This window comes from Peromyscus eremicus, chromosome 8b (genome assembly GCF_949786415.1).
Source record: "Peromyscus eremicus chromosome 8b, PerEre_H2_v1, whole genome shotgun sequence".
Classification (NCBI taxonomy): domain Eukaryota; kingdom Metazoa; phylum Chordata; class Mammalia; order Rodentia; family Cricetidae; genus Peromyscus; species Peromyscus eremicus.
In genome coordinates, this window is record NC_081424.1 from 5216309 (window position 1) to 5288397 (window position 72089).

The following is a 72089-nucleotide window of genomic DNA, read 5'->3' on the forward strand; positions in this document are numbered from 1 at the left end:
CCCTCACTAGAGAGAAAATCTGTTCCTCAGTTTTTCCTAAGGACTTTAGACTATGCAAGTTGGTGTGCCATACCCCAAGACAACAGTAATATACTCTCCTCCACTTGCCAAAATCATGTACCCACAAAGTATGGTTTCTTACAGCTAAATAAAACAACTAACCCCAAACTGAGACAAAATGTATTATCTAAAAGGGAGAAAATTTATCTAATAGTACAAATTTATTTAATAATACATATTACGAGAATTTCTGACTCAAATCTTGTTTTTTATGGCTCTTATATCTACTGAATCCTAAGTTTAAACTTGTTTGCAATGGAAAGACTCTACAGCACTACCAGAAAATATTTGGATGATAATTAAGACCAAATTCACCTAACACTTTAAGTTATCCATTAAGACTTGTAGTTTCATGACGGCAAAGCCACTCTACGTATCAGAGAAGGGAAGCCAACCATGGCTCACGTCTACCAATTGGAACACACACAAGCCATCATCATATCAAATAGCAAAAAGTGTACGGTAAAGTCAAAGAAACCCATGTAGCTATTCATAATAAGCATAGCTTTTAGAGTAAAGTGTCCTAAAATCTGATTTCATGGCCTGACAGGATACTGCTTAATACTTCTCTGTATTCAGTGGAGTAGGTTGGATCTAAGAGTATAAATTCTCTGTTCAAAAGCCAGCCTGGACTACCAAGTGAGTTCCAGGAAAGGCGCAAAGCTACACAGAGAAACCTTGTCTCGAAAAACAAACAAACAAACAAAAAAAATCCTTCCATGAGCAAGTAACAATGACAACATCTCAGAAAGGCATCAAATTTGAAGCAGCAAACCATTTGCTAGGGAATGTCTAGGATCTCAGCTAAGATTCCTCATCAGTGTCCCTATATATCTGCAGTGTGTGCTGTTCCATGGATACCTTAAGCAGCATTCACTATTCAAGATGTGGTCTTTAATTCCAGCTGTGCCAAATCTAATCTTGTCACAATGAGAACCACACATGATCTGGAAGCACTCTAAAGTTTGAGAAGCACTGCCCCAGAGTAAGGCAGAGATGTTGAAGAGGACTTTTTTCTTACTTCAGGACCATGATGTATCACAATAGCTAATTCTGATGAGACCATCTTTCTAAGAAAAAGACGTGACAACAAATTTCCACAGGGAAGGAGGATGGATTCTTGCTGGTTCTCTTTCTATTTTTAAGGCATGAAGTGAGATAATCATTGCCTTTATGTCTTCTAAGAATTTTAGTGTAGCAGATATTAGAATTTATCAGGAAACATGTATATACTATGAGGTCAACATACATTTTACATCCATACAAAGAATGAGAACACACTTGCTGATGGAGACAACTGGAATATTATTCTTCCTTGGAAATGCTAGCAAACATCATTGCTGTTGTAGTAAATTTCTTTTTGTTTTTGTTATAGAACTGGGAATAAGTTTACCCAAAGAAAAATAACAATGTAGGTAATTTTATTATATTCTATATTTATTTAAAAAATCTATTTGACTCTTTTAATCAAAATCAAGGAGATCCCTAAATCTTCTTGATCTACTGTAGGCGTCTTCAGTTGTTCCTCTAAATTCACATTTATAATTTTGTCAATTGACATAGTTAAATGAAAGAACTTGACATGGATTTCAGCTTTTTCTCTCACTCAAAAATCATTCGTGGGAAACTTTGTAATATCTCAGGTTATTTATAGGTGCTAAATGCTAAAAATACAACTATGAAATAAAGACATGGCTCCTGTCTTGCTCAGAACACAGCCTGTGAGTGTAAATTTAAACTGCAATAACTTTGGGATATTCAAAATGCACAGCAAAAAAACATAAGATGCTGAAGTATAAGAGAAGCCTTATAACAGTGTTCAAAGGGAGAAGAAACTGTGGCTTTTACATCATTTCTCCTCTGCATGACATTAAATTGCATTAGCCTTTGTATGGGGCTGAGTGTTAAAGCTAGGCTTACAAACGCTTAACTTCATGCTTTATAAAAATTGTTATCATGGGCAGTAAAAAGTAGCCACAAGTTGGTAATACTGAGTGATTTTACAAGTTCCCAGGATTGAACATTTTATAAACAAAGCAAAATATTATCTCCACAAAGTATGTTGTCTTTAAAAAAAAAAAAAAAAAAACAAAGGATATACAGTTTTAGTTCTTTTCTGTCTGTCTCCCCATGGAAATGTATTCCACACTGTCATGGCCCAGGGCATGGGCACCTCTGAGTGAGAAAGCAGCTGAGAATTCTGAGGTTATCTGGAGAGAACTGCCCTTCCTTCAGGTACAACAGCCACTTTGTGCTTCTCAAGGTTTCTCCTTGCTGTCCTTCATACAACACAGCTTGTATGAAGCTCTCTTGAGCCATAAGGCTGATCCCATCTCCTACAGTGATGTAAGTAGTCTCCTGGTCACCTATGGAAAGTCCTGTGCTTGAGATGGGAGGCTGGTTCTAACCAGAATAATTGCCGACAGCTTTCTGGAAGGAGCAGATAGAGCTGGGTTGGTATGGGAGAGCATTTAGGGGAGGGGGCCATGCCGTCAGAGGAAATGGCATGGTGGTCAGGATATGGTGCAAAGTGAGATGGCGAAGGCCCATCTAATGTTCCTCAAAGCAGTGGGAAGCCACAGGTAGGCTCTGAAAGCAAAGGGGATCCAGTTTTATGGACTGCTGGTAGTGTGGAGGGCTGTGATGTTAAGTAAAGCACCAGAGAGTATGTTGTCTTTAATGGTCTACATTTGGTCTACTCATTAATTTCAAAGTGTTTACTGAAATACATGTTTATTATTTTTATTAAGAAATTGTTTATTCATTTTACATGCCAGTCACAGATCCTCCTCTTCCCTCCTCCTGACCCTGCAGCCCTTTCCCCACAACCCATTCCCCCCATTCCTTCCTACAAGAAGGTAAGGCCTCCCATGGGGAGTCAGCAGAGCCTGGTACATTCAGTAGAGGCAGGTCCAAGCCCATCCCCCTGCCTCAAGGCTGTGTGAAATGTCTCACTATAGGTAGTGAGCTCCAAATGGATCCTGATCCTACTGCCAGGGGGCCCCTTAAGCAGATCAAGCTACATAACTGTCTCGTTTATGCAGAGGGCCAAGTCCAGTCCTGTGGAGGCTCCACAGGTGTTGGTCTAAAGTTTCTGAGTTCCCCCTAGTTTGGTTTGGTTGTCTCTGTAGGTTTCCCCATCATGATCTTGATGCTCCTTGCTCATAGAATCTCTCTTCTCTCTCTTCAAATGGACTCCTGGAGCTCAGCCTGGTACTTGGCTATGGATCTCTGCATCTGCTTCCATCAGTTACTGGATGATGGCTCTATCATGACAGTTAGGGTATTCACCTAACTGATTACTGGGTTAAGCCAGTTCAGGCATCCTCTCCACTATTGCTAGTAGTCTAAGCCGGGGTCATCCTTGGGGATTTTTGGGAACTTCCCTAGCATCCAGTTTCACCCTATCCTCATGATGTCTCCCTCTATCATGGTATCTCCTTCATTGCTCTCCCACTTCATCATCATTCCAGCTCAACCATCCTGTTCCCTTATGTTCTCATCCCCCATGCCCTACCCTCCATTGCCCCACCCATCTCCAGTTTACTCTTGGAGATCTCATCTAGTTCCCATTCCCAGGGCAATCCATACATTCCTTTTAAGGCCCTCCTTGTTAGCTAGCTTCTCTGGAGCTGTGGTTTGTTGTCTGGTTATCCTTTGATTTACACCTAGTATCCACTTATGAGTGAGTATATACCATGTTTGTCCTTCTGAGCCTGGGTTACCTCAGTAGTCTTGAACACATTGGCATAGGAGACTACTTCCTATAACACCAGTTGCACAGACCTGAGAGCAACAATTAATAAATGGGACCTCCTGAAACTGATAAGCTTCTGTAAGACAAAGGACACCATAAATAAGACAAAACAACAGCCTACAGAATTGGAAAAGATCTTCACCAACCCCACATCTGACAGAGGGCTGATCTCCAAAATATATAAAGAATTCAAGAAACTAGACATCAAAATACCGAACATTCCAGTTTAAAAAAAAAATGTGCTACAGAGCTAAACAAAGAATTCTTAACAGAAGAATCTCAAAAAGCCTGAAAGCCATTTATGGAATTGCTCAACGTCCTTAGTCATCAGGGAGATGCAAATCAAAATGACTCTGAGATACCATCTTACACCTGTCAGAATGGCTAAGATCAAGGCACTGCAGACAGCTTATGTTGGAGAGGATGTGGAGCAAGGGGAACACTCCTCCACTGTAGGTGGGAATGCAAACTTGTACAGCCACTTTGGAAATCAGTATGGTGATTTCTCAGAAAAATGGGAATCAATCTTCCTCAAGACCCACCTATACCACTTTTGGGCGTATACCTAAGAAATGCTCAATCATATCACAAGGACACATGCTCAATTATGTTCATAGCAGCATTATTCGTAATATCCAGAACCTGAAAATGACCTAGATACCCCTCAACTGAAGAATGGATTAAGAAAATGTGGCACATATATACATTGGAGTACTACTCTGCAGTAAAAAACAATATCATGAAATTTGCAGGCAAATGGATGGAACTAGAAAATATCATCCTAAGAAATGCATGCTTATTAGGGCACATTTAACTGTAAAAGACTACTAATATCATTTATATGAAAATTCATAAAAATAACTGTAAATAACAATGTACAATGACTATTTACCCAAAGGTAGATAAATCAACTGCAATGATAAAAAGAAAGCAAGAAAGAAAACAAATGAAAAAAAGAAAAAGTAAGAAAGAAACTGAAAAAGAAAAGATAAACGTGGTCTTTTGAAAAGCAGGTTTTAGGTCTTTGAAAAAAACAGACACTATAAGCTTTAAGTTCACCACATCCTGTGAGATTAAATTTACAATCAAATTCTTTAGTTAATAAAAGAGATGGGTGTCCTCCCAAGAGGAAACTTGTCCCAGTGTCCCACGTTGGTTTATGCAGTTGGCTATAATTGGGTAAATAAATATAGATGTTCATATGCTTTGTGGCCTTTCCAAAGTCAAAGTAAGACTTGAGGTTTCAAGCAGTACATTGAAAATATTCCTGAAGGTATCTCTGCTTTTATGATGCTTACATTTGACCATGCTGTTGGGACTGAGATGAGAGCAGACTATTTTTGTAGACGAATTCACATGTGTATATACGGGCGTCTAGAGATTCTGTTATCTTAGGCTTTATGTTTATAAATGGTATTGAGACTTTACTTGGCGCATTGCTTAAAATATTTTGGAAGATTCTTTTCTAAGTTACCTCATAATCATCTTAAATGAAGCAAATCATTTTTCCCTCACTGGGTAAATTTTATTTTTAAAATAGCATGAGTTGTTCTGATCTAAATCTGCTCAATTACACTTATAACCATGAGATTTTAAAATTAGACTTTAAAAGCCATGATTTAAAAGATACTCATTTTATTATAATGCTTACTAACCAAGGTCAAGGTCATTCTTAACTTTAATTAATGGTGGTAATATCATAATAAATATAATATCCAAAGGCTGTGAGTAATGTTTTTTATTTTTAAAAACTAATAAAATGAGTTACTAAAGACAGCAGGACCTGGTTTGTAACTTCTGCTTTGCAGTATGTAAAAATCATGAGGCTAATATAGTAATTAGTTTACTTGCTAATATTTTCCTCTAGATTGAGGTCTTAGCTACATAATCATAACTAAACTTCATGACTCTAGTTTACTTCTGTTAATGTATTTATGTATGTATATATGTATGAGTGTGTGCATTCATATGTCTGTGCATGTGGATGTTCTGTTTATGTTTGTGCAGGTGAGTGTGCATCCATATGTATGTGCATTTGTGTCTGTACATGTGGATGTGCTGTTGATATATGTGCAGGTATGAGTACATGTGTGTGCACGTGAGTAGAGAGGCTAGAGGATGATTTCCTCCAGTGTCATCCTCAGGAACACTACCTTTTTGGGACAAGGTCTTTTATTGGCCTGTGGTTTACTAATTAGGCTAGACTAGATGACCAGTGAGCTCCAGGAATTCTTCTGTTCTATCCCCTAGGAATTACAAGCACACACCACCATGCTAAGCATTTTTACACAGACTTTGGGAATCAAACTCAATTTTATTGACTGAACCAGTCCCTGCTTCTTCATATTTCTCCTACCAAAGGTCCTAGTATAGAGCTGTAACTCAATAAATGTGAAGTAAAGCCAGGCGGTGGTGGCACACGCCTTTAATCCCAGCATTTGGGAGGCAGAGCCAGGCGGATCTCTATGAGTTTGAGGCCAGCCTGGGCTAGCAAGTGAGTTCCAAGAAAGGCGCAAAGCTACACAGAGAAACCCTGTCTCAAAAAACCAAAAAAAAAAAAAAAATGTGAAGTAAATATGATAATTCCTGATAAAATTGAACCGTTTGGCAGAATTCACATAGTACTATGGCATATTATACATGAGTGTAACCAAAATTTTATATTAACATGATAGAAATAATATATACAATTTCAGTATGAAATTAAATTTTTCTCACCAAAAGATAGCTAAAAAACGATTATAGCATATCCTTTATGCAAGTAAACTATGGTATCAAACTCCAAATAGATATCCTAGCCAGAGAATTCAGTCTCTATTGGTTGAAACACACTTCCTCCCACCAGGCACGTGCATTCTATATTCTTGTATTGAGTTATTATTTTTCATAAGATATACTTGAATCATAGGTTGCAGCTAGTATGTTTGTAAAATGGCTTATTTCAAATTTCCTAATATTGATTTATAAAGGACATATTTATCATTTACATACAGAATCAAATTGAATAATATACACATAATATACATATCAGATAGCTATATACTTAGAATAGATTATGCCATGTATAAACTGTATGTGTATAATTTATATACAGATCCTCCTATATATGTGGTTTATACCGTATACGTATAGCACAAAGCAGGAAATTGCATGAAAATAGTTAAAATCACTTGATCAGCCAGAACTTGTGTACATGGGAAGAATATGTCCCAGAATAGACAGAATCTTAATTTCTTAAAAATATGTTATCCAAAAACACATATTTTGCTACTAAAATAAATATTGCACTGTAGTGGGTAGCCATTCCAGCTTTGGTCTGGAAGTTCCAACCCCCATTGAGGCTTTGGTAACTATCATGCCCACAAGGCGGGGCCAAGGGAGGGCCCTGAAGACCTGAGATTGGGAAGTGCCACACTCTCTTGCTGCTGAGAGCCCGGACGCTAGAGGTAAACCGAGGAGAGCTCTCCAGAGAACATCGCCGGACTACTGCTGCTTCTTTCCCAGAACCCTCAACCTACCTATCCCTTCATTTGTAAGTTACGCCATTAAATAAATCTCCTTTTAACTACGTGGAGTGGCCTTAATAATTTCACCAATACTAAAAACACATTTAACTATCCAAACATTTATGGCTCAAAAATTTTTAAGAAAGGGAAACTATTTCCAGGCATAGGTATTCATAAGGACTTTCTGTAACTCCAATAGCACAGTTAAAGAACACAGAGAATTGACAGGGAAATTACAGGAAATGAAGACTGTCCTTTGGAGCAGTGTAAGAAGCATCAACACTGTAGAAAAGGCCTACAGAATGGAAGGGGATTTCTACCAACCTGCTATACTTCCAACAGATGGTTCAAATCTAGAATATGTAAAGAACTGTGAAGTTATTAATTTTTCAGTCAATAAATGAAGTAATATACTAAATAGGCAATTCTTAAAAGAAGAAATACTAATGTCCAATAATTTTTTTTTGCTATTCAAAACCCTTTTTCATAAAGGAAATGCAAATTGAAACTACTTCCCCTTCCATCTGACCCAGCTAGAACGGCTATCATCAAGAGAACAAGTAACTAGTGCTGGTGAGGATGTAGGAACAAGAGAACCCTTATTCACCGCTGGAGGGAATGGGAACTTGTGTGGCCATTACACACATCAGTATGGAAGTCCCACCATGGGAGTATTTATACATCCATTTATTGCTGCACCACTTAAAGTAGTTAAGAAATGAAGCCAACCTACAGTCACCCACGACCAGATGAATGAATAAAGAAAATATTGCATGTGTACCCAGTAAAATTTTATTTAGCCATAAGAAAAATGAAATCATGATATTGTTATGGAAATAGATGGAACTGAAATTACAAAGTAATGTCATTTCCCAGCCTGGGCTGGGAAAGGCAACTGTTGTATGTTTTCTCTCAGTACAGATCTTAGTTTTTAATTTTTGCATATTTGCAAAGTGGCAGATGTAGGTTATGAAAGTAGAAAGCGGACCGTGAAAGGGGTGAAGCAAGCCTTAAGAGAGTAATGGCGTGAAAGCCTAATGGAGTCTGTGGCAGGAACAGGGTGGGAGGCGAGGGAACAGGGAGAGGCCGAGAACAACAAAGTGTATATAAAATGCCTTAGGGCAACTCATTACTTTTTATTTTAATGTTTTAGAAAATTAATAAAAAACTCTCATCACAGATTTGTGTTTAATCCCAGGTTTTATTAGTACATGACCAAAAACTGACTTCATTTCACACCAGAGTGGCTTTCATACTGCCTCCATACTAAGGGTCAGTAAATGCCTCATCTCTAATTATCAAAGTTGACTCCTTCCATTTTGACAAGCAAAGACATAAGGAAGCATCCATTTGATAAGTTCTGCTGAACTTTATAAATAAGAGGTGATGTATCAAGCTAGCCAAAATTCCAGCATGGACTGTAGGAATTGGGTAGGAGAAATGAAATATGGATCTGACCAAAACACATTATATGTATGAATTAAATTATGAAAAAATAATTAGAAGGAATTGAAAAAAAGTCAAAGTTAATGTTATTGGATTGTGTATTTTTAAAAGAGATGTTAGCACTAATACAATGAAATTTGCTCTGAGAGTTTCTGTTCATTCAAAGCAAAATGTCTGACTCACAGAAATAATAAATGTGAATGTTAGAGGAAACTTGGCAATGGCTATAACTCATGACTACAGTAAATCTAAGAGGATATTTTTAAATACAATCTTTAGTTCTCCAAATTCTACAGCAACAGAGTATGATCCAGGCTAAAGTCTGTATACTGTCTACTCCTTCAAAGGAGGCTCCATACAGGGCAATAAGCAAGGCTTTGAATTCAGTCACACCAAGATGAGTACGAGATTCACCACCCAAGGAGATCTTTCCAGCAAGACTACAAATCCCATAGGGAGAAATAAGATCAACAGAAATCATGAGAAAGGAATCACTCTAACCTTTCCTCCGAGGCTTTGGTGAGAAGGAACTCAGGCTTCAAAGCACTCAACCTGAAAAGAATTGGATGACAACCCAATTTCAAATCCCTTAAACTGCTGTCTGTCTATAGAACTCCAAAGCTGAATCAGATAGAACTATCTGATGTGTGTGTCATCTCCAATTTTCTGTGGTAGGCTTTGAGTGTTTGAAAAATAATACCAGACAGACTGGGCACCAAACTATAATTTAGAAAGAGTCCTAAATAGGATAGAAGCAATCCTGAAGAGGGTGAGAAGATGTTCACAGTTACAGATTGAAGCCCTGCCAAACCACCCAAACATCTTGTTATTGTGCTGCAAGCTTATTAGAAGTCACAATGGCATCGAGATTTAGCAAGTATAGGACTTCTACCTCCTGGCAACCCATCCCAGCATGAGGTTCTATTTCTTTTTAATAATCTCTATAATCTAATGCAGATTTGCAGCATTATATACTCCTGATAAGAATCCAAGAGGAAAACTTACACTAGCAATATTTTCAAGTCTAGAAAGCAATCATTTCTGCATTTCAGTTGTCTTAAAAAATGTGGATAATAACTTGAAGTTTAAAGACATATCCAGATTTCTACTGTTTGATTGTGGAAATTTTCCCTCATCTCATCGGGCATTACAAAAATCTTCTAGCAGTATTTATACCTGCTTGCTCAAGTGCTAACTATTTTTGTTGACATCTGAAATATTTCATTATGACTTAAAGTCACTGCCAAGGCTGACTTTTCCATTTACATATATCCCATGGAATCAAAATGTCATATTGATTTAACCTCATCATTTTTCAGATGATCTTTTGCAGACTGTATAAAATTTGATAGCAATTTCACATTTTAAGGTCTTATTTTTCTACATACCAGTATGACTAGACAGACATGTTAACAAAATAAATAGGCTGCAATACAGTTTTTAGAAATATTTGAAATTTATTTCAGTTTTATGACAAAACCCCGTGTTGGACTGACATAATAATTTCTTGTGGGTGAAGTGTACTTTATTGATGGTGTTCAAGAGAGTAGGGCTCCCTAAGATCCTCATGTTATTCTGGGGGTCTGGAATGGAAACTGGGAAGGAAATGCTCAGAGTCAGAGGCTGAGTTGGGACAAGGACTGCTCAGCAGCTGAAGGCCTCTTTCTTGCTCTTGAGTCCCTGCTAGGGTGAGTGCTCCAGGGCTTCTTACTTCTTGGAGGTCATGTTGGTCATGAGATTCACCACCCTGTTGCTGTAGCCAAATTCATTGTCATACCAGGAGATCAGCTTTACAACGTTGTCATTGAGAGCAATGACAGCCCCAGCATCAAAGGTGGAAGAGTGGGCATCACTGTTAAAGTCATAGGAGATGACTGGTCCTCAGTGTAGCCCAGGATGCCCTCTAATGGGCTCTCTGATGCCTGCTTCACCATTTGCTTGATGTCATCATACTTGGCAGCTTTCTCCAGGCAGCATGTCAGATCCACAGCAGACACACTGGTGGCAGAAATGGGAAGGCCATGCCAGTGAACTTCCTGATCAGCTCTGGGATGACCTTGTCCACAGGTTTGGCAGCGCCAGTGAACGCAGAGATGATGTTCTGGGCAGCCCCATGGCCATCATGCCACCATAACACGAATTGCTAAATTGTCTTATTAATAAAAAATAAAAAATAAAAAATAAAAAAAACAGAGCCAGATATTGGGTTGAAAGCTGGAAGATCAGAGAAATAGAACAAGCCACAGCCAACCTCACCTCACCAGCTCCTCAGCCAATCCTGTTTCCTCAGACTGAAAGCCTCTGAGTCCTCCCTGAATGGGACTCAGCTGAACTGCTGCAGCCACTAGCTTGCCTCTACAAAATCCTCAGTCTAAAAAGCATTAGTTCCTGTTTCCTCACTCCTTATATACCTTTCTGTGTCCTGTCATATTACTTCCTGGGATTAAAAGAGGGTGTCCTTCCCAAGCAAAGACATGAGATATCAAATATTGGGATTAAAGGTGTGTGCCACCTTGCCTGGCTCTGTTCCCAGTGTGGCCTTGAACTCATAAAGATCCAGGTGGATCTCTGCTTCCCAAGTGATAGGATTAAGGGTGTGTGCCACCACTGCCTGACTTCTATGTCTAATCTAGTTGCTGGTTCTGTCCTCTGATCCTCAAGCAAGTTTATTAGGGTACACAATATATCACCCACATGCCACATCTTCCCAGAGGGGCCATCCAGAATCTTCTGGGAGGTAGTGATGGCATAAACTGTGGTCATGAGTTCTTCAACAATCCCAAAGTTGTCATAGATGACCTTGGCTGATCCTCAGGTTAAGCAGTTGGTGGTGTAGGAAACGTTGTTGATAATCTTGACAAGGTTGTCATACTTTTCATGGTTCACACCATCACAAATATAGGAGCAGAGGTGATGACCCTTTTGACCCCACCCTTCAAGTGGGCCCTGGCCTTCTTCATGGTGGTAAAGACATCAGTAGATTTCACAACATATTGAGCACCAGCGTCATTCAGTTTGATGGTGATGGCTTTCCTGTTCATGACAGCTTCCCATTCTCAGCCTTGACTGTGCCGTTGAACTTAGCATGGGTAGAATAATACTGGGACATGTAGACCATGTAGTAAAGGTCAATGAAGGGGTCACTGATAACAATAATTTCCACTTTGCCAGACCTGGCAGCAGCCCTGGTAGCCAGGCACCCAATACTTTCACTCTGACCTTCACCATCGTGTCTCAGGCATGAGGTTGGCACTACACATCTGTGGAACAGGGAGGAACAGAGAGCTGACATAGTAATTCTTTCAGTTACCTGTCAACTGATCAACATCTTTGTCAAATACAAAATATTATAAACTATCAATCTTATACGTAGCCGTTGGCATCTCTACATTTGATATTTTTCTTTACATGTTATTTTGTGTGTCTCGTGTCTGTACTGCATATGTGGATGCACATGCGCTCTCGTGCATGCTGGACACACATGGAAGTCAAAGGACAAGTGGGGAAACTGGTTCTCTTCTTCCACCATGTGAGTTTTAGGGAATGAACTCAGGTAATCAGACTTGGTGGCAAGAGCCTCTCTCTGATGTGCAATCTTTCCACCTCTCTAGATTTTTTTTTTAACTTACAGAAATTTTATTCAGAAAGTACCCGCAATGTTGATTAAGTTGCTGTACAATTTACTTGTTATTTTCCTTGTTTGAGGTAAGGTTGTAGCTGGAGTTTTCTCCAGTCCACCCGGCTCCTGCAGCCACTCAGACCCAAATAAACACACAGAGACATAGTACTTATAAACTGTATGGCCATGGCAGGCTTCTTGCTAGCTAGATATTACATCTTAAATTAACCCATTTCTATAAATCTATTCCTTGGCTTACTGGTATCTTTACATCTTACTCCTCATGGCAGTGTGCCTGGCAGTGTCTCCTGACTCAGCCCTCCTGTTCCCAGAATTCTCCTCTCTCTTTGTCCCTCCTACACTTCCTGCTTGGCTACTGGCCAATCAGCACTTATTTATTAAGCAATCAGAGCAACACATTCACAGCATACAGATATCCACAGCATAGGGTCTCATCTGCTATGTAACCCAGGGAGGCTTCAAAATCACAGAGATCTATCTGCCTTCCATGCCTTGTCATTATTAATCTGTCAATCAGAAACAACCAATTTTACCAAATAAATTTTAAAATAAAATTTTACAACGTTAAAACAAAAATAATCATTTTGTAAGTAACTTCAGAAAAATACATTTTTAGATTAAAGTATTTCTGGCCCCAGCTTCCAAGCATGTTTAAACTGTTATTTAAAGCTATAGAGCTACTAACATAGTTAATTTCATTAAAAATACAAATTAATTTCAAAAGTATCTATCAAAATAGCCCCAAATTAGACTATTTGAGAAGTTTGAGTCAGAGCTTTCATACTACATTACTGTTTTAATACAGACATCTGTAGACACCCTCTTTTCCAAACTTAAAATCAGACAAATATGCAAGTGACAGAAAAGGTGGCTCAGTCAGCGGGCCCCACAGTCAACCTGCAATGTGATTCCAAGGTTCTCCCCATCAGAGGCTCATCTCCAGTATTTGGTTGTAGAAGACAGGATAATAAGTGGAGTTGATCCTTTGTGCCTTATTCTCTGGGATAAGTGAGAAATTAGACTTTCAAAGGTGAAGGGCAATGTCAAGTGGAACACAGAGTGGTGAGATCCACTGCCATGACCCGGACTCATCACTAGGCAGATAAATTTTAGGCAACTGGATTTGGACAGTTACTCCTTCAACTAACCTGTACAGTTACCACTTGCCTCACGTAGAATATCACTCCTTGTTGGCTCATTGTGGTCCTGATTCCCACATCCTAACATCACCACTTGGGGTAGCAGTCCCCCCATTCCAGATCCCAACATCACTCCTTTGCTCGAGTCTCTCCAGAGCTTCCCAATCACACATACACACACAGTAAAAGCCTTTTCTTATACTTTTGGTTGTGAGCCTAGCCTTTAACAGCTGAGCTCTCCCCCCACACAGAGAAACCCTGTCTCGAAAAACCAAAAAAAAAAAAAAAAAAAAAAGCCTTTTCTTATTTACGTGTATGAATGTTTTGTTCACATGTACGTCTGTACCCCATGTGTGTTCAGGGCCTGTGAAGTCCAGAAAAAGGCATCAAATCCTCTGGAACTGGAGTTATAGACCATTCTAAGCCATGATGGCAGTGGTGGGAATTGCACCCTGGTGTTCTGGAGGAGCAACCAGTGCTCTCAACCCAAGACCCAAAGCCGAGAAGCCTCTAAACAATTCCACTTCTACTCCATTATTGCTCTGGTGACTTACACTACCATTGTCTCATACTGCCCAATGACACTGACACCTCACTGGTCTCAAAACTTTAACAAAGAGCGAACGTCCCTGGAAGGCAGGGCCTCAGCGAAAATGCTCTTCCACTGGACTGCTATAACCTACTCTCTCTTTTCCTTAAGTTTTATACATATAGGTTTCAGAAAAACTGTCTTTGGTCACTTCATTGCATATCATGCTTTGATTTGCTCCATAGTACTGATAACAATGGACTATATACATTTTGGTATCTGTAATTTCATCCTCTACACATGTAATATAGTTATGTGGCGTCTACATAGAAGGTCATATGTTGTTTGTATATTCATTCAGTGCTTAGACTAGTAATCTACATTTCAAATTCAGATGTTTTCACTAAAATTGATTGGCTTTGCTGTGACTCTAAAAGTTTTTCCTTAGATTCATAAAATATGATTTAAAGAGACGGTAACCTTAACAATGAGAACTTATTCATTAATTCCTTTTTCATGTATTTAGCCACTGGTCTTAGAAAACACATGTGAATGCTGTTCTTAAAATAAAATAACTTTTCTACATCAAAATGTCTGAAAAGAATGTAGCTAGAGTGTTAATCAATACCAAAATACAGTTGACAGCACATTGGAATTGGGTACCCTGAACTGTAGCCAATCATGGATGTTATCAATTTTCTCCTTAAAAGCATTTAAGACAAGTTTGCCAGCTGCTATGCCCAGACTGTAACTTTCCCTCTTGTCTCTTCAGTCATTTAAAAATCTCATCGGATTTCATTTTATTAACAGGTTAACAAATCTATTACAGTCCAGTCAGGAGCACTATTGACTAACTTTGAAATATTAGCCACTTACCTTGTGTCACCTTGTAGCACTCTTCCAGATATCAGAGTCAAAACTGATACCAGTTCTGATGGAGGAGTGTTTACGTGTCATCCAGGGATGGAGGAGGGCTTAAGCAGGAAATTTCTTAGTAAAGTGAGGCATTAGTTCATTCTCAGCACCAAACCAAAAAATAATAGTTATTCAAGTTGACATCTTTGGCAAACAATAAGATATTATTAGCTTGTCTATGTTAACCACTTTATTTGTTCTCTAGAGTTGGTAACCAGAGAGACTTCAAGGAAAAAAAATCTGAGCAAAGTTAAGGTAAATGATTGAACATTGATTCATTCTCCTTCAGAGAGTACTTAAGACATTAGGTATGTAACAATTATAGATTACAAGAAAATGTTGTGTCAAGAGTAATTTGAAAAATAAATACAAATAAAAGTTGTGTAACCAAACAAAGGAGCATTTCCTTTTCAAGAAAAGTTCTGAAGGCAGCCTTTTTCACGTTGGAATTAAAGGTCTTTTTCCATAGTTTAATGTGTCCCATCCTTAATCAATACAGAATTCACAACTGATGTAGAAATGGATATTGGTTAAAAAATTAAAAATCTAGAGAGTTATCCTAAAACAATGACATAACCTTGGAATAACTTTGTACTGTAACTGACTTAAATTGTGGGAAATTCAACAGCAATTATCAAGATTTTTATTCCTAAAAATAATAAGATACAAGGAATAAATGTAATTTTTAAGTATTATTAAATTTTAAAAAGCAGTTTTCAAAAGACTATAATGTTAATGAAAAAAGCATTCTCTTTACAATCAGAAGAAATTAAAGAGCTTTTAAAATGATTTTTTTCTGTTTTTTATTTTGAAAATATCTTTGAAGTCAGTTTCCTTCAAAGCAGTTTCACAGCAAACCACATGAGATCAATCTGTCCTTAGATAACTATTTTAGAAGCATTTTTCCAGAATAGAAAACAATTTAGGACTGTTTCATCATGGAATAAAATCTAATACATATCTTATATGAAAAGGAAAGATTATATTTACCTGAAAAAATATTTTTTAAGGTAATTTAAATATATATTTGAAGACATATATAATGCTCTCAAGACATTATCTCAAGTATTTTTCTGTAGTTAAAACAATTAAGAAAGAATAACTAATTTATACTTACTGTTGACATATGATTTAAATTGTACATATAAAATATTAAATAAATTGTATCTTATACATATATATATTTCCTAAAAATTATGAAGTTTATAACTAAAGATAAATCATATACAATTACAATAATTTTGCAGGACAAACATTATCATTTCAATTTTGCATAATAAAATTATTTAAAATAAGCATAACTTTAAAATATTTAATGAAGTTTATTTTATGCAAGGATCAGAGGCTCCACAGTAAAAATTCAACTACAGAAGAAAAAGAACACCACTACCTTATTTACCGAAACTATTAAACACGCACAAGGACAAAGAACAAAAAGAATGACAGAAAAAAAGTGAAAATGTTCCCTCTTCCCTACTGCAAATCCTGCTGAATCTACCTGGCTCTGATTACTTGTCCATAATGTCTACTATACAGACAGGAACTAACATTTAATTACCATTTTATCTGCAGAACAGCAAATATTCAAATCTTTGTAAACTTCTTAATGACGAATTGAATGCTACATAAATTATCTGTAGTGTGTAGTGTATCAGAGATGCAGGGATGACTGTAATTGAAAACATCCAACTTCTCTCAGCAGCCAATTCACTGAGATGAAACTGGAAACTATCTTAATCAATGCTTCCTCCTTTCTCTCTCTCCAAGGATTTCTTTAAGAAGTCACATTAATAAGTGTCATTCAGTCCTATGCTATGACTGGTCTCTAAAGCATTCCCACAACTAATATCCAGTGTAACCTGTGATTTGAGAAGTAGACACAGAAACACAGGCTTGTCCAGCAAATGTCCCAAGTCAAACACTTGGCATTGCACTTGGCGCTGAAAGGCTTTGTAAAGATGCTTATTATACACAATTTTCAAGAATGCTGACAAAAGAATACATTTATCAAATTTAAATTTTATATACAGAGTCTGAAAGTATTTATCAAGCAATGCAAGTAACTAATAAAAGTAGTGTATATTTAAAATAATGGGTTCTGAGAGATGGTGAAGCAGTTAAGAATACTTACTACTCTTGCAGAAAACCAGGGATGGTAGCTCACAACCACCTGTACCTTCAGTTCCAGGAGATACGATGATAGCCTCTTCTCAACACTTTTGGTACCAGGCATACTATATATATTGTGTGCATGCATATATGAGCAGACAATCACATATATACATAAAATCTTTTTTTAAAATCTTTAAAAAGGTAACATAGGAATAGAACAGGCAGAAAAAGAAAAGAGTGGCATGAGCCTTCTTTGCTCTTCATTGTCTAGGAAACTGGTTTCTGTGAAGGCTGCCAATTAGCTTTGTAGCATAGAGAAGAGAGACACGAATCAACTATCAGGGTGATTGATGTGTCAACTAAGTAAATTCTCTAATCTTGAAGACCATCGTAATCCAAACCTGGGACTTTCTTAGTAAGTTTTAAGGTAAAGGTATACTGGGCAAGGTCTAATTAATTCAACTTCTTCAAGCACTCTGTAAATGAGTATGGTTCATTCTCTATGGTCAAACTGTCATGAAACTTCTCCTCGAGACAACTCTTTCCATGCACAACATTCCAACAATGGTCCTTTCAAAGCGACAGAGACCCGTCTTTCTTCTAATGTTAGACCCCGTTGTCTCTGAATCTTTGCACATGTAGCACAGGCTGAGCCGTGTAGAATGACTAAGGGAGGACGGTTTGCTTGTCACAGCAGGAGGAACTGCCTCAAACCGGAGCTTCTTGCACTGAGACTTATGGTCAGATACCACACTTATTTTATAATCTTTATGTATTATTTATTTACTTATTCATTCGGTTATTTGTTTATTTGGTGCTGAGGATCAAGCCCAGGCCTTGCACATGCTAGGCAAATGCTCTCACACTAAACTGCAGCCCCATTCTGGTTTGCAACCTTTAAATTCAAATTAGACTGTCGGACATAACGATATCTTTTTATTTTCCCCTAAGGGATCTGAGATCCAGCAAAGCACTCTTGCAACTGGAAACAGCACTGAACTCTGAAGGCTCATTTTTCTGTTGCATTTCTCTGACAATTTTCTTTACTTTCTGATGTTATAAATAATAGCTTTAAACTCGATTTAAAAGAAGGGTTTATTTCACCCATCCAGTGAGAGTTCTTTTGCGAAAACAGAACTTTTTTGAGATTCCATAAAAACAAAATTGCAAAAAGAAAGCAATCAAGCCTGATTCCTTTGATCTCTCCATTTGCCCTCTTTATTTTTTTTATTTTTTATTGAAAATAGATTCTTCTATCATACAATATATGCACAGAGAATTTCAAATAGAATGTTTTTATCATAATCTTTCCTGCCCCCCTCGCCTAATCCTCCCAGTTCCTCTTCACTCCCATTTTTAACTAACAGCCTTGACTATCCCTGAAAACAAGCAGGAAAACACCAGCAATTCCTTTCTCCTCAGTTCTTTTCTCTGCATTTTCACTTAGCCTTTGTTCTTCCTTCTGGGTTATATTTTAAGGTGTTAGACCCTGTGTTTTCCAATCTTCCTTCCCTACACCCTGTCACATTCAAACTTACTAGTACTCAGAAGACTAAAAATCAAACTGAGATCCATTTTCCCATGGTTATCAAGCTTAGGCCATTGGAAGATTTAAAATATACTAAATTTAATGGGACAATTAGTATCAAATGTGTTCTGTGAAGCTTCAAGTAAAAATAAAATGCTTTAAAATATGGGAAGAAGAGGATCCCAGGGGCCACAGCAGCAGATGCACATTAGATTAGCAAATTGAGGCATCGAAGAAACAAGCCCAGATTCCCTGCTTTCCAGCTGGCTATTCAGTAGACCATGGAGGCCAGCACTCAGTTCACTAATACCCAGCAGGTCAGCAGCCATATCTCTGTGCTGTCAGGCTGTGCTCAACAGTGTCTCCACCCTATCCCAACCACCAGCAACCATCTGAAACACCATGTGGGAGCAACTCTGATTCATTTGGCAGAACTCACAGAAAGCTCTTGAACGGTAAATAGCCGGGTATTGTTGGCCAGTGGTGGGAAACTAAAGGCATAATCCCTGTGCCTGGCAGAACAAAGACTAGGCAAAACTATCTGCAATCCCTCACTATACAGATTTCTTCTATGTCTTCATCCTCTTTGGGCATAACAAGGTAAATCTCTCCACTTCCTCCCAGTTAAATAGCAAATCCTGCAATTGTACTCCCACAGCCAGCTGTTCCTGCCTCTCCAAGACTTGTATCCATTGATTTGATGCCCCACCATCTCTCCATTTTACATTCCAATGGCCATTTTTTTCCCTCCAGCCCACATAAAAGCTAAAAGGGAAAAAAATTCCAGACCTAATTGCAAGGCAATACTTCCTTCTAAGGGCCCCAGGTATCATTAATATTTTCCCTGCAAACTGGATTAGTGTAGGCTGAGCAAGGAAAGAGGAAAAGCAGAAGAACCACTTAAACTCAGAAGAAACCAAGAGCGTAGACGGCTCCAAACTTCTACCATGACTTCCCTGACATGGGGGATTAGAACTTGGAACCCTGAGCTAGATAAACTTTTCTACTTAATGTTGCTTTTGTCAGGGGATGTTTTCACAGCCACAGGAAAAGAAACTAAGATGCCTTTTGTTCCCTGTTTCAGGAGACCTGTACACCCCACTAAACACCATCAAATCCCACAGAGGTGGGCATGCTGAGTATTTAGCATCATGCTTTTTACAGTAGGTTCTAATTTCATTTATGGTTTCTTCTTGAATCAATGGCCATTTAGAAGTTAATTATTCTATTTCCTTATGTTTGGTGGTTTTTTAGTTATCTTATTACCATTGATTTTTTTTATTTAACTTCATTTTGTCAGCAACAGTATGATTTCAATGTTTTAAAAAATCTGTTTGTTGTCAGAATATTGTCTGTGCTGTTAAAATGCTATAGGATCACATGTACTTCAAAATAATGAGTTTTTTTTTCCATTTGGTACACTATTGTGCTGTGACTTCCACACATCAAAGTGATTGAGAGTATTTAAACAGTCAATATCTTCAAATGTTCTCCTCTTACAACTTGTCTTTTTGGTTGGGTGTTTTTGTTTGGTTTTTGTACTATCAGTTTCTACAAGGGTTGTTACACGTCTTCAACTGTAATATTAGAGATGTAGCACAGTGGCAGGACCCTGGGCTGGCATGTGTGCAGCCTTGGGTTCAATCTCCAGCATAGCAACAATAAAATATGTGTTGTTCTATCTGAGTGAGATTTCTATAGCAATTTGAGTCTTCCTAGTGAGCCTCCAGACAAGCTGCTTCAATGTGGAAATCTTGGTTCTGAGTATAATCAATACTACATTAAATTTACTTATATTAGTTTGACAGACAGAATGGGCAACAAAGAAAATGGGTCCTCCATTACTGTCCTTCATTTAGGGTCCAGGGATGCTGGCATCTTGTATAAATTCTAAGCATGTATGCTATCACTGAAATACACTTCTGCTCAGATAGAAATTCCTTACAATTCAAGGACAGAGCTGGGCTTAGTTGCATCCCTGTCATGTAGCTACTCAGGATGCTAAGGCGGGAGCAGTAGAGTTAGAGGGCACTTGGGGCAACATAATGGGCCCTATCTCACTGTCTCATAATAAAATTTCAAGTAAGACTAGAAACAGATCAGAGAAAATGACTTGACTAGATAGAATTGTTTTAATTCAGCGTCCCCCAACACCACATAAATCAATAAATGAATAATCTATTATGACCATATATCTGCCTATTTTTCCAAACTAATCTGTCTATTTTGTTTTATACTTTTACAGTATTTCTATCAGATCTGCCCATATTTGTGAATATTGTAATTTTCTAAAGAATAGAAACATTTATCACTATAGATGGCATTCTTTATATTGCTCATTATATTCAGATTTTAAGCACGTTTTATATTTTGGGCTCTAGGTTATGTTACTTGGGACGAATATTTACAGCTCCATCACTTACTTGAAAATTTCATAATTTCATTTTCTTAATAGCTGAATAATATTCCATTGTGAAAATGTACCACATTTATGTTATCTATTCATCAGTTGATAGACATCTAGGCTATTTCAAATGTCTAGCTATTCTGAATAGAACAGCAACAAACATGGATGAACAAGCATCTCTGAAGTAATATGGAGTCCTCAGGGTATATGCCCAAGAGTGGAATAGCTGGATCCTGTAGCAGATTGATTTTCAGTTTTTCGAGGAAACTCCACACTGATTTCCATAGTGGCTGCATCAGTTTTCATATCAGCCAGCAATGAATAAGGATTCCCCTTCCCCCACCCCTTCAGCAGTGTGTACAGTCATTTGTTTCATTGATCATAGTCATTTTGACTGGGGTAAAATGAAATCTCAAAGTAGTTTTAATTTGCATTTCCCTGGTAGCTACAGATATTGCATATTTTCTCTTATATGTGAATGTTAGCATTGAATTTTAGATGTGTGTTTCAATCAGAATAACCACAGACGTTACGTTGTTAGTAAGGGACCCTACAGCATGTACAAGATCTGTACAATTTCAAATCAGACAAAATTCTCAGAATGGAGAATGGCAAATAGGCAGAGTCCCACCCTAATTAAGGAACTATTTGCAAATAATAGCTGCTGAAAAGGAAAAACCAAATTTCCTTAATGTGGTGTCACTGGTTATATTAACAGGCCCCATGCTCAGGAGCAATTGGCCAACATACAACAGACTCCATTTTGTTTGCTTGTTTTACTATGGGGTGTGTGTGAGTCAGTGTGTATGTGTGTATATGCACTTACTTTTTGATTTTTTATTTGTGTTTTGATTGATTGACTGATTGATTGATTGATTTTGTTTGTTTGTTTTTAACCTTTATTTTTTGTGTTTTGTTTTATGGAGTAATTTTGAGAGAGAGAGAGAGAGAATATGGAGTTTGGTGAGTAGAGAGATGAGGAAGATCCGGAAAGAGCTGAAGAAGGATTAAAAAAAACAAAATATATTATATGTAAATTACATATGTGTATATACGTATTTTCCACTGTCAGATGATATGCATGTAATATATATATAATAAAAATAATCTACTCTTCTGTTACCTACTTGTTGCATATCTTTACCGCATCCATTTAATTAATGTAACATAAAATCTTTTAACAAATCGCCAGGCGGTGGTGGCGCATGCCTTTAATCCCAGCACTTGGGAGGCAGAGCCAGGTGGATCTCTGTGAGTTCGAGGTCAGCCTGGGCTACCAAGTGAGTTCCAGGAGAGGCGCAAAGTTACACAGAGAAACCCTGTCTCGAAAAACAAAAAACAAAAAACAAAAAACAAAAAACAAAAAACAAAAAACAAAAAACAAAACAAAACAAAAATAAAATTTAACAAATCACTTTATAGGGTGTGGTAGTTTGAATGAAAATGGCTCCCATAAGCTCATAGGAGGTGGAGTTATTTGAAAGGATTAGGATGTGTGGCCTTGTCAGAGTAGGAGTGTCCTTATTGGAGGAAATGCATTACTGGGAATGGGCTTTGAGGTTTCAGAAGCTTAAGCCAGGCCCAGTACCTCACTCTCTCTTCCTGCTGCCTGCCAATGCAGATGTAGAACTCTGGGCTCCTTCTCCAACACCATGTCTGCCTGTGTAGTCATGCTTCCTGCCATGATGATGATGGACAAAACTTCTGAAATTGTAGCCAATCCCAATTAAATGTAGTCATGGTGTCTCTTCAGAGCAATAGAAACCCTAACTAAGACACAGAGCATAGGCATACATCTTGTTTTTACTTTGTTTTGTGTGTTAGTGTTTATGTGCAGAAAAATGCACACAGTGTGTTTATGATAATTCATTCTAACAGCAGCAGCATCCTATATTTGAACTGATTAGTCCTTACCAGTTAATATAATTATTTAACTATTTTTATGAATTGTACCATTTTTACCATTTTTCTGCTTAACTCTCATAGTGTTTAGTTATTGTTTTGGTTTTGGTTTACTTTATATATTCAATTTATTTTTTGCTGTTCTCTATTCCCTCTATTCTGTCATTTAGGAACAGGATTTTATTTATTTTACTTTTCTTCCAGTATTTATTTTGCTGATGTTAGTGTGGGTACACTTACATGTACATGTACATGTGTTTGCAAATGCATGTGGAGGCTTAAGGCTGATATTAAGTGGCAGTCACTCTCCACCTTAAACTTTGAGACAGGACCTCTCTGTGGACATGGAGTTCACTACTTTGCCTAGTCTGGCTAGCAGCTTGCTCCAGACATCCTCTGCCTTTACCTCCAAGGCCATAGTATTTTAGGAAGGCTACCAAAAATCACCCAGAATTTTACATGGATTCAGAGGATGCAGACTTTGGCTTTCACACTTGTGCAACAAGCACTGTACCTGCTAAACAATATTACAAGTCCCTTTGCAAGTCCCTTTTTTTCTATCCTTCGTTTCATCCACTTTAATTGGTTGTCATAGAGACCACAATGTATATCCTTCACACTTCACTGTAATAAGTGCTACTACTTCATATAAAATATAGAAACCTTGAAATCTTTAAGTTTCATTAAACTAACATTTTTGTTACAGTGGCTACAATTTCATTACCCACAATTAAATACATTTCAAGTAACTACATAAAATGTCATATTTTTGTAGTAAATATATATTGTTTACAAAGTATGAAGGAAGGGGCAAAACATTTCCATTTGCTTTTATCCAGGTATTGACCATTTGTGATGTCCTTTATTCTTTCCCAATAATCTGAATTTTTACCTGCTATCATTTTTTAAGACAGGGTCTCTCTACATAATCCTGTTTGACCTGGAGCTCGCTATGTAGATGAGACTGTCCTAGAACTCACAGAGATCCTCCGGCCTGACTTCTAAATACTGAAATTAAAAGCATGTGCCACCACACTCAGACTGCTATACATTTTTGTTCTAAATAAGGTCTAAACAATGTTCTGTGAACTGTTATGACTTCAGGAAGTCTTCATGATGGAGTCCATGCTTTTGGAATTATAATGTGAACAAGAGTCTTCGGAAGTCGTTGCAAGTGTGTTACAATTTTAAAATGAATTCTTTTTTCTCATGGGCTCATACTCTAAAGGCTTTTTGGGGGTGTGGAGGGCAATGGGATAGAGGGAGGAGGCTACATGCTGGAAGTAAATCTTAGGAAAATGGAGTTTGGGACTATATCTTGGCTCTGGCTCCTTCCTGGATCCTTTCTGCCTCTTTCCTGCTTCCAGGATGCCATAAGGTGAGCAGCTGCCGTGTACCCCTGCCACCACACCACCACCTCCTCACAGTCCAAAACTGTGGATCCACCAGATCATGAATCAGAATAATACTTTTCTCCCTTAAATCACCTCATATACTTTCCTAGTGATATAAAAGTCTATTTAATACATTTTTGTTTCCATCATTTATGATCATTTTTGGCATGAAAACCATCTCATAGTGTCCCTGCCTCAAATACATGTAAATAGGAAAATGTGGGTCATCTGTAATTTGTCTCTTTCCTGCCTACCTTGTTCAAACTTTCAACATGCCTCATTTGCATTTTAAAAATCCAACCATCTTCTGGGCACCTGCATGGCTGCTACACAGCTGGAAGCCATCAGCCTCTCTGACTTGGAGACTGCCATGGCCTTCCCATTGGCTTCCTCTTAAGTTTGCCCCTCAGCAGAGCGACACGCAGGAAGAGAAAGCTTTTTAAAACTTAGGTCTAGTTACTAAAATTCTGAGAGCAGCTCCCCATTTTGCTCAAAGTAAAAGTAAATACAAGGACTTATGTGCTCTGGCCCTCCATGTCCCCGGATACGCTACTTTCTTCTGGCCCTCATCAGTTTCTCCAGACCCTAGGTTTTCTTCCATCTCTCAAATACACTCCTTTGAATTTTTCTCCTTTCCAGTATGCCCTCCCCAAAAAATGTTTATGACTCATTCTTACCTTTTTTCTTTCAGGTCTCTGATCAAATTTTATTTTGCCATTGAATCTGTCCACAGTGTTAGTCAGACATTAGTCACTGTGACAAAATACCCACTACAAACAGTTTAGACAAATGAGGAACATCTTGACTCATTCTCTTTGGTCTGTGGTCAGCTGGCTCCACTGAGGTTAGACGGAGGTGAAACAAAACACCATGATATCATGATATCAAGAGTTAGTAGCAGAACAAAGCTATGTTCATGGCTGCCAGGAATAGGAAGGGTGAAGTGGGAGAGAGAGTAAGGGAAAGGGGACAAGACACATCCTTCAAAGGCACACCCAGTCGACCTGCTACTTCCAATAAATCCCCCACAATCCCATTATATCCTAATTACACTACATCATATGAATTCATAGACTGATTAAAATATTCATGAAGCCAGAGTCTTCATGATCCCTAAAGACTATCACTGGCAATAATTCCGTGAAATAGGATCCTGTGAGGAAAATTCCAGAATCAAACCATAGCACCTGCCCCCTTATGTGAAATAATCACACCCCTCCCCAAACATCTTCCATTCACTCTCCGTTCTTACCTGGCCTTTTGCTTCAAAGCACTTTCATACGTCTAACCACCATATATTCATTAATATATTTGTTTCTTTTTCTAACTCATTCACTATAGATTGAGCTTCATTAAAATAATAGCTTGTTTTTGTTCCCTTCTGTATGACTAAACCTCAGTGCATTGCCTCACTCAAACAATTAGATGATCTCTTAAGAGGTATGCCTTACTTAGGCTCTTGAGGGATGACTCCACAGTTTAGAATACTGGCTGCTCTTCCAGAGGACCTAGATAAAATTTCCAGCACCCACATGAAAGCTAACAACCTTGTGTAACTCCAGACTCAGAATATCTAACTCCCTTTTGGTCTCTTTGGGAACCATACACACACACATGGCATACTTACATGCACACAAAACACCTGTACACATTCAATAAATAAATACATTTTAAAAGAGTATGAATTAAAATTTTAAACTACATTTGACAATAGGTGTCACTCATAAATTTAATTAAATGTATGAGGGCTTTGCCTTGTCTTATTTTATCTTTTTTTTTTCATGTTTGTTGTCTCTTGGAGACCTGCTCTTTTCTGAAGGGCAACAGAGGGGGAGTGGACTTGGGGAGAGGGGGTCTCAGGGGAGCTAGGAGAGAGAGTAGGAGGAAAAAATGTGGTTGAGGTGTATTGTATGAGAGAAGAATCTATTTTCAATAAGAATATTTTCATTACATATATTAATGTGTTTTTACTTTTCCTGTTTTACTAAACACCTCATAAAAACGTTTTATATGTCTGATATATTACACACAAGCAAACACAGGCAGGGTTCTTTAGAAGTTAGTGTGAATTGTACAAAAGCAATTTAAAGTCTTAAATTAAGTGTATTACAGCAGTTTCTCATATATAGTGTTTTCTTAAACATTATTAACAGGAAACCTAAAAATGTATAGCTCAGCCTATAGAAGTTAAACACATCCTTTAACGTAAAACTACAAAAAGCTCAGATTTGATGACTTTCCTTATCATTTTATGAATCTACAGCCTGTGAATTTGAAAACCTTTACTGAGTGAGGAATGAACATAAGCGTTTCAGCTGAACCAAGGTTACCTTCTCAAGCTACTTCAAAATATTAGATAGAAATTTGGTCATCACAATACCCAGTCTTAGAGACTCATGTGGCTTCAGTATTCCCCTAAGACTCATATGATAACAGAAACTCGGAATCATGCTATTCAGACGGGATCAACGCTACTCTGTAAGTCCCTTGGTTGAATCTAACCCTTGGTGACAGAAGGATTTCCCTAACTTCACCATTTGATTTTGATAATTGTGCTATTCTGGAAAACCCGCCTTGGTTCCTGCACTACCTGGGTACACTCAACTCATCTTCCAACTGACTGAATCTGGCCATGGGTGAGAAACTTATGGTCCATTGATCTCAGAAATCACACTCCTCATAGGCATCTTCTCATACTTTCTTCCTTTCATTCTGAAAAGTGCCTTCACTGGAGATGCTCGTCGATGGATTTGAAGAACAGAATGTGAAAGTGTGTCCGCAGTTGCTGCTTTTCCTCTTTTCTGCCTTTGCATTCATCCCAGCTTCCCCAAAGTTGTGATGTAAAATGCTCAATACTTTAGCAATAAAAAGGTTATAAGAGAAGTTTGCTTGCCTCATTATTGTGATGAAGGTGGGAAAGTCTGTTTCTTTTTTTTTAAAAGATATTTATTTATTTTATTTTTTGTTAAATTTTTTCATTTGTTTTACACAGCAACCATAGTTTCCCCTCCCTCATCTCTTCCTGTCCCTTCCCCCCACCTCCCATCTACCCTGCCCCCACCCACTCCTCTTCCATTCAAAAAGGGGCAAGCCTCCCATGGGAGTCTATAAAGCATGGCATATCAAGTTGAGGCAGGACCAGGCTCTGCCCCCTGCATCAAGGTTGGGTGAGGCATGCCAGCATGGAGAATAGGTTCTAAAAAGCCAATTCATGTGCCAGGGACAGGTGCTGGCCCCACTGCTAGGGGCCCCACAAACAGATCAAACAGCACAGACACTGAGATTGACAATTATTAAGTAGGACCTCATGAAACTGAAAAGCTTCTGTAAGGCAGAGGACACCATCAATAAGACAAAACAACAGCCTACAGAATGGGGAAAAAAATCTCCACCAACTCCACATCTGACAGAGGGCTGATCTCCAAAATATGTAAAGAACTCAAGAAACTGGATATCAAAATACCAAATAATCCAATTTAAAAATGGGGTACAGATTTAAAAAGAGAATTCTCAACAGAAGAATCGCAAATGGCCGAGAAACACATAAAGAATTGTTCAACATCCTTAGCTATCAGGGAAATGCAAATCAAAAAGACTCTGAGATACTATCTTACACCTGTCAGAGGAGCTAAGATCAAAAACACGAATGACAGCCTATGTTGGCGAGGAACACTCCTCTACTGCTGGTGGGAGTGCAAACTTGTCCAGCTACTTTGGAAATCAGTATGATGGTTCCTTAGAAAATTGGGAATCAATCTATCTCAGGACCCAGTCTTGGGAATGTCTGTTTCTTGAATCCATGAAGGAGGGAAAGGATATGCTTTTTACCAATAAAATAACATTTATGTAGTTCCTGTGTGTTAATCCATTTAATTAAAGTTTTTAATGAGGCAGGCACTGACCAATATTATAGGTAAGAAAGTGGGTGATTGAAAGATGAAAGCAAATTATCTAAGTCTACATTGAAATAACTAGAATGCCTCCTTTAGTGGATATAATGCTTTTTTCTCCACTGCTCAAGGAGGAAGGCACACAGATAAAAATCTTAGAAATAGTCAGGATGCCATATTTGCAAGGCACACAACTTTTCATGATAAATTGAACAAAATGTGGCCATCTCTTGGCTTGGATCAAAGAGCCTAATCTGTTCTGATTCACTTTCCAATTTCAACACTGTCTATGTCAGGATGAGCACATCAACACACATGCAGGCTACTGACATCCTTGACTCTGAAAAGGTGTCTGAGTCCACAGCCGAACTTGGGAGTTTCATTTCTCCTTGTGCAGTCATGTTCAATCTTTTCATGGGATGCAGATCCCAAGTACTCTCTTCTGCCTCTTTACCTGCTGTTCCAAGGACTGAGTGTTAGACTCACAGGCAGCCAATCTGAATTGCTGATTGTATGGACAAGGTTCATCCTTCACACAGGGCTCACTGCAAAATACTGGCTTTATCTACTGACCAAAATTCATCAGAAGTAAAGCTTGGCCAGCCATGTTAAAAAATTCGTTTCAGATAATTAGAGAAAGAACTCTGAGAAAGCACCTATGAGACGACAGAAGAAAGTCAAGAAGTTAATGACAAATGAAATCAGCCTCAGGCAATTGTCCGAAATTAAACCAGGCAAGCAGGCAGCATTAGGCTAGTCTGTCAGTAGGTGGCAAAAAATCCTGTTACTGGAGAGAGATTATTAAGGATATTAAAAGGATCAACTAAGCCTGGAGGTGGAGGTTGGGATATGACAATGATTTCATACCTGCTCTTAGATCCATAACAGTAACACCAGAATCCCAGGTACTTACACAACAGTAAATAGCCGAGTACTGAGCACTGCTACTAGAAGTAGTTGGAGTGCTTGTAGAAAATTATGGTAGATCTATAGATGAGCAGCAAATTTGACTACTTATTGAGTTAAGGTGTTTAAATACTAACCAAGAATAAAACCAATACCTATATTTGATTAATTCTAAGTGCTTAGATTAAGCAAAGCCAAGTCCCTGACACTGAAATACTATTTTAACAGCTATGTCTTTCTTTAAGCCAGGGTCGGCAAATGTTATCGATGAAGTGGTCCATTGCAAATACTTTAGAGTTTACAAACCATACAGTTCCCATGGCAGCTACTCCACTCCATCATTGTGCTTTCAAAATAGCTGAAGAAAATTCATAAGCAGTGGAGCATGACTCTGCTCCCATAAAAGCTTATGTATGGATGTTGAAGTTTGAATTTCATAAACTTTTCAAATGTCCTGAATGCTATCTATTCCCGTGAATATTTTCCCTTTAAATCAATAAAAGAGTAAAAGTCATCCACAATTCACTAACCATACAAAAAAATAGATGACAGTCAAATTTGTCTTACAGTACAAATGTGACCAGCTTCTGCTTCAGATAGCAGAGCATTTTGAAGTCTCCTGTGCAAAGGGACATGTTAGCTCCTCCACTTATTTGCAGACAAGGGAATGAGGATGGTTTCTCAGCTTAGAAGAATACTAACTATTCAGTCATGTCTTTAACACATACAGCTCCCCAAGTCATCAATATATCTCTTCCTCAACACACAGAATTTTTTTTCATATTCTATTCATACAATAAGAAAAATCTTCCAGGAAAAGGTGCAAAGCTACACAGAGAAACCCTGTCTCGAAAAACCAAAAAAAAAAAAAAAAGAAAGAAAAAAAAAGAAAATTCCACAATAGTTTTACATGATTTATTTTAAAAATTATTTTTATATGTTTACATGGGTGTTTTGCCTGCATGTATGTCTATGTACCACATGCTAATTGTGTCCAGAAAGGGCAGCAGAGGGCATTGGATACCCCAGAAATGGAGTTATAAACAATTGTGAGCTGTCATATGAGTACTAGGAATTGAACCCAAATCCTTTGGATAAGCAGAAAGTACTCTGAAAGCACCGAGTCATATCTCCAGACCTTACACAATTTCTTGACCTTCCCCTCAAAATATTGTATAGTAACTTACAGAATGACGGTGCCAACATTTATACAAATACCTATGTATATATCGTATATGTATATGATAAGTAGTTGTCTTCTTCCAAGGTTACTCATCCTTCCAACTCTTTAAGTTTTCTGTGATTTATTCATTGTATTTCCCCTCCCCCACCAGTGATGATCCCCAATAATTTTCTCAAAGCAACCACCCTATTTTCCAGACAATAAAAGAGACCACTCCTCTCAACATTCTTACTTTTTTTGTAGTTTTTTTTTTTAACTTTGTATTAATTCTTTGTGGATTTCACATCAGGCATCCAGATCCCACTCATCTCCCTAACCCCTTGCTTCCACCCTCTGCCCTGACAACCCCCCCAAAAAAAAACAAAATTTAAAAATAAAACAAAAAAAATTCTCAACATGAGGATGACAACACTTCTCCCATCCTTCCCTTTCCCCATGCTCTCCCATAAACTTTTAAAAGAAAACTGCCATGGAAAATTGTCATCATTCCTGGATGAAACCCAGGGATCATATTGATGTGGGGAGTGTGCTTCTATCAATCAAATATTTGAAATATTCCCTGAATTGCTCCATAAATGATTCTTTTTTTTTTTTTTTTGTAAAAGGGACTTCTTCTAGGCTTTCGAATTAGAAAAACGTCCTTCCTTACTACCACAGTACACATGCTCATTGATATTTGTAATTCCCTTTGTTCTCAGGCCCCTTTGGATACATCCTAGATTCTGCTGTATGTAGTCTCCAGACTTTGCTATGCATAGCTGTTTCTTGCTACTGTCATGCTTCACTCTGTAATAAACATGAGAAGGTTAAAGCACGTATGAAATCAGCCAGACATAGAAATAAGATTTTTTCAACAAAAGAAAAGCAAGATCTAAGCTTATAAAATGGTGAGAAGCGATTGACTCTCTCTAAAAGTAAGAGGAAGCAGGGTTGTATGCAGTCAAGAAGTTTCCCAAGAACAAAGAATTTCCCACTTAAATATTTTGTATGCTTCACGCTTAATTATTCATACTAATGAAGGGCAGGAAATTCACACACAAAAAAGAATAAAACCAAGGCATTTATAACTCTACTGAATATCCAATAGGAATCTAAGGAATTGTATGATTATATATTATTGGGGGGTGACTTTTTTTCAATATTTTTACTTATTTTACAACTTGAACAGTTTCCCCATCCTCTTCTTCCCTCATTCCTTCCCTCAGGCTCCCCTCAACTCCATCCCCCAATCCACTCCTCCTCTGTTTCTATTCAGAAAGGAGCAGGCCTCCCATGGGTATTAACAAAACACGGCATGTCAAGTTGCAGCAAGACTAAGCACCTCCCCTTGTATTAAGGTGAGCAAGGCAACCCAGTATGAGGTATAGGTAGAAGGGGCTGTCTCTGACTCTTTTGCAGGATTTTGGAACAACTAGTAGGTTTTATGGGGTTAGAATTATGACATTTCTCCCATCCCTTTCCTTCCTCCAAGCCCTCCCATATACACTTCTTTGCTTTCTTTCAAATCCATGGCCTCTTTTTTATTGATCATTATTGTATGCATATATGTATATACATACATGTGTGTATATATAAATGTGATATAATGTTCTCAGTCTGTATAATGTTACTTGTATGCTTGTTTTCAGGGTTTGCTATTTGGTATCTTTTCTGCATCTTCTTATAAAACCATCACTTGACTCCATCCTAGGCTCACTGGTAGGTAAACTTCAACTGGAAATTAAGGGAATGGGTGCCTCAGTATAAACAGATTATAAACATAGTGACAATAATCATCACTGCAACTACTGTCTATTGGTCACCTAGCATGTACCATCTAATATTTAAATGTGATCATCACTTAATCTGTCCTAAACTCTATGAAGAAATGGTATTTTTATTTCTGTCTTTTTGATAGTAATATGTTGACATTGAAGTGGGCTTTGAGTATTTTAAAGTGTTGTCCTGTTCTTTTCAAGAGGAAACATCTTAATTCCAGACAGTTTTGACTTGACTTTACGCATCTCTCATCAACAAAGCTGTGGTGAGTAGGCCAGATCCTCAGCTGCCTTCCTGGTACCATGTGTCTCCCAAGCTTTTCTGGGGCATGTGCTTTAGAGAAATTTCCTAGTAGTTTCTTCACTCTGACTTTTGATTCACACACAGACTAAAGTCTAGTAAACTACAAATGTTCTTACTTTGTTGCTAAATATTTCTTATGCCTTTAACTATATACTGAGTACAGTTTGAAGAGATACAATGAGAGCAGTGAACACAATCTTGACTTACCCGAAGAAGTTTTCTGTGTTGATATTTTCTAAATAGAATATCTCTAGGCCTTAGAACTCCAAACATCTTATAAACAAAAACCTGCTCCTACTAAAATATTTTGGAGAAGGAGAGTTAGCATCTCCAAGAGATGATCCTCCTTTACTAGCTATCCAGTTTGGAGTAGTCATCCTTGAACATATGTACACATAAACAAAAAAGAATGGACTCAGCAGGTTGCATTTATATATTTGCACATGTGTGTATAACAATAATAATCAAATAAAAAGAAGTTATCAGTTTGGGAGTGAGGGAGGCATCAAAGGGTTAGAAGGAGAGTTCTGGGAGTGGCTGAAGGGGGAAAGGGAGGGGAGAGATTACATAATTCTATTTCACTTAAAAATGTATTTTTAATTTAAGAAAGAAAAGTATTTTGAAAATATGTTATTTATCTGAAATTCAAATATAAGATTTTAAATAAATGCAAATAAAGGTCTAGTGTGATTGAGAAAGCCCTTGCAAAATATCAAAATCACATGTGGACATTTTGAAAATTGTATGGTCAGCAGAAATTCCTCTAAGTTAAAAATTCTTTCTAACTCCAAGAAATGATATGTTTCTACATATATGGTAACTGCTTATGCTGTATAACTAAATGATATGTTTGAAGCATAGCAATTGTTTCTCATTCATTTTACATTCTTAACAGACCATTTTTTCTTGTATATAGATGTTTAGCTGCATATTAGTTACATATTAAGACGTTGTTTTTCCTTGTATGTAGATGTTTAGCTACATTTTAGTTATATATTAAGAAATTGGCTGTGTGGTTTGAGTTGATAGCAACACATCATTTTATTTCCTACTAATAGCAGGAAATAGGCTTCCAGCTAACATTTTTTACACAAAATACATAGCTGTCTAGAATGGATTATTACCATTAAGAGGGAGTTCTCAAGCAAACAGAAATCCCTACTCCAGTGGAGCTTAGATCTTGAGAGAACAGAGAGTGTGATGAATGAGTATACTACACAATAGGTTAGGTGGGGATAAGCACAAAGCAGAGCAGCTGTGCCAGAAGTAGGAGACTTTTATACATGGCATTTGCAAAGCTATCTGGCATCGGGTCCTTAGGAAAGTGCTCACTGAGAGTGGTTAAGAATTTTCCAAGAAGCAAACAAAGATTAAAGAATTTTCCTTAGGAATTTCAAGAGCAGCAAGTGGAAGCTTGGCCAGAAAAGTCCAAGAGGCAGAAGCAGAAAGTAAGGGTATCAACAGAGCCAAGAGAGGGACATTGGGAGATGATATGGTGTCACGGGAATGAGAGCAACTGTCTTTCTGGAGACAAGCCTTCATCGCTCCCCCAAGGCATCTATCTATCTATCTATCTATCTGTACCTAAATAGCAGCTTCACACATAGATCTTCCTTGTCATATTTCTTGAGAACTATTCAAACATTGAGGCACAATTAATTATGGGAAATCTGTCAACAGTCACTGTAATTGCAGCAACTCCAGTAACTAATCAGATCTCATAGTGAAAGTTCCATGTCTGAGCCCTTTCATTCATTTGTCATTTCCTAACTCATGTCTACCACAAACTGCACTTGCAATGTGCCCTCTGCTACTGAGGGTCAACTTAGTAGGAGATGCCAAGGCCACGTGGATAGATGTAAGCACAGAATGGGCATTCGCTCAGATCTGTAAAATGGAACCCTCCCAAAGGACAGGGAGCCCCCCCTCCCCCCCCCCCGCCAAAATGCAGAGGTAGAAGGACTTTGATGAGCCCTCCTAGCACAGTGATCCTATTATTTCTGCAAAGGGTGTGCTAGAGGTAAAAATTTGATGTTTAAAGGAAAGTTAGGTTTTCTTCATGAGGAAATAACGTGATAAAATCATACAATGAGGTGTCAGATTGAAATTTTGCCCAAAACTTTCTACCTTCTAGCCAGCTAAAGATTTTTTTTAACTTTGAATACCAGAGGGATTCTATCATGAAATTTAATTTGATCCCTGAAACATTTAACAAAGACCAAGACGTGGAGAGAGCAGAGGTCAGACCCAGACACATGGGTTGGGAGAAAGAACGATGACACAGATTCCAGTGACAGGGCTGCACTGACAGAGGCAGATGACTAGGAAGACACAGGGCCTTTGAAGGTTAAAGGAGGGGGAATCAAAGAGGGTAGTCTCAAGTGTAAGAAAGGGTTTTCAAATAGCACATTCTAGCAGAGGTAGGTTGACTCCTCTTTTGTGAGGATATAAAGATGCTGCTCTTTGCTTTAGAGCAGCTTGGTTTTAAAGCAGAGAAACTGTCATCCAAACAATTTCAACATGGAGGGACAGGAGAGACAACTAGGAGCTCACTCGGAAGCCAAGAGATATAATTGAATTCCTTAAGACTTACTACAAGAAGAGAAAATAATATGAGGATAGTGGCCCTAGGAAGATCAATTTCACGTCATCCCTCCCTTCTACATGTATGCGTATTTTAATCTTAACTTGTAGCATCAAGTTTTTTTACAAGAAGCTAAAAGATAAATATAATTATGTGATATAAATATAGTTCTGCCAAGAGAAAAATAGATACAATTGAATATATGAAATATATGAAGTTTTATCTTGTGTGTGTGTGTGCACATGTGGAGGCCAGAAGTATACACTGGCTGTCCTCCTCCACTGTTCTCCCCATTATTTTTTGAGATTGGGTCTTTTATTGAACCTGGAAACCAGCATTTCATCTGAGGACATCAAGCCCAGAAATAGTCCTGTCTTTGCTTCCCTTGTTCTGGGAAAACAGGAACACACTCCATGCCTGACTCTTAGGTACATTCTGTGGATCTAAAGTTAGGTTCTAATAGTTGCATGACATCTTTCCAGCCCATATTTCACCACAGAAAGCAAAATTCTTAAACACCTTGACCAACTGTGAATAGTTTACTATGAGAAGTAAATTATTTGCAGGGAAACAGCTCCAATTTGGTTGCTGAGACTATCCATAACCTCATACCACCCAGCTGCAAGTTTAATGCCCCTACAGTGCTCAGTGGTCCAGACATTACAGGGTGGGTGGACATGGGATGATCTTGACATTGGAATCACTTTCTTCCAGTGATTAGGGTACAAAGAGCAAAGTTCCATTTGTTCTATTTTGGAATCAGCTTTTCAAATAATTGGGAATATTGTTCATGAAATTCAGAACTTCATAGGAATAGTTTGACCACATTTGCTTTATAGCATTTAGAAATAAAAACCCATTCTTTCTCAGTTCCCATCAATAAGTTCCCATCAGACTCCATACTGATGCCCATCCCATTCCATTCCCAAACTTCTGTAAGTACAATTCCATTTTCAGATGTGCCATTAAGTAATACAATATTGAAGAAAACATAATTTTCTATACCTGTTGTATATCTATATACCTCAAAAGTTAAAAATGTATTGTCAGGTTCATATTGTCCATCCTGAATTTTTTTTTTTACAGTTAATTTGCAAATGTAGTTAAACTGTAAGCAAGTAATGGCTGGTAGAATTCTGTTTCAAATGTCAGTCATAGGTGATTTCCTCTGTGGTAGTCATCTTTCTGTTGCTATGACACAATGGCTCATGTGTTTTGCCTCACAGTTTCAAGTGCTTGCATCCATGGTACTTAGCCCCATCACTATGGGCCTGTGGCAAGGCAAACATCAAGATAAAGAAGACACAAACCTACATACCTCAGAAGAGCTAAGAACTGAAAAGAGAAAGAGGCAAGAAACAAGATAATTCCTTTAAGTCACAGCCCAGTGACTGACTTCTTCCAAGGAGTTCCAATATCTTAATAGATATTAAGCTGTGAATTCATCAATGAATTAATCCATTGATGAAGTTAGAACCCTTGTGATCCAGTCACCTCTCAAAGACCCCACTTCTAACTACTGCTATTATGGGACAGAAGTACTCAATATATGAGACTTCAGGGGGCATATCCAATTCAAACTATAATACCAGTAATTTTAAAAGTTACCATATTAAAACTTTGAGCCTTTTATTTAAGATGGTTATGAAAATATAAATTGTTATTGTCTGTTATCCTTAAATACAAATGCAGAGATACTTAACATTGTGGCAATATGTACGTAGTTTTTCTACTATCCCACTGCAAACCGCTTCCTCATATGACCAAATGACAAGAATGGTCCACAGATGGTCTGACAATCCAAACTCCCCTATGTCAATTATAATAGAAAATTTATCTTTGACTAAAACCTATTATCTTTCCTTCCATCTCTAAAACAGGTCAATTGGCAGACAAACATAATTTTTATATCAATAACTTATTGATAGTACCATCCTAATCTTGGCAGTCTATGAGCTATCAACATCAAATTGTGGGAAATTCTATTTGTATATCTGCTCTTCTTTGATTCATTGAACCATGAGGAAACACGTTAAAAATGTTTCTGTTATTTCCCAATTAATCTTAATTACTATCATACAAATAACCATAAAATAAAATTTCAATTAATTTTGTTCTGACCTCACTGGAAAAAAACTGACTATTTTTCTTTTTATTATGAATTTGCTTTTTTAATATTCTCAAATGATTTTCTCTCAGTTTTAGGTACATTATCTCCCTACCTATATTATCATGATACATATTTGTCTTATATCTTAATTAAACATTACATAAAATCAGGTTATGTCCTATCATGTTCAGATTAGACTATCACATTCATTACCCGTATTAATTTTATTTTTAAACCAATATGGAAGGTAAATCTATTGTCATATGCAGCTATATAAAACTACATTTAAAACTTTTATTAAGTAGCTTTAAAAACTTGAAGTAAATGAAGTCATTTTAAAGAAACTCTTGGAAGTCAGATTTGGGGCTATCTAATGTGCTGGCTCATTTTCCTCTAATTAGAAACACTCTGGGAAAATCCTTAGGGGAGAATTACTATGGACGACAAGAAGTGATTTTGCTTTGGTTATCCAGGCCTTGTCTTCTCAATTAATTATACCCATGCTGTGGAAAGTGTGACTCCTGAAGCAATTAACATACTCTTGGACAAGAAGAGTAAAGAAATCAGCAAAATTATAGTGACTAGGTGACCTGACACACAGAGGAACTAACTTACTATTAAACAATACTCTGAAAGTGAAATGTAACAAGATGAGAAAAACTAACCTCACTCATATATACTTAAAGAAGGAATTGTTATGTAATCCACAGACAATTTTTAAAAGCCCAATATTTTAAATAGCATGGGTTTGTGAAGGAAGGAAAGATAAGTGACCTACCTACCAATATCCACACACAAAGGATGACCTGATCCCTGTACCTCAGCCCTCTTCAAGTACTGTGTCCATAGATGAAGTTCTATGGACTCTGATGCTGACATGAACACCTTTGGGCAACTTACTTTCCCACCAAATAACTCCCATTTCCTCAAATGTGAAATGATGATAAGTTTCCCTTGGGTTTTTTGTTTTGTTTTGTTTTGTTTTTGCGTGTGTGTGTGTGTGTGTGTGTGTGTGTGTGTGTGTGTGTGTGTGTTTTGGTTTTTGGGTTTGGGGTTTTTTTAGACAGGGTCTCTCTATTATGTATCCCTGGCTATCCTAAAACTCATGAAGACCAGGCTGGCCTTGAACTCACAGAGGCCCATCTGCCTCTGCTTCCTAAGTGCTAGGATTAAGGTTCTCTTTAAATGCACAAGATATACACAAAACAAGGTAGGAAACCTTCCCCTAAGGTTTCTTTGGAAAACTAAGTGAGAAAATATCTATAAGGGGTCTGTAATGATATCTAGCACGTACTATTACAAAGAAGCAGTAGCTACATTCAGTTTGTTGTTATTTGTGAAATGTTGTTCATAATTTGACATGTGCCCTGCTCTTTGCCTCCCCACTGTGATCTTCTGATTTACTCTGGTAGATCTTCTCTCTGCTCCTACATCTATCTCTCTTTTTGGTCTTTAAATGTCATTGGTTCCAAAGGCTACCATGACAAAGCACCACAACTGCAAGCTGTAACCAAAGAAACGAATTATCCCCAAGTCCTGAAAGACAGAAGGAAGTGTCAAAGCATCCGTAGGGTCAGTCCTTTCTGGCAGCCTGTGGGAGAATCTGCGGCAGGCTTCTCTCTGTCTGGGGCAGCTGCTGCTATCATAAGTGTTCCTGTGTTAGTTGATGCAAGGTTGGAACCATTGCCTCCCTTATCTCATAGCATCCTCTCACTATTTGTGCCCACACTTCCTTCTCGTCAGGACACCAGCCACAGCATTAGACATGCATGATACCCTTGGGTTAGAGCTAGGCTCCTTCCTAATGCTGGATGACACACTTGAGTTTGACTTCTTTTGCAAAGACCCACTCACAGGTCTAGAGATGAGGACTTGAATTCATCTTTTAGGAGAACACAGACATGTGCAACACACAACATAGGCTTCTGCTCAGTGGTCACCACTGTCTTGGACTCCCTTTTTTTCTTCCTTCCCACTCCCTCCCTTGCTGCCTTCTCTCCCCTATGCCCTTCTTTTTTCTACCTCCTTCCTTAGCTCTAATTTCAATATTCCCATTTTTCTACCATTTTTCCTGACTTAATTTCTGCTTTGATCTCTCTTTAGATTGGCAGGCAGCTGAGGACTTGATGTTTCTTTTTTTTGTTTTTTGTTTTTTGTTGTTGTTGTTGTTGTTGTTGTTGTTTTTTGAGACAGGGTTTCTCTGTGTAGCTTTGCGCCTTTCCTGGAACTCGCTTTGGAGACTAGGCTGGCCTTGAACTCACAGAGATCCGCCTGGCTCGGCCTCCCGAGTGCTGGGATTAAAGGCGTGCACCACCACCGCCCGGCTTTGATGTTTCTTAATGTATCTTTTTATCTCAGCAATTTCTGCCAAGTGAGACCCTGAGCTATTACAGAGTAAGTGGATTATACAACACCCCTCCCTATGGTAACCAGCAGCCAGCCAGAGAGAACCTGTTGTGAATTTTATTGTTGGGATTACGTACTTGTTCATTTAACAAGCTGCCCCTACATATTCTGTGGGATAATGCTTTTGTACACTGGTTTAATAAGACGCTGATTGGCCAATAGCCAGGCAGGAAGTATAGGCAGGGTAAGCAGACAAGGAAAATGCTGGGAAGAGGAATGCTGAGTCATGAGACACCAGCCCGCCATCCACGGAGCAGAATGTAATGGAACACAGGAAAAGCCACAGAACACATGGCAACATACAGATTAACAGAAATGGGCTGAGTTTAAGAGTAAGAGCTAGTCAGTAGTAAGTCTGAGCTAATGGCTGAGCAGTTTTAATTAATATAAGCCTCTGTATCTTTACTTAGGTATGAACAGTTGTGGACCAGGCAGGACACAGGAAAACTTCCAGCTAAATACACACTGCTTGCCTTGACTTTTTGAATGATTTAAGACTGAAACAATGACCTATTCAAGTTGTGTCTTAGTCTTAGTAATTACTAGATCGGGGAGATTGCTTTGAAAGTTATTTCAAAAGCTTTTTGAATAAAAATCATGACATGACATCTTTCTTCTTTGTTCAAAAGCAACTTAAAACTTAATTGGGAAAATAAAATTAGGCATCAAATAACTAGAGAAAAAGAAACTTTGAGGTGGTGTGTCATGTAATTATTGACCAAAATTACAAATTCTAACTTTGAAATAAACAGAAAATAAAAGCACATGAAACAGGACTACTTGTGTGTGACAACCTATAGGTATAAAATAGAGAAAATGACTCAAAGTTAATCTTTACGCATAAAATTGCTTTTAAATGTCTTGTGGCTGGGAGGTCATGAGATTTCTGATAGTTCATAAAAAAAATATTGATATCAGTTGATTATCTGACAGAGCAATGATTTATTATCTTGGAGGCTGTGGTCTGTTTTTTTCTGTTTCTAGTACAGATGAAACATAAAAGTATGATTTGCCTACATGGAGGTCACAGATCCCTAAGACCTTGACATAGGAGATTCTGTTCTCACTAGCCAGAAACAGAATCTGAAATTTCAGAACCAGAAAAAAGAGCCCTGATTTTCCCTCTAGGCATTTCTCTGACTAAAGATGTCACCCTATATGTTATACCTCCAAGCTGCCTGTGGTAAGTGTTAGCTTCTGGATTCTGTTTCTGTTGGGCCACACAGGACCAGGTTTAATCCCTCTCCTCAATGACAACCCTTCAAACAGCTGAAACCAGCAATCAGCTTTCCTGAATTTTCTTTTTCTCTAGCTTAAGCTGTATGACATGTTATCCAGACCTTCTCCCTGCTGATCACACTCACCTGTGTGTGCCCCACCTTGTCGATCAGTCTTTTAAAAGAGTGATGCCCAGAATGAATAAAATGTCAGGTGCTCCCTGACAGCTCAGCATGTTTACAGCAATGAAGTCCCAGAAACATCTCTTGTCACTCATCTTCCAGGAAAAGCCCATGTTGTCACCTCCTTGTACAGCCTCTCTACTGGGCAGCTTCCACTCTAGTCCTTATCCTGCTCTACATTTTCCACAGTAGCATCCGGCAATGAGAGAATGGCACCTCCACAGTTCAGTTTCCAGTGGTCACTTATTTCCCACATTAACAACAGCAAAATTAAATTCTTGGAAAGATGTTTTGTCCAAAGTGCCATAATGATATCTGCTGCTTTGTATCCTAATTTAAAGAAAATGTTTAAATATAGTATCTCTTCTAGTTTGAGTAGCACCTTTATAAAACAGGGGCCTTGGATGCAGAGATGCATACCAGAACACCACTTGAACATGAAGACAGTGAGATGAAGAAGAAGCCAGAGCCAGATTCTTCCTTAAAGCTCTTGGAATGAACCCAGCCTGTCATCTTCTTTATTTCCAACACCCAGCTTTCGGAAGTGTAAGACCGTTTCTCCTGTTTAAGTGACCTAGTATGTGGTACTTTGTTATGCAGCCCTGGAAAGGTCATAGATCATTCTAATGACTTTCCACAACAGCATCCTGTCTCAAGTGAATGGAGATATGGAGATTCATCAGTAAGCTTTAAGTAAGAAGCAGCCCTCAGCTGGGTGTAATGGTGCACACCCTTAATCCCAGCACTCTGGAGGCAGAGGCAGATGGATTTCTGTGTGTTTGAGGCCATCCTGGTCGGCATATCTAGTTCCAGAACAGTCACAGCAACATAATAAAGAGACCCTGTCTCTAAAAAGGGGGAGGTAAGCTGGAAGAAAGAATAAGAGAGAGAGAGAAAGAAAGAGAGAGAGAGAGAGAGAGAGAGAGAGAGAGAGAGAGAGAGAGAGATTTCCATTTCTCTCAGTTATGATGTCTGAGAGGATAACGTCTCTACATATGGTCTCAGATCCTCTAACAGGCTAGCCCAAGACCTCCAAGAAGCAGGAGTTCCAGTATGAGGGATCTTCTCATGTGTGTCTTTTTGTTTTCATGTGTGATTGTTTCACCGTCGTGTGTAGATGTGTACTATATGCATTCCTGGTGCCTGAGGAGGCCAGAAGAGGATATCGGATCCCTCAGAACTGAAACTAAAAGCAGCTGTGACCTGCCATGTGGGTACTGGGAACTGAACACAGATGATCTGAAAGAGCTCCAGGTGTCCTCATACTCTGAGCCATCTCACAAGTACCTTTTTATGTGCCCCTTGCTGTTGTCCCATTAGTCAAATCAAGTCACAAATCTAAGCAGCTAAACCAGAACCCAGCAAATGAACACAGACCACCTCTTCCTAGAAAAAACACAGACTCACATCTCAATGCTGTGGATACAAGGGAGAGATCTGCAGCCATTTTTACAGCTTCCACATTCAGTCACTCATTGTTGAACACTTACAACTAGTCCCACATGATAAGAAGCACCATGAGTGCAGCTGTATTTACACAGATCAACACGTATGCATCAGATATGGTCTCTGCCTCTAGGCTGCATAATACTTAATGCAGTATTTAACGTGAGAAAACTGATAAATGTTTAAGATTAAGTAGTAAAATAAAAGTATCCTACGTATGTAAATGTAGTCAATAGAAGGAAAGTGGAAGAGAGACTGCAAAATAAGCTACTGAAGTGGATGATCTGCAAGAGTGATGTGTCTCTATTCCAATGTGTACTGTGAAGTATCTGCAAAGAATTCTGATCACTGAGAAACAAGGGAGGTGCTCTGTAAAGACAGCACCATCTCTTTTGCCTGCTGCCTTCTCTTAAGAACCAAGAAGATGCAAAATGAAAAGGAATCCTCCTCTGAATTACAGGAGACCAGAGTCCAGGAGGACCTATCTTTCTGCAATTCCGCTAAAACTGACACCTTCTTAAAGGCACAGCTTGTGTGTAAACCTCTGTTTTGTCCATCAGATGCTCCTCGTATGCATTTCTTGACAGACATTAAGCTTCTGCAAGGGAGACCCTATCCTGTTCGTCTGTGGAGCTTCCAGATCTGGAGTCAGTGCTGAATGAAGGACAAAATCTTAAAGGGCACACACAGCCCACAAGATTGTCATAGAAGGGAGATATATAATGTGTGACCCCTGAAAGTTGTGCAAAACAGCATGAAAGGTCCTCTGAGTCTGCACTCACTCTTACTGAAGATAGTAAGAAGTAAAAAATTACTTCGTTATTTCCACATAAACTGAAATGAATGAAGTCTCTCTGAGTGACAAATCTGAGGGTTTGTCACGCTCTCCAACTGCCCACAGCTCTTCATAGCCACAATTAATAGCTTTAGTTCACTGGAGATATTTACCTACCTCTTGATCAGTGCCTTTCATTGCATTTACTGAAGGTCTTCTCTTTTTCACAATTATCTGTCTAAAATTTTGTTTATTTTTTTACTACTTGTTTGAATGAATACTCTTGTAACATTTTACTCCCACATAGTTTAATAAACTTCTAAAAGCTGTCATTTAAAAGTACATCCTCCACGTGCAAACATCTGGCTTATCCACTTAACATTTTGAAATAAGCAGTAATTATCTAGACTCTGTTTGGCATGATATGGGTGACAGCTTCACACTCCAGCCTTCATTCCCAAACCTGCTTACTGTTTGTTACTGAACAGAACCCATTCGGTGGGAACTTTGAAGTTTAATTGAAAATGGCACACTTTGCTTTCCAAAATCCATAATTAATTGCTTAATACTGCTTAACCACATGTTAAGTAAAATTGAAAAATCTAAAAATGGGCCTAGTTGTTAAACATGGAAAAAATTTTACAGTTCTAAGCCTGAGATCGTGTACCTTGAAGCTAAAATTACTATTTAAAGACAGATAGATACATAGATAGACAGATAGATACATAGATAGATACATAGATATATGGATATAAATATATAATGACAAAAATCAAAGTAGGAGAAATTTAATAAAGCATTAATGGAAACTTTGCTGTGAGCTCAGGCTCAGGGGCACAGGGCACACATGAGACTATCTTCTTAGCAACATGTCCCAATAGCCCTGTAGAATGGACTTGCACTGGAATGAGCTTCCCTAGTCAAGCAAGTCTTACTCCATTCCAGTGTTCCCATCTGAGGCAGAGACTGGCTGGTTGGTTGCCAAACCTGTTTCCTCCCACCTGGGACCTGTAAAAAGTGGGTACTGTACAAAAGAATGTGAACAAAGGTACTTTGTCGTGGTTCGTGATCTTTTTCATCAACTTACTTCTTCTCAGTAACCTTGGAAACATGTTACAGAAGACAGAGGCAAATAATGGAAGAGTTAATTCACGAACTCTTTCAGAAAAAAATATCTAGAGAAGTTAATTGGTAAAGGAGTTACTAAGGAGAGCAGCAGACAACAGGGGAATTCCTAACAGCTCATTCTTTCCACAAATATTACATTTCTGCTGTTTATTATAGAAAAGAACTAAAGATAAAGGAATAACAAAACAGATAATAAATCAGTTTACCTGGAACCCGAATTCTATCTGAGGAAAGGGGGAACAGATGAAGTGACATGCAAGTGATAAATGTATGCTATGAAAAATATCAATATCAAAAGGGGGTGAGTTCTGGTGGCAGAGTGCAATGGGTAAGACTATAGGCAACGGTGATAGAACCATGCCTGTGTGGAACCCATGTGAAACCTCCGTCCTTTCTAACAGATGTGGTGGACAAGGGAAGGTGCTGTAAGATAGTCTGTATGGTGGGTTGTGGCTGTGAGGATGGAGATGCTTTGGGAAGACTATGTGTGACCTTGTAGGAGTACTGTAGGAGACACTGCAAAGCCATCACTCTAGAACTTGGAGTTTTATAAAGATGATTATATTTCAGTTAATATGAAAAAATATGTGATTTTATAGAGCACAAAGGCTTACAAGCAAAGGAATGAAGAGAAACCTACAGAACTGAAGTTTCCAACTAAAATGTTTACATTAAACTTTTGCCCATCACATGAAAGAAATCTAAAAACTATGTAGAACTGGAGGGTAAAACACTTCAAAGGAAATTTTAATTAGAATTCAGAACAACATTAAAAATAATAATGCAGTGATGGGGACACATTAGTCACAGCTTCTACCCAACAAAGGAAAAGAATTAAGGTCAGAAACAAAGGAGGGGGACAAGTCATACTTAATATTCATGTCCACCTGCTTTAAGAAAGCTGAAACACGGAAACTCAGTCCAGTGAATGAGATGATGGGGAGCAACTGTTTTTGTGCTAAAATGAAAGGATTCATTACTCCCAAACACTTGCTTCTGGTTTACTTAAGGTACGGAATTCAGTGGTTGCTTTTCCAAAATGAAACGTTGCCAAGCCACAGATTCCTGTGAACCCAAAGGGCGTGTTCCTTAGGATGAAGTGCTTAGTGAGAGGAACTAGAAAGGCAGGGAGAGTAGCACATTCCTGAATAAATAACAAGCTCTATTTCCTGAACAGACAGTCTGGGTAGAAATGTATTTTCTAAGGTTTTTTTTTTCAAAGCAAGAGAATATGATGAAATAACTACATGTGTATGTGTTCTATAATAGTTTATGTATACATGTATATGATTTTAGATATAGACATATGATGTATAAAATATTCATGAAGAATCTCTATCGTAAGGCAGCTATAGAAACTTTACTCTTAAAAGTGCCGTTACCATTCAACATTTCCACCAATAAAAACAAAGCAAGGTAATTGAAGAAGAACTGAGTAAAGCCATAACTGAAAACCAATTTCTCAAATACAGAGAATAGAAATGTATGTCAGCAAGGAAGCCTACAGATGTGTACTGTGAAGGGAAGGTGGTAGTTTCTAAATAAGAAAATTGAATTCCAAATTTGTGACTAAAAACCTAAATACATTAATCCCTCAGTATGCAGGTGGGATTGATTCTAAAACTCTCTTAGTGTACCTAAATTTGTAGATGTTCATGTCCCTCGTATAGACTAGCATAGTGTTTGCATGTAATCTGTGCATACCCCATCAAATAGTTTCAACAAAGCCAACTTTACTTGTAATAATACGATGTGCATGCTTTGTAAACAGGTGTTGTTCTCTACCATTTAGAGGATAATATAGGAAATCCTCCCACATTCAGCAGACATAGTATCTTCTCCAGATGTTTCTATTGTGAATGGCTGAAAAACCAGTGTTTTTGTGATTGGCTGCAAAACCCAATGATAGAGGTTACTAAGCACGACACACAGGAGACATAATAAAAATAAGAACAAGAAAATCAAAACTTCCGAGGTTTTGCTTAGAGATGACATGGGGTGAAGGGAAGAAAGACAGGAAAGACTAAGTCAACTCTGGGTCGAATTTTTTTCAGCTTGAGAATATCCACCGTATAATGTTAAAATTAGATTTTGGTATAAGTGTATAAATTGCCTCATTACCAAATTATTCATATTTTTAAGCAGTTCTTCAATGAATATTATTTAATTACACTAATTTTACAAAGAAGAGTCTTCATCCCAGAAAACAGTGTAGCTTTTTCAGCGTCTCCTGGCTGAGTTGGTGTTAATGCAAATTTCCCCTGCTAGATCTACTGAATTTCCCTCTCATGGTGAAGCTAGAACAAGCAAATTAGAACAGATGTCAAAATCTATTGGAGAAAAGGGTGACTATAATCACAGAAATACGAGCATGAACTCATCATGGATAGCATTCCTCTTACTGCATGCCAAATACAACTTTACACATTCAGCAGTCTCTTTTTATTGCATGTATGTATTGTATGCGTATTTGTATGTATGTTTGCATGTGTTGAAACATGTGTATAAGTGTATATGCACAAATATATGCATTCATGTACAAGTATTTTCCTGGAAGGGGCTCCGATTTTTTTATCTATTGAGGTAGAGTCTCTTGCTAAACCCAAAGCTCACTGATTTCCTAGTTCAGCTAGCCACACTGCCCCCAGAAATCCCAAGTTTCTATGTCTTAGACATTGAGATTATGGGTATTCACCACACTTGTCAAGCTTTTATGTGTTTTTAAGAACTGAACTTCAATCCTCCTGCAAGTGATGGGAAATCTATGCAAATCTCACATTTAGCAATTTCTAACTCATTAAACAGCAGTGTTTGAGGCCAGTTGTAAACACTGGAAAATAAAGCTACAGACATTAATTTGCTTTTGCAAAGTCACAGAAGAATAGCCACATCCAAGCTGTAACAGTCATACCGACACCCTGTACCACTTGGAGTACTCTAGGAGACAGAAATGACAGATTGAAAACGTACTAAAGGGAAATTTATTAGATTGTCTCATACAATATTATCGAAGTACTCCAATAATCTCTTCACTCTGGAGAGCCTGAGAACCCTGCATCTATTCAGCAATCTGCTCCTCCTATCACCTTACACGTATGTGCAAACAACAGAAAATGCATACACATAAAAGAAAACAATCAAGTGTAAGTGTCACAGCCACCCAAACTCAAGGCTGATGATAAGATGTGGCAACTAGCTGCCTAATTGACATCCACATCATGGAGTAAGTACTTTGCAAAAACAAAAATAGGTGACTTTTAAGCTGACATCTGAAAGAAAAGATATAGCCAGTACTGACTAGTTCATTAAAAAAGAATCAAGCCAGAACAATATAGACCAAGCCTAAAAGCAGATGAGTGAATCTACTGATATCACTGTGAAGAATTGTATGAACATTGGCAGGAAATTAGAAGTGAGGAAAAAGAAGAAAGAAGATCCTAAAAGAGGATTTATATTTTCAAATGCAATGAGAAGAACCTGGAGGGGCTCATGCAATTGAGTAATGTGACCTGGGTTCCTTTTCCAGAGCATTCTGAAGCCTGTTGCTTCTAGACAGAGAGTTGGAAAGATGAGGAGGGAAGGTAGGAGATGTATTAAGAATGGATTGCAGGAATCTATGCTAATCAGAAGATTGCAAAGATACAGACAGAAGCCATGGTGATTGAAAGCAGAGAAGCATATTGGAAGAAATTATTTGGGAACTGGACACGGTGCAGTTATTGATATGGTGAACAAAGAAGAAAGAATTGGGGATAAATCCTTGACACTGCACAGAGTTCAGATAGAAAGAAAGCCAAGAAAATGCTATGTACTTAGGGTGAAAACTCATGTCTGAAACATTTCCAAATTATACAGAAAAACAAATAATCATCACAGGAAAGACATGTGTGGTTACAGATCAAAGACAGCATAATAACCATCTTTAGAAAACCATTATATGACTGCTACATTGGTCATTCAAATGTCAGTAAACTGACAATGGGATTTAGATGGAAAAAGTTAGCAGGCAATGAATGCAAGAGCTTTGTAATCATCAGAAATATAGATGTGTAGTAAGGTAAAGAAGCCTCAGCTCAATCAAAGCATATTTAAGCCTGATGATTCATACATCCACTTAATTTTATGACTGTGTTTGGATAACATTTTGGAGGGCTTCCTTGTATGTACCTTGAATGTACCTGTTAAATGAATATTGCCCCCTTCAAAATAATTGCTTTGGCATATAATATACTATTATGATGCTTCCATTGCTCAGATACTTAGGGGAAAGTGCTCTGTGAGGTTTAATTTTAGAGTTAGCAATATATCCTCTGAGTGCATAGACATGTCCTTTGAGAATGAGTTTGAGTTCTATCATTGTGACTCTGTGGTATTCTCATTAAGGACTCAGTGTGGGAGTTTGTGTTCAATGGTATATTATGGTTGTCACATGCACAGAAAAGCTCATATGTAACAGAATTTCTACATGACAAGCATGATAGACAGGTTAAATGATGGATAGGTTAACCACGTGGGTTGACTTTTTTATAAATAAAGGGATGGATATCAAAGACCCAGTAAACATTGTTCTCAGAGGCAATTTTCTATAGATCTTTCTGTTCACAGCAGGAATATTTGCGTGTTCCAATTCTGATGGTTTCTTTTTGCATCATCAAATATGTAATGGCTTACTGTTGATATCTATATTTTAATATATCATGCTACCACATCTGGATCATGGAAGAGAATCTGTAATGCTTAATGGGGAGGTTTAAGAACTACCTTTTTAGAATTTCCTCAATTTCAATTTAATTTTCAGGATATCTAATTATCTTTTTCTAGATTAAAAAATTCTCTACACTTCTCAAACTTAATTGTTCATTTGAATGCTCCAAGGGTACAAACTTCTCAATGTCAGTGAAGGAGCACATCCAACATTCCTGGCACATTTTGTTCTTCCGGTGGGAAAGCCATTCACTGTGTTTTGTCATGAACATCTCTGACACACACAGTGCAAGGCTTGTACATTTGTTCAATCACACATAAAAAGAAGACCCAAAATTTTTGCTATCAAAAATTGACACTAGTTTCTATGTTATCGTAAAGAAGGTATAATTCTATCCACTTCCAATGATGACGCAGAATGACTAGCCAGACATGAAATCAGTGCTTCTTTAGATGGAACAAAGGCCTTTATTACCCTTTGGGGGATCTTTGTAACTGCACATACCCTAAAATTTACTTCACAGTATAAAATATGTATTTATGACCCTTTTGTTATAATTGACTTCATAAAGATTTTCCTTACTAGAATGACTGTTAAAGAGAATGGAAGCATCATGCTGTTAAAACGAGTCCTAGAACAACCCTCTGTTGGCATTGATTCATTGCCTTCCTTCCCAAAACAAGCACTGCCTGTTCAGGAGACTCCCCCACTACATTAACATCATGAAAATCTGATGCTCATCTGGAGGCAAGGTTTATTTCTGAATGTTGTAGAAGTCTACACTTTACTTCCAAAGAGGATGGGAGAAAACTGATGGCATCAGGCTAAAATGATCGTAGTGATGGGCCTCAATGGAAATCACGCATATTCTGCAATACACAGAATTGACTCTCAAGTGGAATCATAGGATATCCTAAATGTGAATACTTCTTGGACTTTGAAATAAACAATATATTCACCTATAACAAATGAACATAGAGAAGAAAAATATTGACAATTCCTTGTGGCTTACTAAGGGATGGGAAGGGCAGTCAAAAATATTAATTTTTTAGCTTCATTATTAACACAATTATATTTGCTTAATACAACTCAAAATAAATAAAAATGTATTAAGATTTGTCTTTTACTTTAAAGTGAGAAAAGCAAATTTAAAATATATTATACTTTTGCTTTCAATACTATTCCTAAAGCAAATAAATAAATTCCAAATATAAAAATTAAGACGAGCTATAACCTTGTTTCAAATGGAACCTATTGGGGCTGGAGAGATCATTCAGCAGTTAAAAGCACTGCTGCTCTTCCAGAGGACTGGGTTCGATTTCCAGCCCCCGCATGTTGTCTCAGAACCACCTCTCTTCCAGCCTCTGCAAGCACCACAGGCACATGATAACAGACATACATGCAGGCAAAACAGCCATACACACAAAATAAAAATAAAGAAACAAGAATTTACAAGATAGGACCTGTTTTCAAACACAAACTAGATATTTAAATGTAGTTTAAAAAATAAAACGTCAGTTGCATTCCAATATGCGCACGCACACACACAAACACACACACACACACACACACACACACACACACACACACACACACACACACACAAAGGATCTAGAACAGCTATAAACAAGAAACTTTGAAATCATTAACCAAGAAAAAAAAAGACAAAGTAAAAGTGAGGACAAGGGAAAGGCTATGGGATGAAGGATCAAACAATAGTGAAGGGAAACACAATAAATAAATGTCCATACAGCAAGGAAAACCACAGCAACAGCAGTAGGGTAGGAGACCAGCCAGTATGGCTAGTATTGCTTCTTTCCTTAGCAGATGAAGGACGGAGATGCCTTGTTTTAGACAAACTATCCATTTTATAGCGTCCATGGAGCGAGACTGATGAAGTGTTGAGGTATTCCTCGCCAGGGTTCAAACTGGTTAGACAAGAAAGAGATGTGTGCATGCTGAGCCCTGATCTCTGGTTAGACAAGAAAGAGATGTGTGCATGCTGAGCCCTGATCCCTCTTTCCAAGGTGCATGAAACAATAACCTGGTGGGCTCAACCCTGCCAGTGCTTTCTCTATGTAGATCTGGCAACATGGAGACTTCTGTTTCCACCATCTGGCTCTGGCTTCGGATGTGTTTTACCAGTGCTCAGGGGCTGAGAAATTCCTGAGCAAGGTGAGTTTCCGCCTTGTGTCTCGAGAACTCTGGTTAACTTTCTCAGATTCATGCAGGCAGAAGACAATGCTAAGTGCCCCTAACTTGCTGTTTTTCCACCCTTGCTCAAACTATCACTCTTTACCCTCTACATTCTCTGTAGCACACCCCAAAATTAAACTTCACCTGAATATTAACATACTAAAAATTATTTCCCCATTTACAGTAAAGAGCATCAAGTTGTAACCTGATTTTGTATATCTTCATATTTAGAAATTACATATTTTAATTATATTCATAAGTAATCTCATTTTCATCTGCCCTAGTTACTTCAGGTTATTGCTTTCTCATTTAGTCTCATGTTCTATGTCCCTAATAACACATTTTAATTGAAATAGAATAGGACATCAGTGTCGCAACCCCCTTTCTGGTAGATAAATTCATGAATTCAATAACCTTTGAAATGCCCATAAAACCAACTACAAATATTAAAATGCATATTCACAAACTCACATAAATTTTCCTGTACTAACATTGAGAACTGTTTGCCATGATTTAACGTCTCATGTCTAATCCTTAGGTCCTGGCCTGACTGTAACAAAGCGAACGTTTTCCTTATGAGACAGATCAGTGTACTTGTACAGACAGAGACAACACTCTACAGTGGTCATCATCTTTATCCAAACACACTTACAATATTACTCTATGGTATCAGGTTTTGAGGCTTTGTGTGTGTGTGTGTGTGTGTGTGTGTGTGTGTGTGTGTGTGTGTGTGTTGCTCAGGCTGGTCTCAAACTTGGGAAACCCCTTTATCAGTCTCCTCAGATCTGGGTTTACAGATGTGTATCCAAAGACAATTATTTTTCTTATTTCAATGCCATAAAATTGTATTTTTTTTTTTTAAAGATTTATTTATTTATTATGTATACAGTGTTCTGTCTGCACATATCCCTGCAGGCCAGAAGAGGGCACCAGATCTCATTACAGATGGCTGTGAGCCACCATGTGGTTGCTGGGAATTGAACTCAGGACCTTTGGAAGAGCAGTCAGTACTCTTAACCTCTGAGCCATCTCTCCAGCCCCCATAAAATTGTTTTTTAATTAGTGTATTTTTAGTGTATTTTATTTTTAGATTTTGTAGCAATGCTGAAACGTTACTCCAAGGAAAGGCAGGCAAATGTAGAAGGTTTGAATTCTTCAGATTTTGCCAAATGAAAACAGCCTTTAGAATGCAAGGGTTCTGTACCCTAAATTCAACAAACTGTGAATCTACAGTATTCAGAATGTCCTCAAACGTACAATGTCCTTGCCTCTCTGCCTCATGAGTGTATGCCTCTGCTCCTGGCTTACGAACCTATTAATAGATCAGCACAGAGATGGAAGGAACGCCTGGCCTGTGGGTGTGCACGGAACAGCTGATATTAAGAAAATTGTTTAAGCAAGGCTAAAAGAGCATATCCTAGCTACTGACCTGCCAGATCAGAATCTAACGTTAGCACAAAAGCCAACTGTGGGTTTCTAATACTTAGAAATAGTTTTATCTAATTAGACAGAGACCCCACAGAACAACTGGTAGCATTGATGAATGACACAAAAATGAAACAACACAGAGAATTTTTTAACAGAATAGCGAAGAGATATAGAGGACCCAGATTTGGAGACAGCAGGATGTGGAGAGAATGACAGCACAATTAGCAGAGAGCAAGCCAAGTATCTGTATGTGGGAACAGCATAGATCCCCAGCCCTGGGGTGACTGAGGCAGCAGAGGAACACACGCTTGTGTCCCAATGGACTTCGGGTCTAATTGGAACAATATTCCCCAGCCTCTTTCAGTTTGGAAGTGTGCTGCCAGCTTTCACATTTGAACCAGCTCGTGGCTTGTGAAAGCCGTCCCCTTCCCAGCTTTGTGTGTAGCCCTCGCCGTACTGCGTTTGAAAACTGAACCCTACAGACAGGAAGTCTGAGGCCAGCTCACTGTACTTCCCTCTCAGGTGGCTTGCCTGGCCTGTGTGCTCCATTTTTTTTTTTTTTTTTTGGAAATCCACTACTTCACAAAACCATATTGTTTATAGTTCATTGATGCTTTCTGTGAATTTCAGTGGCAAGGTTAATCAATTTTCATTAGTGGTTTGGATTTGCTTTTAAATTTTAGCATCTGGAAGACGTTCTGCATCTAAATATGTGTTTATTCCATTGTTTCATTGCATTGTTGGAAGCATTACTATACCTTATACTCTCTCCTTCTCCTGAATCATACAGCCCACATCCTAGCTATCCGTGAACACCAATATGATCTTAGTAGTAACGTATTTTTTACTCTATTCTCATTTTTATTTTATTTCCATGATAATTCATTTTGTTTCATTTTCTGAGAACCCCATCGTCCCACCATTTGTGTCTTCAGCTTTTCCTGTGTTTGAATTTAATACTGACACATAATACTTTTTTTTTTTAATCTCAAAGCAACATACAATTGTCTCTTTTATGGAAATGGATTCTTAGGCACGTGCTATCAGTTTTGACCTGTTCCTTTGTTCCTTTGTTTTATATCATGCATTGCTTAGAAATGCTAGCAATTATTCTTTTGTTATTACACCTGTTTTCAATGTTTTTTTGTCCCTGTTTTTGGGAGGCGTGTATAGGAAGAAGCTATTTTGGACTCTTTCCTTTAATTGTTATCAAGGGGCAGATGGTTGGTCCTGCGGGCTTCCTGAGGGCAGTTCCTGAGCCTCTACTCCTGACTTCAAGTGCAAAAGAGTCTTCCTTCACGTTTCTAGCCCACATTCCCTCATATCCTCTATTTCACAGATAGAGATTTCATTTTGGTTCCTAGTTTTCTTTCATGCTTTAAAATGGTTTCCAAGAGATAAGGATAAAATATTATCTTTCAATTCTCAATTTTATATCAAAAGTACTCTCTTTACCCACCTTTGCTTAAAGGATCTTTCTATACCTGTGTCAGAATCATCTCTCACAGCTGTTCATCTCTACTCACTGTTCACCTGCCCCTTTGTCTTTGACTCTCTTTAGTATTTTTATTGTTTTTAATTATATGTATATGTGTATTATTTGTATGGGTACAGGCATGTGCACACAGGATGGAGTATCAGATCCCATGGAGCTAGAGTTAGAGGTGGTTATGAACTTCCCAAATTGGCTGCTGGCACCTCAGCTGGAGTTCTCTGCAGAAGGAGTATGCATATTCTCAACCACTGAGCCAGCTTGCTGCCTTTGTAATTCTCAAGAAATTTTCAGTGGTCACCTTTCTTCTAACCAAAGAACACATTCAGGGCTATTAAGATGTCTAAGAAGGTTCTGTATCCTCAGTTATGTCAACTTGTGCACGGTGTTCCCAGAGGATAAGGCCAACCTTTACCTTCTTGTGGGAAATTTACCTGCTCATGTTCTGCAACTCACATGCTTGTTCTACCTTTCTATATTTCTCTTAAAGAATGCTCTGCAAAAATCTTTTCCTAATGTCTATTTAATTCCAATGAACATGATCTTTCAACATAACATGATAAAAGCCTTCTTCTGAGGACCCTCAGTTGAGATAAGCGGTTTGAAGTTTCTTCAGGAGAACATTTCATGGAGAGCTTGCCATCTGTCAATAATGTCACGGGTCTATGAACTGCTAGTAATATTTAGTATTCAAGTATCTAGATAATTTAGCTAGTAAATCAACCTCACAAATCAATACAACTTTCCTCCTCTTTTCTTACATAGTCAATGATCTAATGCCATATTAAGCTATGCTCATATTCCATAGTTTTCCATATCCACATCCGTGTTCAGAGTCCATTCTACTTATGCCGCCTTCTTCCTCCAAATTTTTGTCTTCATTTTGCTTGTTCCTTTATATATTTATCTACTTTCACATGCAAGCCATCTTTTGTGGTACAGTTCAAACGATATCACCTTTGTGAAGATTTTTCTGTTATTCTCCCAATATATAAAAGACATTGAAGTTTAATGCTAACATTTTGTCCTTTGAAATTCCTAGTTTTCACCTTCACATTCATTAGGAATTGAGAGAAGAGGAGAGGGCTCTGTCATTAAGTCAAACTTGATTTGTAGAAATAAAGCATTTGGTCGTAAGTCCGTATGTTTCTGTCCCTTTGTGTTGTTACTCCAAGTGTATCTGGATAACAGGACTATTTCTATTACTTAAGCTGCAAGTGCTGACATCTCTGTGGCTTCCCGGTCCGAGTTACTAATGGAGGAAAGCTAATAGTGCTCACAAGGAGCCCATTTCACACTAGGAAGGTGTTAATAGATAAAAACTGCGCAATTTGCTGAAATCAGTATGATAGCTTTATTATACCTTGTGAGCTCAATTGGGCCAAATCTGACACTCTAAATTGCTATAATTTGGAGCTCTCTGGTTTTATTATTAAATATAAGCCTAAAATTGTATATATATGCAAAGAAAAGATAACTTTCCTAATATTTTCTAGTAATTAGTTATAATTATATGTAGTCTTGTGGTATCATTACCTCCTTTGGAAACTAACCGGCAGATGCAGCTTTTCCAAATGTCTGGAGCAGGAGACAAGGAGGAATCATCTTGATAACACCTAGAGATGGAGAGGTCAAAGTCAGCTCACGGCAGTGGCAAATATAAGTTTGTGGCATAAGGGAAAGCTCGAAATGAAATTGGAAAGACAGGTTTGGTTCCAATTATGAAAGTCTTTGAATGGCAGGCTGAGGAAATCTTATTGTATCCTGCAAGCGAGGAGGAGATATTAAAGGTTACGGCAGGAGAGTGACAGAGGAGCAGTGGTTTTCAAACCATAGAAACAATGAGCCATAAGAAATCCAGAAGGTGCTAATAAAGGTGGAAAAACCACCGAGGAAACAATTGTGTACCAGAAAACATTATAAATAGATATTCTAAAACTACAGGCCTATGAAGTCTGTTTTTTACTCCAAAGAACCAAGTAACTCATGGTTGTGGGTGTGGTCTGACTGCTGACTGCCAAACCTTTCACTCAATACAGTAGGAGAGTGATAATATATGAATCAGGCATTGCTATCACCCCATCATGCCAAGTACGCCTACTATAAATTTATAGAAACTGTTTTGTAAGAAATTAGATAAACCTGTCGTCTGCTAATTGGCAAAGAGGACTTCATTTTGTTTAAGTGTTGTCTAGGCTTACACTCTATGATGATGGAATTTAATGTTTGCAACAGAGATAGCGTGACGGAAAGCCTGCAATTTTCACTCTCTGGTCCTTTATGGAAATGGATTACCAGCCTGATTGTTCTCAGCTTCTGGTGGGACCCTGAGCAAACCCTCTAGATATGCCTCATGGTTTCTTGCTAGGTTGTTTGTGCCCCTCTGGGTTTCTACAGCCTCTTTCCAGCTAGCAGTAGGAAAAGTGCCACTCCTGAGGCCACCTACCATCCTGCCATCTGAGATCAAGGGGCATGACAACCTGCATTACTGTTGTGGCTACCTGAGAACATAAATCAAAAGGCACATGGACGTATGGGTGAAGCAGAGAAACATTCGCGACAAGGAAACCATATAAAAAACATGCTGTCTAAGCCCCACAGTGGCAGCAGTCGTTACTGCCCATTTCAAGCTACTCCAGAACGCTCCTACTTACAAACGGGACAGGAAAATCATTGACGAAATCCCCAATAAGACAGAAAAATAGTAATAATTCTGGAAACACCCTTCCATCCTAATTATAAAAATATAAAACCCGGTAATTGTGTGGTCAAGAGACTTGAAATAGTCACTGGTAACTGCATGGGCTAACAAATGAGCTAGCGAAATCAATGTTTTATGACAGAGTCCCAGAAGCTGCAGTGTTTTCCCCTTCCTGCAAAATGAAGACATAAACAAAGCACTCTCGTGGAGTCTGGCTGACAGCTCGGCTGTTCTTTATTGCCATAAGCAGGCAGGGAGTTTCAGCAGCGCACAGTCATTGGTAAAGTAGTGGTCATCGTGATTTTGTACTAAGAGGTGATCTTTGCTCATGTCACTGCATGTTCAAAGTAAAAGGCAGGCATATGAAATTAAGGTCCTTCCCCTACCATCAGACATGCAGCGAGGCTGCACACTCCCCCGATATCTGCATGCCGTGTCACTATGAGCACCTTGGTTTAAACTATAAGCTGAATAAGCAGCAATAAGCACAATAGAGTGGCAGTCAGTATGCCACATTGTCGGAAGTCTCTGGACCCAGGAGAAACTAAGGAAATGCTAGAATAATAGCTTTAGCATTTCTTTGAAAGTTCCTAATGTTTATTTTATAATGCAACAAAGCGAAAACTTAAGCCAATTTGTTTTATACAGCTCTAAAGGCAATGGCTAGATGGTCCTGATTTACAGAGGACTGTCACCTGACCACATGTTCATGGCATGGTGGATCTGCATACAGTAGAAGAGGTTAACTGGACTCCGCCCCACCCAATGGGGACAGCGAAAGGACTGAGAAGAAAGGCTGCATCTCCAGAGTGAAGTGAACACATATTTTTTTAATGTAGTGCTTTGACTCAGAAAAGATAGACCTCAGATGGTTGCTGAATGTGCAAACTGCGAAAAGAATAACTAACCTCTTGATTGTCTGGTAGGAGATACCTCAATTCAAATAAGCCCAAGACTGTTCTTCATAATTTGTGTAGCATATAATGTATTTGTTGATTAGTATTATTTCCACACCCACGGGCATCTGCATAAAGGAGAAGGAAGATTGGCATTGAAAGTGAGCAGTAAGGATTCTAACCACTCTGCTCACTTTACATGGGGCCAGGGGCAAGTCACTTGGCCTCCTTCAGCTTCAGGTTTATCACTTGGACTAAAACCATTGCCTAGAGTCATTAACATATTAATATTTAAATAAAGAAGCTATAGTATCATTTACTATTAGTCTATTATTTGGTCTTCTGCAAACTCTAGCTAGGTCAAAGTGTCATTTAATTTTATTTTTGCCTATGCTGTGTGTCTGTACAAAGACAGAAATAAGAAGCAACAAGAAGAAGTTCAAATTGAGACTTCCACAGCCACACACACACACATACACACACACAAATACACACATACACACACACAAATACACACACACAAATACACACACACAAAGACACACACACAAATACAAACATACACACACACAAACACACATACACACACAAACACACACACAAATACACACACACACATACACACACACACACACAACAATATTAAGTCACTCAGATGACTATAAAATATACTAACTAGTAAGGAATAAGCAGGTTAGCACTTGGTTTCTCATGCATTTACCAGGTGTTCACTGTGTTTATTATATTAAAAAAATTCTGATCTGTCAGTACAGAAGAAGGAATGTTTTCAACCAAATGTTAATACATGACTGAGATCCACAAAGGAGGAAGAAGACTATGATCAGATACCAGGAAGAGTGAAAATGAGTCACCAGAGTCTCCCTGCCTAAAAATAAATACAGAGGCAAATGTCAGCAGCAGACACAATGAGGAAGCAGTATTTCAGAAACGGTAAGGAGAAGGGGTAGAGTCGAAATGAGCAACTATAGACATTTCAAACACAAAACACTGAACACGGGAAGTCAGTTACCCAGTAAAGCCAGGTACTGGAGATGACAGTCAAAGACTAGCAACAAGAAGAATGTCATCCATACACCTGGAGGCAGAGTAGGGAGTAACAGAGCCAGACTCTGCAAGTCAGTGCCACCCAGAAAGATCTAGAAGTACACAGTGCAGATGCTCAGTAGAAGCTAAGACTTTGGGAGCACCTGGCTCAGGAGCTGGTATCTATCACAATAGCTGCAGCAGCTACAGGAAACACAACTTTAAGTACCATGTTCTCGGTCACTGCCCAACCCTCAAGTCTTCCCGTCTGTCGACTCTTTTCCTTCGGCCAAAATCAGATAGAAACCAAGTGTCCACGAGACAGGTCCTCCCACTTGGTAAAAATCTATGATGGAAAAATTGAAAGATACATTTAAGCAACTGACCAACACAGTGTCATTGCGAGATTTTCTGTCCCCACAGCTGTCTCTTCTCAATCTCATTTCTTAAGCTAACAAGTCAATAATTATGTTTGAGTCAATGTTTGTCAAAAGGAATTAAGCACTTCATACCCTGATTCTCTATTACATTTTGTTAATATCTGAACCCACTATTCTAATGATTTGATGGGGGGGAGTTTTTTTTGGATTGTTTTTGTTGTTTTTTGTTTTTTGGGGGGGGGGAATTCTCAACTTAATGCAATTGACAAAAGCACTCTTCATTTCCCATTTGTGAGAGTCTCTTAACATGTTTTATGAATTTGAAGAAGTAGAAATGCTGTGTATACTTTCTTTAAGGTTATTCACAGTAAATACAAAGGGTTTATTCATAGTGCCTCTAAGATTCAAACAGAAGTTATAAGTAAGTTAAAGTCGTTTAATGATGAGGCACTCAGGAATATCTCAGCATCTAAAAAAATTCAAAGAATATTCATATAAAATACAAACACAATCAAAGACAAAAAAAATCAGGTTCCCCCTTGGTCATATTGGCCGTCTCCCAGTCACCTTGAAGCACCGGGTTACTAAAACTTGGTTTCTAGTCTGACTTAGTTGGAAACTGTCTTTTCCTCACATTCCTGCTTTTTCAAATGTATCAGTGCAGAAGAGAGTGAGAGAAGAGACATAACTGACTATTGACAAACCGTGAATATCCCCTTGATCAGTGCAGTGGACCCTAGAAGGAAAAACACTACTGATCTGTTCTCCCAGGAGCAGTGAGGCCACTAACCCTCCTCAACCAAAGAAGCTTCACAGGAACCAGCAAACCAGGAAGAATGGCAGGATCCTATGCCCAGATCCTCTCAGACCTGACTGTCATCCCCGACTTGATGAGTTCACGAAAAGACACTGCTAGGTGGTGTGTGAAATACTGCTTGTACAAAACTGGTGAGATCTGCTTCCCTCATATTCCTGTTGGTCTGTTTATTGTCCCTGTCTTGGTACATATCCATCCATTTTGTCCATACTAGCCTGTTCCAGCTGCCAACGTTCTTATCATGCGTTGATTTAAATTATATACACACAAACGTATATATATGTATATATACTTAAGTATATATACATATACATATATATATATATATATGCTTTTTCATACTCAAATGTCAGCTCTATGGGTAAAAGAGCAAAATATTTCTTTACCTTTCAAAGAGATGCTTAGCAACTATTGTTAACAAATGTAACAAAGAGTCCTATACTCTAGCTCCCAAGAACTTCTAGTTTCTTCTTCTAAATTGACATAAATATTATTTGATTTGTTCTATTCAGAACAAGCACAGGGTTCTGAGGCATGTCTCAGCTCAGTTAGTTAAGTGCTCACCATGCAAGCATGAGGATTGTAAGAACAGGGCATGGTAGCACAAACCTGCAACTCTGGGGAAGAGGGTTAGAGGATCCTTGAAGCCCAACAATAAGCCAACCTGGCCACATAGGTGCACTTCAAGTTCAATGGGAGATGGTCTCAAAAGATGAGGTGGAGAGCAATAAAAACTCCCAACTTCAATCACTGACCTCCAAATGCATGCTCATATTTATGCACACATATGCAAGCACTTATACATACATACATCATACAAGTACCCACACATACAAGCACACACATGAAGGAGAAAGGGAGAGAAAGAAAGAGAATAAGCATGGCTTATCTGTAGTCTCTTCCACTAGCCTCTACTTGTTCCTCTCTATTAATATATTGCTCACTCCATCTGAGCTCTTCTTTCTAGCCATCTATCCATCCAGATATTAACTTTTCAATTAGATGTTCTCATTTACTGTAAAAATTATTCAGTACATGTGTGCATGTTCATGTGTGTGCCTGTGTGTGTGTGTGTGTGTGTTTGTGTGTGTGTGTGTTTGTGTCTGTGTGTATGCTTATGAGTATCATCAGTGCAGGTTGATGCATGGCATGGATCATAAAATGGAGGTCAGAGAACAATCTTGGGTAGCAGTGCTCATCTTCCATTGTAGGGCCCTGACCCCGTTTGGGGAGCTGCCACCTTGCTTGCCAACCTTGACCTTGATATCCTCCCTATGCTAATTTCCTGCCTGTTTCCACCCTCCTGAATGCTTAAGGGGAGTTCCTTGTTTGTGTATCCTGCATATTGGGCGTTAACAGCTTAGATGCAAGATTGTAAACATCAGTAGCGAACTTCTGCCCTGTGGGGTTCTCCCATTGTGCTGTAAGCCTGTATTTAAGGTTTCCTCCCTCTTTCAATAAACGGCACTCGGGCATTCGGCTGAGGCGAATGACCTGCTGTTTCTTGTCTCTGTTTTTTGATCCACAGCCCCTCACTCGAACATGGTGAACAGGTGGTGGAAGCGTGGGGTTATCACTACATTTCATCTTCTGTGAGACAGGATCTTATTCTTGACCACGGCATCAGCCAGGCTAGCAGGCATGTGGCCTTCCCAGGATGCTCCTGTCTCTACTTTGCCTCTCACTGTAGAAGCACTAGTATAGATAAACACTACTCTGCCTAGCTTCTATGTGAGTTTTGGGTATCTAAACTCAAGTCCTCTCATTTGTGTGGCAAGTGCTTTTACCCTCTAAGCATCTCTCCAGGCCTGCTTTCCTACAGCTGTGGAAATACACTGAGGTCCTCGCACAATCAAGGTGCTCTGAAATAATCTGGCTACTTTTCTGCTGCCTTAACAAGCAGCTCATATCCCTGCTCTGTCTCACTGAACTCCCACTCCTCACAATACTCTTTGTGATAATGTGTTTTCTGTGGACACAGTTTTCTTCCTGTTGCTCTCTGTGTGCTTCTTAGAAAAGAGAATTATGTGAAGTTTTTGAGAACATGCGCGCACGCACACACACACACACACACACACACACACACACACTTCTAAAGCAAGCATGGAACCATGACATTTTGTCTCAATAAAGCATCTTCAGGGTCATTGACAGAGAGGGCTCAAAGCATGAGTATCACTACATTTCATTCAGCATGTCATGGTAAATGTGTGTGTGTGTGTGTGTGTGTGTGTGTGTGTGTGTGTGCATTAACATGAATGTATGCAAAACATGTATACATGCATGTGAAGACTGGAGATCAATGTCAAGTACCTTCCTCATTTGGTCCCCATTTTACTTCTTGAGACATTCTCATCTCTCAGTAACTCATCCACTGGGCTGGAGTGGGTGGCAGTGAGTTCTGAGGATACATCTGTCTCTACCCTCTAGTGCTGGGGTTACCGATAGCGGCACCAAGCCTGGCTTTTATGGGAGTGCCCAGGATCTGAGTTCAGGTCCTGATGTTTGCACAGAAAGTACTTTTCTGACTAAGTCGTGTCCTTAGCCACCATAAATTAGTTTTCATTTGTGAACTAACATGATATTAATATAAACTCATAGCATTCACATGAGTTTGTTTAATGCCACAGGTTTTTACATTACATGAGAACCACTACACACTACTAAATACTAAAGAGATTTCAGAATCTTGCCTTTACAAGAAGAAAAAAGTAAACCTGCCTAAATAAGTATTTCAGTTAATATTAAAGAAATATCCCAATAAAAACATCTACACCTAAAAGTCAACCCATCTTGAGACTTTAATTGGATCCATGCAGTCTATACATAAAAAAATTACAACATACACTAAAATGGTGAAGTGACCATTTTTATTTCAACCGTTTCTATTGGAACATAAGTTTTGAAATGCTGTCTACATACTATGGATTGCCCAGAGTCCGGGGAAGATGCCACATTGGCGTGGGATATCTGAGGGGGAAAAAAATCAACATACACTATACTCTTATGTCTGTTAACTTTATTCCTCTAAGACAAAATTCTATCTTTACAGCTATAACTCCATCAGGCATTCAGGACAGGAATAAATCTAGATACACAGAGCTCTTTATCAGTCTATTTTATTTCTCTGGGAAGAAATCCTGTCTACATAGCTTCAGTTCCAACCTGATACTCAGTTCCTCTTTGTCCCCTCTTTTACTGCCCTCTCATAGTCCTGCTGATAGCTAAGCTCTTATGCTTCCAGCCTCATCTTCATCCTCTGTTTCTTCGCCCTCCATCTCTACTTGTTCTCTATTCCTGGCTCTGATGAACTCTACAAGAGTTCTGCCTTACCATCTACAAAACCTCTGTGTTCTTCCCTTCTCCCTGGTCATGCTGTTCTGTCTGCCTCTACAGAAAATGCCTGTTTCTTCTTCCCCTGACCGCTGGGTTCTCTGCCTCCTCAGGAATGTTGCTCCACCCTACCTTCCACCTTGATATGTAAAAACTTTGTTCTCAGTCAATTGCTCTGGAGAGCCACTAGGCCTCAAGGCAAGAGGATGTTGTTGAAGAGTTGTTCCTCAAAGGGGTGACCTCTGACTGTCCTCTACTTCTCCTAGAGTTTATGTAAACACCTTTTTACTCACTGAGAAAAATGGTTGCCTGATCTCCTGGGAGTGGACTCTGCTGGAGCAAAACCACCACTGTGATGAACTTTCCTCTTAACTCTCTCTCTCCTGTGTCGTGAAACGCTGGATCTCTGTTAGATCATTCGTACTCACATCCAAATTTGCTACAATACCTGAATAAAAATAAACTTTCTCTTTATGCCCAGTCTCCCCTGTCTTCTCTAGTCTCCATCCTGATTACAGTTTTTAAAAGAGCAAACTCATCAATTATTTCTTCAGAATCCAAGTCAGCCTGGCTGCCACCTTCCCACGTCACTAAGACTGTTCTGTGTAAGGTTGTGCTATGTTGTTGATTTACATGGATGTACTGTCATTCAATTTTTTATACACATATGCAGTCATACTCCCTTTCCAAAAAATGTCTCTGCCATCTGGGTTTCCTGACCACATTATCTTGTTTTTTTCCTCTTCTTTCCTTTATCCTTCTTCATTCCTTCAAAACTTCATCCTTCCTTCTTTCTCTCTCTTTCTTTTTTGTGAGAGATAGTTTAGTATTTTTCCTGGTTGGACTGAACCAGATATCCCCTAGCTTCTGCCCTACCAAGAGCTGGAGTTAAAGGCATGCAACACTATACCTGGCTCCCCTTGTTTTCCTTTAACTGCTTTGGCTTCTACTTCCTAAGCATCATGCTTCTCCTTCGGTGTGGCCCAACCTGTCTTCTTTTCTCCTCCGCACTTAAGGAATCAAATCTATTGAACTGTCATTAAATTCCATCTTTGTGTAGACAGTGTCCATATTAACTAGATCATAATGTCAATAGTTGGGCAATGTACAATTGTTAGATCTGAAATGGAGCTCTTATCTTCGGATCATTCCTATTGTTAAGTACTGCCTAGCAAAACACACTAAGACCACATTGTTCTCTTGCTTAAAAACACTCAACACCCTAGTGCTGAACACAGAACAAAAGCCAAGCTTCCTGTCTGGTGTGGCCCAGCGTCTGCCTTCTTCCTCATCCCCTTGTGCTACTCCAGCTGTCACTCTCCAGCCACAGAGAGCTCCTTTCAATGTTTATGTTTTAGCTACAGTAATACATGAATGGTCTGAATCCACTCCCTTTAAAATGGGAGCCTTTATACCTAGTAATAATAGCAGCAGTAGTAACAGTAATAATTGCATACAAATCAATAGAAAGATGACATTACACAAATCCTTCCATATCACATATTGTCCCTCTACCCTTGAAAGTGGCTTGCACTGCCATTTAGAACCAGACACCACATCTACTGAGGCAGAAATGCACTGAAATTTCATGTTGCATTAACTTTAACTATGCCATCAGAATTTATTTCTGAACTACTTATATGCCGTATCTTGAGAGTAACTTTGGAGAGAGAATTCTGTTTACCAACACAATTACTCCTTTGTCAAAAGAATGAGGAATCTTGTTTCAAAAGCAGTGCATAGACAATCAAAGTCATGGAATAAGGTTAGCCTTGTCTACCTTGGGAGGAGGAAACTTCTCTCCCATAGTTCCCTCCTCCCAAGGGAACCTGCTCTTAGGCTCAATCCCTACCACTGTGCAGCCACAGGACCATGATGGGAACAGCCCACCATGGGAGACGGTACACAGTAGTTACTAAGTCATATGGTCTCTGCCACCAAATTATAGTAAACACTAGGAGTCACACAGCAGCAGAGACACAATTTAAAAGATGTCATTCCAACCAGAGCCATGTAAAGCTGCTGGGTTCCGGGATGCTGCAGTGAAATTGGTTGTCCTCTAAATAGTCTCGTCTAAAAATGTAATTGCTTTGCTCTGGGTTCAGAAAGGCATGGGAGGAGAGTGTGATTTCCATCTCCCACTGCTGCCAGAGCCTCCAACCACAAGCACAAGGCTGGTAAAACAATAAAGTTGTCTTCTTTTATCTCAATGCCAGATAGATTTTCTCTCCTTGGCTTCCAGACAAAATTCACTTATTGTAATTGTCTTTGGAGCTGGCAGTGACCACTCTCTAAAACCTTACAAACGTTCTAGTGAAACCCCATTGAGCTGGCACTTATATCAAGCTGGGCAGGCAGCTCACCCCTCACCACTGTGATGCTGCTGTGCCTGAGAAAGCAGGCACTCACACACACACACACACACACACACACACACACACACACACACACATACACACACACATGCACACACACACATACACACACATGCACACACACACACACACACATGCGCGCACACACACACACACACACACACACACACACACACACACACACAATGCATAGGCACAATTGAAGAGAGTTCAAGTGGAAACTGGAATATTGTAAACACTTGTGAGGGTCCCCATTGGCATACACCATAAAACCTAGGTAGGTATTTTAATCTAACAGAAGAGTGTGCAAAGTGTTCTTTGAAGAGGATTGCTGGGTACTAACCCTCTTAAGTGCTATTGCAATCTGTGATTTAATTATTCTCACATATATTAACCATGTACAATTCTGCAAACTTAAACATTGATATTGAGAACCCTCTCAACATCTACAGTGCCATCTGTACCAGTTTTATTCAGTGTTCTCAATAATTTTGATTCATTTATTATATTTAAATTTATCCAATGTTTTCTTCTTCCATGTTCTGATTTTTCAAGGCCTTATTAAAGAAATGGGAATTAGTAATACTCCCACATGCGTTCAAACAGTATATGATTTTCAATGCAAAGATGTTACTATATTAATTAATTTTGGGTGGAGAACAGTATAGGACATCTTTGAATTCATCTACACTCGTTTGGACTTGGACCGTTGACAGTGAGTAAATTAAACATTCCTCTCTCCGACTGTGGAGCTTCTGTACTGAAAGTGATTAAGCTACTGAAGCCCGTGCTTTAAGTACTTCACTTGTGAGTTTTACGTAGCACACCTTAGGAAAGAAAAGCTTTATAATGCAACAGTTCACAAATTTATGTCATTCACATCTTATATAATTCTCATATGATACTTCCTAGATCCTAAACTAGGGATTATAATTTCCAGGAGGTTGAATGACTTAACCATGTTCTCACACAACTAATAACTGGAGGGTTCTAGACTCATCTGGCTTGGCATTGGTAATTTCTACTATTTTCCCTAAAGTCCTATGTTCACAAAATTCATCAGCTATTTCCCAGACACATTAGGACTGACAAACCAATCTAACACCTGCTTCCATGTGTCTGGATTTTGGATTTTCTCAGTTGTGAACCAGAAACTGGTAGTGATATTCAGATGTCACAGTGAAGCAGTTATGCAATGAAGACACAAGGCGGGGGACAGAAGACAAAGCATCATGGCCATCTGTATTTCTGAGGTGTGAGCCACACATCCTCAGATGGAGCTCATAAAGGCAGGACCCATACATCTGCCAGATGCAATAAACCGTATCAAATATGTAGGTTAGAGAACAGAGGTGTCATAGTGGGCATTGGAGTGAGTGAGCCAAAGAGAGCACACCCAGCATGACCAGTGTTGAGAGGCCTCCAAGTCCTGTGGGAAGATATTCAGATTTTCTATAGCAATGGGAATTCAGGGACATTGGCTATAATCCAGGGGGTCCTGGTTGCCATGAGGGAATGTCATCTCAGGAGGCAGATAATGATTTGTGTGATGATGAAAACAGGAAGAAACATGATTTTCAGTGAACACCAACACCAATGTCAATACCAGCAGTAGAGAGGTACGTGCACAAATATCAGAGTCAGAGAAGGCAATGGGGACAGTTCTGAAACAGGAAAGCATGCCAAGCATGCCAGTCTTAGATATACTGTTTTTTGTGGGGGTTACCATTGAGCAAAGTATAGATACAAGATAAAAAAGAAACCAGCTCCTATAGGCTAATAAAGAGGCAGTAAGTACCCTTAAGTACATGTCCTGGGTTGTATAACTTCATCAGAAGGAGAAAAGTAATTAATAATTTCTTTTATGAAAAAGGAAGAAACATTATTCTGCTCTGAATTTTAAGTTGAATGGATTCAGTGTCAAATACAAATGCTTAATTTTCTTTTTACTTCCTAAAGAAGTAATGTCTCTTTAAGAGTATTTGCAAAGCATGTGTGCCCCATATTCCCTTGACCTCAATCACCATTTAGTATTGTTTGAAGGAACACTTAGGTTTTAACTGACTTTCCTCTCTGATACCAGGCTTTAGCAATATCTCCTTTCAGGCTTCGAAAGCATGGGGAATGTTCTTGTTCTGCGAGCTTTCCATGAAGATCAATGTTCCAGTGTCGAGTTATGAGTAGGAAGGGATATTTGCCACCTTAATACAGCAACATGCCTCTCACAGCCGAACGAAATAATATGTTTAAAAAAACCTATAAGTGGAGATGGAGGTTTGGGGAAATATAACTCATCCACAGATAATATAATACAAAATCTGACAGTGAAACATAAGTCATGGCTCTTTATTTTTTCCTGCCAAAGTGTAAACTTTATGGATATTTTTATTGAGAATACAAAAATTGGAGTCAACCCATGATTGCCATCTTGTGGAGAGATTCAGTACTACTAAGCCAGAGCGTTTGTACCCTGGGTATTTAATCAAAAAAATGTCTGTGGAGATTCCTCTTGTCTCCTTCCAGTACTTGGGATCATCTCTGTGTCACCACTGTCCTGATCTCCTATGTATATGAAGACTCTGCCATTTTTGGTTTGTAGATCATTACATAGGCCATCAAATCCTCAAATTATACCCAACACTTTTCTCGGTTAAAGAAGTCTCACCTTTTATTCCGTTTTATAAACCCGTGGTCCAGTTCTTACCAAGTTTCCAAAACTCTTAACATGTATTTAATGTGTGTTTGGTTTGGTTTGGTTTGGTTTGGTCTGGTTTTGTTTGGTTTGGATTGATCCATCTCATGAGGTACTTTTTAAGACGTTTGGCTCATCTCTGTCTTCTTTTGTAAATACCCTAAGACTTCTGCAGGGGTAGAGTGGGGTCTGAGGGTACTACTACAGTTCAGTCTTTCATAAGAAAGCTCATGTCCCAGAGGAATTATTACGAGATTCTCCCTGCCCCTTCAGTGTGTGTGTGTGTGTGTGTGTGTGTGTGTGTGTGTGTGTGTGTGTATACGTGCAAAGAAGTTCACCAAATACATGTAATTACTTACTAGGCATTGTGAGTTTGAAGTTCATGAGGAAGAATTGAAAGGAGTTTTTTCCTTCTTTAGGGGCATCCTCCATTGTCCATCACTGAACACATCCCATATCCCGTCAACTTCACTGTTAAAATGAATCAAACACAACCATCTATCACTTCCCCTACCAAAAATCTAAGTAAAACTCACAATTACATGATTTTGGTTCTCATGAGGGGCACTCCCTCATGACTTGGTTCTCCCTCTGCCGTTCTGAAGTCTATTCTCAGCACAGATGTCGGCGTGACCCTGCCAAAGCACAAGACAACACTGCTCCCTTCCCTGGTTCAAGCCGCCTTTAAGACGAAGACTACAGTCCTTGCTACAATTCGAGAGGACTTCCAGAGCAGTCCTCATTGCTCCCATGTCATCTCCTACACTTTGCTCAAAGCTCATTTTACCTTAGCTGTTCAGGCCTCTGTGGCCAGTCCTCTAACAGTTCAACTGACTTTCACCTCAAGACTGTGTTTATTGTTCCTGCTGCATGAAATACTCTCACCCACACATCTCCATGGTTACATCCCTCATGGCTTCCAGCTCTTGTCTCAAAGATGTTCTTCTCACTGAGACCTTCCCAGGAAATCCTAAATAAAACACCACCCATTCCCCCATTAATGTCTTTCTTGCTGTGGGTTTCTTTTCCCCCTTGGCATTTATAACCTACCACAAACACTTTACTACTTTATTTCATTTATTGTCTGTTAGCTGACCGTGGTTGTCTGTAACACATGGTCAGCCTACCAAAACACATAACTATCCTATCAGCATTCTGAAGGTAAGAGCCCAAGTGGTTTGAGTTGGTTTTCTCCTGAGGCTAACATCAAGGTGTTGGCTGTTTTTTCTCAGGAGACTTTACAAAACATCTACTTCTAAACTCAAACCAAGTTACTGGCAGAATTCAGTTCCATGTGTTCCTAAAATGGGCTTCTGCAGGTCCAAGGTTTCCCATATCTAAAATCTCTTTCCTTTCCCTGGCATTCACAGGCATCTGTGAAGAGTCAAGTCCTTATCTTCCTTGTATGCTCTTTCACTCTCCTTTCTTCACCCTCACCTTTCCCTCCTCCCCCTTCCACTGACTCTAACTCACTGAAGAAATTTTTCTGTTGCTAGGAGATCAATGGACTAAATTGGACTCACGGGAGAATTGGGAAACTCTTCCTCCATTAGTAGCTTTAAATATAATTTACATCTACAAAAATCACTGTGCTGTATCTGCATTAATATGTCATTTAGTAACTGAACAATGGGAATCTTAGATACAGTGTTAACCTCTCAGCACTGTAACAAACACCTGAAGAAACCAGTTCATGAGGTGAAAGTATCTACTCGGCTCTTAGTTTCAGAACTCTCAATTGTCAGTTGGCTCCATCATTTGGGGTATGAAGAAAGGCACTTACTCATGACAGCCAGGAAGCAGAGTAGTAACTGGGATCCAAATAACCCCTCCAGCTCCTGTCCCCTGTGACCTACCTTATTTTGACTAGCATCTTTCCCCTAAATGATCCACCTTCTGATAACCTGCCAAGTTGGTGACTCAACCTTTAACCCACAAAAAAGTTGGAGACAAACTTTTGGGAACAAGCACTACTATTGTGGTTTTATTATTCTTCCTCTTATGGGTTCTAGAAATGACAACTCTCTCACCTAGGATAATCCTTGTGTATATCCCTTTCTTTACTATAATTGCTGATTGGACCCCAGTTGCCCTTTCCAAGTACTCAAATTTGTGAGGCAAATGAGATGGCTAGCTTAGGTTTCTCAATGTGTCCAAGGTCCAACAGATGTTTAAATCCTTGTGATCTGTTTAGGTTTTCATGCAGAAGTATATTTAAATGTATATTTAAATTTAAATAAAAATGTGCATTTTTCATGAAATAAACATTTTAGCATATCCATGGGACTCTTACAATTAATATAAAGTGCAAAAAGGACATGCTTGCTCTTAAGACCCAACAGCTCACCACATCACCAATCTGACTCTGTCATGAGAGGAATACACAGCACTGAGAATTTGATCACACTGCCTTAAATATGATGCTGTGATCGTCTGCTTAGTATGGTAACACAATACCTACGTGCCCTAAGATGTCACAGGGAAACTTACACTAAAGAGTTCCTGGCTTAAATGATTTTTTTCAATAAGGAGATCTCAATCATTTTTCCAAGCTTTAAATACATAATTTCAAAATATACAATGTTTTGTTACTGTAGTAATCTGAATACACAGAATATATTTCAATTGTCCAAAAGGCTTCTCTTCCCATAGTTATACTTCATGGAAGATAAGTGATTACCTAATCAGTATTTCTTTTCATTTTTCTTGTCTTCACTTTCTACCTTTAGTTTTTTATTGTCTGTTATTCACTTTCTTGTAAAGCAAAGGGTTTTCTTATAGTCTTATAATTTTATTCTGTGATCACCAACTCCATCTACAAACTTAAGGGGAAAATATAGCCTGTTCTTAGAGAATTGACTACCTGTCAAATGATTGAAGACTCAGAGGACTTTGCATGATGCTAGAAATATGACTTTCCTCCTTTAATAAAGTAAACATAATATTAAGGCTTCATTTAAACAGTGGATTTTTCACACTTCTATTAAATTCAATTGATTTTAAAATCAGCCAATTGAAATAAAGAATTTGCAATTGTATTGTGTTCTTTAAAATGTGTATCTACTGAAATTATAAACTGAATTTCAAGTTACACTAACAAGGCAAGATACTTTAGAGACAAATTCAGAATGAAACAATCATGTCCCTCACTTTGGGGACAAGATTCCTAATCATGCCTTTCTCCTTAGTCCTGCTACCCACCTGTTCCTGTCCACAGTGTTCTTCACAGTGAGAATCAAGACAGTCTACAGAAGAACACAGATGAGCAAATACCCATTCTCAGTTTTGATGCATCTTCAAGTGCCTGTAGCTCCCCAACCTCTGGGGTTGATAAGATTAGCCATTCAGGGGGGGGAAAAAATCTCCTCACAATAAAAATCCCAAGATGTCGGATCCTAGATAGTTTAAGTCCAAGGCAAACCACACCACTTTGAATTTAGTGCCAGGCCTATCGGTTTCTGAAGGTGACCTGCAGCTGATTTAGAGCACAGAAGAACTGACAGAAAATGATTCCGAAGGTTTTCATCTGTGCCTCAATACATCTTCCTCAAAAGCAGCTACTCAAAGAATAATAACATCACAGCAGAAGCAAAACCTTGTCAGCCTGTTGAGCTGTGGGTGGAAATCTGGACAAAATGGGTTGTTTGACCAACAGAGCAGTCAGCAGCATCCGAATCAAGACCATCCCTGCCTGAGCTTTCCTTCTTTCCTTTTCTCCTGACCACACATTGTCTTTACAGTTGTGACCATATAAACACATCATAAAATCTACCCTTTTAACCTTTGTAAATTCGTAATTACAAGAC